The sequence below is a fragment of the Amia ocellicauda genome, chromosome 4 (genome assembly GCF_036373705.1).
Source record: "Amia ocellicauda isolate fAmiCal2 chromosome 4, fAmiCal2.hap1, whole genome shotgun sequence".
In the NCBI taxonomy this organism is placed as follows: domain Eukaryota; kingdom Metazoa; phylum Chordata; class Actinopteri; order Amiiformes; family Amiidae; genus Amia; species Amia ocellicauda.
Window position 1 is genome coordinate 25,998,433 of NC_089853.1, and position 72,089 is coordinate 26,070,521.

General features: G+C 36.8%; 3 protein-coding genes across 6 annotated transcripts in view; 1 reads left to right on the plus strand and 2 right to left on the minus strand.

Annotated features, from left to right (window-relative positions):
• Positions 1 to 1,149: 1,149 nt before the first annotated feature.
• chrna3 (cholinergic receptor, nicotinic, alpha 3) lies at positions 1,150 to 15,485 on the minus strand. The gene is made up of 6 exons (XM_066701647.1): positions 15,247 to 15,485; positions 13,923 to 14,062; positions 9,427 to 9,471; positions 4,709 to 4,818; positions 2,169 to 3,285; positions 1,150 to 1,501 (listed from the first exon to the last, which is right to left on the minus strand). The coding sequence occupies exons 1-6, from the start codon at positions 15,305 to 15,307 to the stop codon at positions 1,373 to 1,375; spliced, it is 1,602 nt and encodes a 533-aa protein (XP_066557744.1). The 5' UTR covers positions 15,308 to 15,485; the 3' UTR covers positions 1,150 to 1,372.
• Positions 15,486 to 19,647: 4,162 nt separating this feature from the next.
• On the minus strand, positions 19,648 to 27,391 carry chrnb4 (cholinergic receptor, nicotinic, beta 4 (neuronal)). Its single transcript, XM_066701648.1, has 6 exons — positions 27,083 to 27,391; positions 24,937 to 25,082; positions 24,344 to 24,388; positions 23,754 to 23,863; positions 22,029 to 23,040; positions 19,648 to 21,556 (listed from the first exon to the last, which is right to left on the minus strand). Exons 1-6 carry the CDS (start codon positions 27,153 to 27,155, stop codon positions 21,416 to 21,418), a joined length of 1,527 nt encoding a protein of 508 aa, XP_066557745.1. The 5' UTR covers positions 27,156 to 27,391; the 3' UTR covers positions 19,648 to 21,415.
• A 38,028-nt stretch (positions 27,392 to 65,419) lies between these two features.
• LOC136748151 (ubiquitin-conjugating enzyme E2 Q2) overlaps positions 65,420 to 72,089 on the plus strand; it is a 17,440-nt gene continuing 10,770 nt past the window's right edge. For 2 of the 4 annotated variants that reach the window (XM_066701649.1, XM_066701654.1), the window contains exons 1-3: positions 65,421 to 66,002; positions 68,732 to 68,836; positions 71,549 to 71,653. In XM_066701649.1, coding sequence (XP_066557746.1) covers positions 65,844 to 66,002; positions 68,732 to 68,836; positions 71,549 to 71,653 — 369 coding nt within the window. In that variant the 5' untranslated portion in view covers positions 65,421 to 65,843. Of the gene's footprint in view, positions 66,003 to 68,731; positions 68,837 to 71,548; positions 71,654 to 72,089 lie in introns of all 4 variants that reach the window. The other 2 variants (XM_066701653.1, XM_066701650.1) reach the window with 2 other exon arrangements.

Genomic DNA, 72,089 nt, shown 5'->3' on the forward strand with positions numbered 1-72,089 from the left:
CAAATCATTAAAGCTAATGACCTGCATGCATGAAAGCTATACAGGGTTGAAATTGCACAGAACAACTGTGATTGCAGTAAAACAGCACTTAGCTCTATAACCCCAAAATGTGTTTAGTAAAAATATGATCCGATGTGCAATACTGAATTTAATTTGATGCTTGCTGTAGTGATTTTAAAGACCTGTACTCCAAAATATAGAAAAATTTAAATTAGTGTCAACAGATCTTGTGCTGATATACCTCATATATTATATTATATACACTTGTGTAAATTGGAATTTGCAGAATGTATTATGCTTTGAATTGCACTGTATTATGTAAATTGGAATTTGTAGAATGTTTTATGTCTTGAACTGCACTGTATTTTTGCACTTTGTATTGTGCTTATATTTCATATGTCGCCCTGGATAAGGGCATCTGCTAATAAATAAATAATAATAACCAAAACAGAAGAAAGCAATGCTTTTTACAAATGTGACAGAAATATGTTTTAAGTCATTGTAAAATCAGACAAAACAAATACTAAATTTGCAGGTTTGATGATTCAGAAGAGTAAAAATGATAAAATACCAAATTAAACTGCATCATTGATGTTCTTAAAGAAATGTGTTATGATCTGCAAGGAAGTAGGAAGTGTGTGTTACCCTTTATGGAAGCAAAATCCCATATATGTTTCTGGGAACATATGCTCCTGCAAAATTATTACCAGTATTGACTTGGAGATAATTTGGACTTGCACAGCCTTGCTTATCAATTTAAACACGGAAAATAAAAACTGCTCTGCCCTTTCTCTCTTTTGAAGTAATTGGATTTGAAAGCACTCTGCCTTTAATGGGCACTTACATGAAAAAATGCCACTAGGAATGATACATTTCAGACAAGAAAGTAAGGTACAGCAAAATTCAGTAAAGGTATTATAGCCCTGAATAATGCAATGCTCTTAAATAAGTAGGAACTCAAATTTTAAAAATAATGTATATTTTTAATTCCCTCAGCATACATTAAGCAAATGTTTCAATTTTTAATACAAAATTCACAGTAGCTTCACATACAGTATGAATAACTAGAATTTACTTTACATACATATATTGTTTAATAATAATAATAATAAAAAAACATTTAAGAATGGATAAAGAAATTAAATGGATAACATGCATAAAATATATTTTTATATATAATATATAAAAAAAGAGTCCTTTGAAGAGTAAAATGCTGAAAGTCTTTTAAGTGTGTTTTAATCCTAGGGAAGAATCTAAGAATTCAGGAGATACTGCTGCTTTGTAGTTAAAGGCCCTGTTTCCTTGGTAAAAACTAATATATATTTACAGAAACAAACAGTAGGTAGTATGCAGTTGTTTCAGTGTTGTCAGTCTAAATGTCGTCTCCCAGTAGCAGGGGCTGGAGGAAGAGTCCTGCTGTCCCTAAGATGCACACCAGGATGAACACCCACAGGAAGATACGATCTATAACCATAGCCACATACTTCCAGTCATCTTGGATCTAAAATCAAAAAAGGTTATTCAGTTATTTTCAACCATTTGTTTTATGGCCACCTTTTTCACTTACTTTTATTATTATTATTACTATTATTATTATTATTCTGACAAGTACTTATTTAATTAAAAATGTAAAGGAAGACTCTCTAATTATTTGTCTCCCGTTTTGGCCCTAGTTTGGAATTGCCAATTACTAAACTGGGCTCACTGGTATGGCCTCCTTGCTTCTACAGGAGGGATTAGATAAAGCACATATCCTCTGACCTGCATGCTATCAAGCCCATCTGTCTCACCAGTCAGAGAACTTGATGCTGATGAAACAGCCAACATCAGTCATTCGAATGTGGTAAACCAAATTATCTCCAGCCAACGTTCACCCACCTTCCACTGGAAAACAGTGATCCGGGAATGGCACAGGCTTCATTCATGCTTTTAATAATGTAGATTAAACTGCTACTTCATCAGGGAGCGCTTAATTTCTATTATTCTGCCCCCTCTGAGAAAGAATATTTAGAATCCTAATGTAGCACCTCTAAATGTTTTAATGAACATTTATGTACACAAATTCATGGACTTAAACTATGTTCCACTGATTAGAAGCTGCCAATATACTATGATTCTTAGTGAATGTATTATAGTACAATCTTAATATGGATGATGTTTCTACTCACCTCCTTCGCCTCATTCTGTAGCCTCATGTTTTCAGCAATGTACTTGACACTTTCGATGGCTTCACGCACTTCAGGGGATAATGCAGAGATGGAGAGAAGGGCGTCCAATGACTCAGAGCTGGCGCAGGAGCTATTGGAACCCCCACCGCCTGCTCCCAGACCTCCATCTGCTGGTAGTTTGGTAGAGCGCTGGTGCCAGCAGCAGTTACAGCGGCCTTCTTGGCAGAGATAACCATCTTTAGAGCCACACTTTGGGTCTCCACTTCCAGCCATGTTGTTAAGGTTGGACAGTTCTGTGCTGATGAAAAGACGCTGTCTCTGATGGCAGGCGTTGGAATTCTGCTGCTTCTGCTGTGGGTGGATGTTTGGGTAGGGCTGTTGTGGGAGACATGGGGGGCTCTTCTCAGGTTCTCGCTCTGGCCTGGTCATGAACATCACTCTGGGGAGGAGGCTGAGGAACACGTTTCTGACCCACTGCGGCATGGTGTGGGTCTTGGGGGTTCGGTAGTGGACATTGAGAACAAAGACCGTGATGACAATAGACAGGGTGACAAAGATCATTGTGAAAAGAAGGTACTCCCCAATGAGAGGGATGACCAGAGAGGTAGAGGGGATGGTCTCAGTGATAACAAGCAGAAAGACAGTGAGAGAGAGGAGTACGGAAATGCAGAGGGTGACCTTTTCGCCACAGTCGGAAGGCAGGTAGAACACGAGCACAGTCAGGAAGGAGATTAGCAGACAAGGGATGATCATGTTAATTGTGTAGAAAAGGGGCAGCCGGCGAATGTATAGTGAGTAGGTGATGTCTGGGTAAATCTCTTCACAGCAGTTGTATTTGATGTCGTGTTTGTAACCTGGGGCGTCGATGATCACCCATTCACCACTTTCCCAGAAGTCCTTGAGATTGATGGTGGAGCCAATCAACACCAGATCGATTTTAGCTTTGTCATACGTCCATGAACCAAACTTCATGGTGCAGTTTTGGTAGTCAAAGGGGAAATAAGTGACGTCAATCTTGCAGGAGCTCTTGAAGATGGCTGGTGGGATCCAGATAACATCCCCATTATATCGTAACAGGGCTTTGGTCTTGTCATCCACCTGGAAATCCCCCACAGCACTGCAGGAGGTATGAAGGAAACAATTACTTGAGGTGAAAAGCAGTAGACCATTGAATATCATAACTAAAGGAAGGTCTGAATAATCTTTTTTATTACGTTAATTGACTTGTGTCCAAAAAATTAAGAAAATTACATTTGCATGTGGTCTCTAACCTCTGGAACAGTGATGAAACACATAGAACTTTAAATCCAATGCATTTGGATTAGGAAAGTACCCATTCAATGGTAACATAAATATGCATATGAAATATCAGAGAAACATTTAATAAAAAAACAAAATGCGTACAGATCAGAAACTGAACAGTAAAACTATTGTGTGAACAAATACCAACAAGATTAGTCATAATGATCTAAAATGTCTACAACAAACACAGGAAACACAGCACATATTATAGTTAGTATACATTTTTTCCTGACTATGTCACCTAGATGTTTCTTATGCACAGGAGAAAATCCAGAGTGAGTTCAATAGTCAAAATTCAAGCAAGCAAACTATTGTAAGATATAGTCATTGTTTTTTTGTTGCTTTTTTAGGGAAATGCAATACAAACAGCAATGAAAATAAAATATTTTGGGGACAGCAGATACAAAATGCATCCTATGACAGTTTCAATTATGTGAAGAATTGCACATTTTTCCTGCCAAATAAATGCAATATTTAATCACAGATGGGATCACCAGACTTTTTAACAATCTGTGAAAACACAATTTGTATGGTCTTATATATATTAAACATTTTCAAGAATGGAGAATGGAAATACAATTGGAAAATTAGGGTGTGCATATGGGTTTTGCTGCCCTGATTTGCATTCTTCTCAACTGGGGTTCAGTGGTTTAGAATTAAATGCATCATAAATTGCGAGTGAGTCTGAGCCACCACACTATTAGAGAACATCTATTCAAGGGGTCTTCAATTTTACTGCTCCTGTCTGAATAAAGCAGTGACAGGCAGACTCAGAGTAAAGCTGAAGTGCTGAGGGGGGACAGACAGAGAACATAACAGGAGACTTCAGTCTGAGGTGAACTGAGTGTTAAACATTACAAGATGGGTTTGAAATTTGCTATTGGCAGAGGTTTTGATTGAATTTGCTACTCAAGTCCTTTTATAGTGTAAGAAGCATTAGAATACATGTCAAACTAAAAGAGACAGAAGTTCCCTTTTCAAGTTATTTACCAGTCAGCCACCTCGAACAAGACAACCATGGCTTGTAGACCATTCTAATATTCTGTGGTATTGCATGGGGTAAAGTAGTAGATTCATCAAGGCATTATTCCTGAAAACCTTTATGTGGTATGAAGTTCTGATATTATGATAATGACACAATCCACATGGTTTTAAAATGATGGATGAAGACAAAAAAATTTTTTCCCACAATATATCAGGCTGTAGTTAGTTAAAGAGTGCTGTTGATAGTATCTTACTTGTTATACAGGACTATATCAGGTTTCCAGATTTTATTTGAAGGCACTCGGATGAACTCCACTCCTCCAAACTCACTGGGATCCCACTTCAATTTGTAGTCATTCCATATCTGCAGAGGAATACAAGAATATATATACAGTGCCTTGCGAAAGTATTCACCCCCTTGGTGTTTTTCCTATGTTGTTGCCTTACCACCTGTAATTTAAATGGATTTTTATTTGGATTTCATGTAATGGACATACACAAAATAGTCCAACACGGTGAGTTGAGTTGATGCCAAAGAGCTCGATTTTGGTCTCATCTGACCACAACACTTTCACCCAGTTCTCCTCTGAATCATTCAGATGTTCATTGGCAAACTTCAGACGGGCCTGCACATGTGCTTTCTTGAGCAGGGGGACCTTGCGGGCGCTGCAGGATTTCAGTCCTTCACGGCATAGTGTGTTACCAATTGTTTTCTTGGTGACTATGGTCCCAGCTGCCTTGAGATCATTAACAAGATCCTCCCGTGTAGTTCTGGGCTGATTCCGCACCGTTCTCATGATCATTGAAACTCCACGAGGTGAGATCTTGCATGGAGCCCCAGACCGAGGGAGACTGAAAGTTATTTTGTGTTTTTTCCATTTGTGAATAATCGCACCAACTGTTGTCACCTTCTCACCAAGTTGCTTGGCGATGGTCTTGTAGCCCATTCCAGCCTTGTGTAGGTCTACAATCTTGTCCCTGACATCCTTGGACAGTTCTTTGGTCTTGGCCATGGTGGAGAGTTTGGAATCTGATTGATTGATTGCTTCTGTGGACAGGTGTCTTTTATACAGATAACGAGCTGAGATTAGGAGCACTCCCTTTAAGAGTGTGCTCCTAATCTCAGCTCGTTACCTGTATAAAAGACACCTGGGAGCCAGAAATCTTGCTGATTGATAGGGGATCAAATACTTATTTCCCTCATTAACATGCAAATCAATTTATAACTTTTTTGAAATGCGTTTTTCTGGATTTTTGTGTTGTTATTCTGTCTCTCACTGTTAAAATACACCTACCATTAAAATTATAGACTGATCATTTCTTTGTCAGTGGGCAAACGTACAAAATCAGCAGGGGATCAAATACTTTTTTCCCTCACTGTATATATATATATATATATACGTTTATACAATAATAAAAGGAACACTTGCAGACTCAGGCAGCCGGAGCTGTTTATGTACACAGCGCTTGCTAATCTATAACAAAATAATTGTTTCTGAAGAAAATACTACAAACTACAAGAAAATAATCGTCTAACTAAGATTAATATGTATATTTAATATGTACTATACAGCTGGATGTTTCTGTGATGCCCATGTAAACAATTAATATCCTCCTCTACAAAATGGAGGATGCACTTTGACCTTATACAGGAAGTGCTTTCCAGCCAATTGGAAATTACCCACTCAGTAAAGACATTTACAAATATAAACAAATATACCATTAGGTGACACCAAATCCAAACATAGCACAAACATAAAGTAAAGACAGAACATACCCTAAATCACAGAAAGCACTCCCTGCTTCTCTGGACAGTTTGTTGAAAGACATCTAGGTTATATGAAAAACTGCAGTAATCTGTTACTTTTTCATTTTGCCACACTCAGCAAAGCAGTCAAACATTTTCATGTGTGTTTATTTTAACTCAATTTCTCTTGAACTTGCTACTGTCTGGCCATCTAGGAACTTATCTTCTCTGGGTATATGTATCATTTCCAAAAATGTACAGAAATGCAGCAAAAGATCAGTTTGGTTGGCCTCAGCAATCATGTAGCCTCTCCATGTTTTCCCTAGGGATGTGTCAGGATGGCCCCAGAGGGCAGGAGAGGGGAAGACAGATGGCTGATTGCAGGCAGGCAGACCCTCTATTTCTCTTAGGGTTTCCCTTGACAGGCTCCATCAGCTCCGATGGAACGAGGAGGCCACAGTGACCGGTTGGTGTGTAAATGAAATGACCCCCCTTGTAAATCATTTGCTTCAGTCTGAGGGATTTCAAATATTTGACATTTTTATTCACGGCTGACATTCCCATTCTGGCGAGCGGTTTATTGCTTTGACCTTATGCTGTCTTCTCATTGACAGCCCCGCAAGACTCGATTAAATGCAGAGCAGAGCAGGGAGAGCACAGAGGACACGCAGATGAGACAGGGCTGATACAGGGTGACAGGACGCTGAGCTTCATGTACACAACCAAACTCTTCCTTATTGCTCATTTTTACAAAACATTATTTTCCGAACACTTGGCGAGATACAAATACCTGCTCTGTTGTTTCCACATAATTTGGGCTGATTGATAATGTAAATTATTCTGTTTCCGTATATACATATCACTAAACCATACATTAACAAGTTTTTAAGTGCTTGTGAGCACTCAATTGCCTAAAAATACAAGAATATTAATCTTCATGTAATTTAATTTCCCATCTTAAAATATTCAGTTCTGTCGTTTGGGATATCCTCATAAGACCTCAGAATAGGCCAGCATGGATGGGATGCTAAATATCATATACAATATTGGCATCACTATTCTCTGTGGAATGCTAATATACTTTCCTAATGTAATTAATCAGATTTGTGCCAACAGTAAATATTAAGCACTTGTCAGCTTCCAAAAAAATAGCCATTCAGAAGCTGCTAATTGCTGTCAATATACAACAGTAATTTAAATATAGCTCAGACTAAGCAACTAAACTGGGATTCATAATTGTGAGGTGGGAAACATTAATAAGTAGAACAAAGCCATAATTTTCAGTGGGGCCATTGTATTATTGTGCTGTTGAAGTGCCAATTCTATTAAGCACTCTGTTTCGGAGACAAACATTTTTATAAACTAAGTAGAACAGTACATAATTTTTAAAAAATGACTTTGCCAGCTAGTAGCTGGCATGCTCTCTGTTGTACCCGAGTAACTGCCAACAGAGTAAAAGTGGTGACAATGAAAGCTTTGGAACTTATATAATGAAATACTTAACACCTCAAACAAAACACATAACACATAATACATAACACTTAAAACAACAAATAACACGTAACATGTAACACATAATAACACCTACGAATTAACTAATGTGGCGAGTTTTGCCTAATATTTTTATTGAATGATTCACTGTTAGTATTAGTAAGATTATAAAGTGTAAAACCAAAGGTTAATTATGCTATTTTACAAATGCTACAATATACCCTGTTTGGGAAACAATCACAAATGTATTGTAAAGAATACAAGAGGCATGCTCTCTATTGAAAAATGGGTTTGTAAACACATAACTAAAAATTACATTATGTAAATTACATTGCCTACAATGCATATGAAGAAGCATTTTGCATAGATTTACATAGAATAACCATTGATCAATGTATAGTCTATATGTATTCACTGTACGATACATCACAATTTCATTAAATTTTTAGCCAAATTTGTCCACAGCTATGACCCTCACAGTGCTACTGCAAGACATATTACTGACATTTTGAAAAAAAGCCTGGTATATTAACACATGCATGTGTAGCCAACCCTCCAAACCCTCAGCACGTTTTCAAAAGATTCGCTTAAAACTGTGGCAGTGTTACAATTATGAAGGTCAACAATATCTGGAAGGACTTTTGTCAATGTAAAATAAATGTTCACTGTCATTTGTCTATTGTTTTGAATTATTGATAAAAATGTTTTTTCTCATTTGAGTTGCTCATCAGTAGGTGGCAGTATATTAAAGTGATTAACCTACAAATCTGATTTTTATCACAGTTGTAGAGACTAACAAGTAAAGCCTTGCAGGCAGGAATACATTATCTGTGAGACCCAGGTTGAGTCTAAGCTGTTTCAGCAATTTTCCAAGGAAACCATCCAGTTATGACTATAACATCTACACACTGAAATGCTTGATAACTGCTTGATAACTTAATTTGTGCAGTGTTATGTTGCCACTATCTACAGACATCTTACACGGTGCAACACTGAGAATGACAATAAATATCAGACATGGAAATGAGTCTCAGTAAATATCTGTAATGGAAATTAGTTTGCGTCAGTCAGGCACATGAAGAGTAGAATCAATATGAATATGTTTCAAAGGTTTGTCATATAAATTATTAAAACTTCATAGAGTCATTTTTCATTTCACCTAGATAAAAGCTTTTTTGATGTTGTATTTATTTTTTTAAAGAATATTTATTGATTTTAAGATCACTATGATGTAAAGTGCGAAGGTGTGTTTCTGTTTCCATCTCCCTTGCAGAACGGTTTGGGATATAAATCATAAGAGAAGAACTGAGAAAAGATTAATGCACAATATATATATATATAAATGTTAAACAATTATAATTAGAAGGTTTGATGAAAATGTTAGTGATAATCCCTAAACAGAAGGTTAGAAAAATATGTGACTCTGAACATGGATACCAAATATGAAGATTAACAATAGGTTTTTGGAAATTACAACTTGATTTAGCTCCCGACACATGATGTGCTATATACAGAAGAACAATGAATTATTGATTGCTTAAGTAACATGTAAGAGTGTAAATAAAAACTTAAATCTGTGAACATATTTTTACGAAGATAGAGGAAATTAACTCTTGAGTAACATAGAGCCAATGCATGTAGAAACATTTGGGAAATATGTTTCCATGTTTATGTTAAACATAAAGATGTCAGGATTTTTATGGTATATGTATTAGTGTAAGATCATTAACTTACATGTCTCAACCACAGGTTTGTTTCCATGATCTGATTGACTTCATCCTGAAAACAATGGAAGAATCATTTTTGAAAAAAACATTTGCTGAGCATTTTGTTTAGAGAAAATAAGGTACTTTATGCATGCTTTTATGAGCTGTACTGTAACATGGATTACTGTATACTGAGATATATAAAGTATTAAACACGAACTGTGATGTGAGTCATTTTTCATTGCCTGGAGAATATTGATGGAAATTAGCCAGTGGCTAGACTGAATATTAAAAGTATTTTATGTCATGGCTGTTTGGCACCTATTTCATGTGTGTGCCACTAATAAAGTGATGTTGCAATGTAAATGTATATTCAACACCATGTGTATAATGCATTAGATGTGGTAAACCCACCTAGACCATTCATAACATAAAACAATTGTACATGAATTATAATAATAATAATAATAATAATAATAAAAATTGTAATCGTAGAATACAAAACATTAGTGCACCAAAAGAGTTTTACAGATAATCCTCAAAAGAAATAAAATGAATCAAACACATTAATCAAAACCGATAACTATCACCAACAGAATAAAAATGATAAACACATATTGGACTTTCCCCGTACTGCATTGGACCGTTTTCTAATCTTGTCATGGAGATTTAGATAAACACCTGAGGCCTCTAATCCTGTGGCATCGTTTGGATGAAAGGCATATCAGTTTCAGACAGAACATTTGAGCAGCATGAGAGATCAACGGCATTGTCTTTACTCGCGCAATCCTCTCAGGGACACCGGACTGCTTTTTTCCAGAATGTTTTTTCCCTCTTCTGACAGGCCTAACAAACATAACACTCAGTTTAGGAGTTGGTCAATTCAGCCGTGGTCTCTGTGCTTTGAGCTGTGATAACATGGCACCAGGCAGCTGCCTGAGCCAAAGGAGAACTTTAACTTTAATATTACTAACAGGCAAATCAAAGGCAATAATTTTGATAACACTGTGGCAGAGTATAACTTCCAAACACCAAGAACAAGGTTATGAAGGTAACAGTGGTACATCTAACCTACCATATTAATCTCTTCTAAAATAATTGGTTAAAAGCATGGAGCTAGCCATCACAATGTGCAACAATGGTAAGAAAATGGCACTGGAAAACATGGAAATATGTTGGCATTGGATGATTTGCTTCCTTACATCAAATCTCCTTAATAGTCTAAAAAGGCCTTTGTCCTAGAGTAGCATCAGAAAAGATTGCTGTGCCAACAAAGAAGATTAACTATTGATATTTAAGGCGAAGAAGTGGGAGTCCTTTTAATGTATATGCTAAAGTATTACTATTGTAAATGGTTTTGGAAAGCACTGACTGGAGCCTAAATCGCTATCATTAATCAAAAAGTGCTGGTGAGATGAACAGCTTAGGTCAGAAACTAATTATATATTTTTTACATCCGATTCCTGTTTAATGAAATGAGTTTGTTTGGATCTCAGCCTAGATCATAGAGACTCAAGATTCAATTTAAGACAAGGTATTGGTATCTGGAAGACACGTGGAAGACATTTAGTTAATTATAGTTTTTTGATTGAAAAACTAATTCTACCTTGTCATTCTACACAATATCAGAGTGACAAAATTAGGGTACAGACAGTTTTGGCACATTGCATGGAAAAACATGTGCAGTGATTTATAGCTTTTAGTCATTTAAAATAATGTAATACATTTTTAATGATCTGTTTACTGTCAAAACACATCTAAAATGTTAAAGATCTCATCCAGATTTAATTCCTTTTAAAGGAAGTTGAAGGGTCATATTCTACACTACTTGGACATTTTGCTCAGTAACTGATTTAAATAACATAATAACAGAGTATCAACTATCAACATAAAAATGAAAGAGGCCAAACAAATAATAACATACATTGTCCTTTGCTTTACACAGTTAATGCAGACTCTTAACATAAAGCTGTATCATGAGTAAAACATGGAACAAACTAATATCCATATAGCCTTCTTTGATAATGGTACAAAGCGATTCCCCAACGTGTATAGTATGGTTATTATCACGTATACTCAATAAGCTATTGATACAAGTAAGTATGCACAGTTGCACACTGCTGCTAAATTACTTGTTCTCACAGTAAAGCCCCTTTTTCAAATAACTAAAGAACCCCGAGCCTTTCCCAATAGACCTGTTAAATCTTCACATTTAACTAATTTGACTAGCTCCTGCACATCAGGACATATATGCAGTATCCTCATTATATAAAAACCCCCTGGTGTTCCCAGCAGCAATGTAGTGTTAATTTTTAAACATTTACATCCATTCCCCTTATTCAATTAAAGTCTTTCACTGTGGGGCTCTCTGAGTCAATTGGATGGATGGCTTTTCTTGGCTGTATTTGACACAGGAAACAGTATCCAGTCGTTGAAAGGAGCATTTGGTTTCAATGCATTCTGTCATCAGTACTGTACTGCAACCACACCCAAAGGCAGCAGGAGTCCATATCCATCACAAAAGGTCAAGACGACTCAAGACCCCATTTGAAAAGACTGTAACCTCCATCGTTGCAATATGAGGAATGAAGTTAAAAGCAAACATATTTGAAAGCTATTGGATTTAAGTTTCACTTCATAGTTCACAGTTTCAGTGGAAGGCTAATCAGTGAAGTGATAAATAAATACAAGAAATATTAGACTTATTAGTGGACAGTTTAAAGTTTTTATTGAGGAGTGTGGCCAGCTACCTATATAGCTATCAAACCAAGACTGAGACTTTATGTAATATGAGAATACTATGGTAGAAAAACATCTAAACCTGAAATAGAAAGATTGGCTTGACACCATTAGTATTGGAATTGCATGGAAAAACTATTCAGGGAGTACTAAAACAGTCAAGTTACAATACCCAAGATTAGTTTGTTATTTATTTATACGCTGTCTTTTTCAGACTGACAGTAACAGTGACAGCAAATTGAAAAATCAAATACCATGCTGTCATTGTATTTTTGAAGCTACAAATCATTTTCAATCTGCATTCATGAATTTCCTTTGGTCGTGTTTTTAATCTGTTGAAACAGGAAAAATGTGGCTGCATTATCAGCATGATGTATAAGCCTGCTTCCTGTTATAGTTAAACAAGACAGTTACTGAGCAGACAAACACAACAATAACTGAAAAACTGCAATAGTTGTTTCCCTGCTGTCACTGAATGTCATCCATTACTCACATGATAAAGGGAAAACAAACTAGAAATGCAATTGATTTGTATTGGTAAATAAAAGCCTCCTTCTTCTTAAAAGAACTCTGGTCTCTTGGGTTGCTTTCTCTCTACGCTTCTCAGTTCTCAAACTAAATCACACTTTCTTCCATTCATTCAGATCTGGCCACTGGACCACATGAATACATAATAAGTCAATACCTCTCAGTTCCTCAGCTCCTCTTACTGAAACACACAGCTTCCCACTCTCTCATATCAAAGCACTCAGCCCTACTCCCTTCTAGTCTCTCACATCTGACCATTAGGCTACATTGTTCTGTAGTGCATACACCTTTAGGGGGGGAAATGTTTTGTCTAGCTGTTACTTAGATGGACTGCTGATTAGGTCATAAATATTTTGAGATAAGAATTCACACACGCACATATATAGTCCTGTGGCATGGGTGGGAAGGTATGCTGTTAGTAAACCCTGGTGAATGTGTATAAACAGATAACCTGTACCATGGTATGTTGCTCATGGCAGTTATGCATGAGCAGTGAAACTTCTGTTTTTCAAGGATCTTTAATGCGAATCCAAGCAGAAGATGTTAGTCTCACAAAGGCAACTCTCCTAGGGGATTGAATGGACATGCGCATCAACTTCCCTCCTCAGAAACCCAAGTTGCGCATGACTGAGTTTTGCAGTCTGCCCAGTTTGGGAGAGACGTAAGATGACGTAATGTTATATTAAAACTTATTTAACTCAACTTAACTCTTTGCATTCATTGTTTCAATGTATATGCAATTTAAATTAAACTAAATGAGAATGAGGTTGTCCCAGTATTTATGTTAAAATTTTAGATTTATTACAAGACTTTGGTAAAATAATCTCCCACCAGCTCCATGCGCTCTAAAATGCATTTATGTAAATATTGAGAACAAACGCGTGGTCGCCTATAAACGAGAATGTCGCGTATTTCGAAATAGATTCTCCTGTCTGGATGTCCATGTATTAATCGTGTTAACAAAAATGACGTAACTCGAATTTGCATATCTCGATATTTGCATGCACTGTACACTTACTAGACTATACATCTCCCTTTAGATCCCCCCCCCCCCCAACCACATCATAAATCAATGAATTTTCATTTAAGAAATGCATTATTGGAGAACACTAGTGAAGCTGTTCCTTCTTGTCATGGCCAAACTATTTTTTTTATTTTTTTTTACTTTACTTATAATGTACTACGCTGTCCAAATAGAAGAGCCACTTGTATGAGCCTCATAAAGACAGTTCGCCATGTTTTAATAAGAGCACTTACCACTTTCACCAGCTGGGACATGGACACTTCAAACTGCACAATGACCGGGTCGGACACATTCTCCACCGGTCGGATGTACTGGTTGTATTTGGAAAAAATCACAGAAAATAGGCGGTGCTCCGCTTCAGAACATATGCCTCCTGCAAAAGAAAATATAAATCTCGATACTTAAAATCCCAGTTCTAAACGTGAGATTGATTTTATTTATTATTATGCTCTAAACCCCTAAAAATGTCCCGGTTTGTCCGCTTCAAACTGTAAATACCTGCACTGACGCGACCCACTTCCCTATCCGATCTGTTAAACTCAATGCGAATTGAAAGAAACAATAAACAAACAAACAAACAAATAAATAAATAAATAACATACGAGAACGGTAGCATCTGCATTTTGTGAGTCACAAATCTGTGTATCCAATGTCCACCTATGATTCCCAGTCTAACTCATATCTGAGTGCCAAAATTAAAATTAATTAGTACAGAGCTCAGTAGAACCTTAATAGAATCAAAGACATATGACGCAAACTATTTGATGAAGCACTTTTATTTATATATATATATATATATATATATATATATATATATATATATATATACTAGATACATGTACATTGTGCACTTTTACAAATAATGTTGTATCTGACTGGGCTTTAACTGTAACTGTATATAGTAGTATAACAATATACCTCCACTTTTGTAAGAGTCATACACACTCAACCGAATAATAATAATAGGACATGTGTCGTGGGCTATATAAATGTGTATATTCTAACTGTACTTCTGTCCCTAGACTTACAATCTAGGTTAAGTGAGACTACCCGTACGTTTATATTAATTGCAAACAAGCACTTCAATCATGCTGAATTTAAACTCCAATGATAAAATAGCTACTTTTACTCCAGAAATACATATTTTATAACTGCAAAGTGTGTTTTGGTATTTGTTATGCAGTAGATCACTCTACAAATGTATTGTGTTCAATGTAAATACCCTCCCCCCCCCCCCCACTCCCATCACAAGTTTCGCGACACAACAATCCCTTAGTATAATAATAATAATAATAATAATAATAATAATAATAATAATAATTATTATTATTATTATTATTATTATTAATATTATTATTACTACGACAACGCTGATGACGGTGATTATTATTATTACTATTATTAACTACACAGCCTTTTACTTTCACAGAAGCAGGACAAAGTTGAAGAGAAATTACATGATTTACTTAACAAGTCACAGAATATTAAATGGATGCCCTGTGACAAGAATAATAGAGTAAATACAAATAAAATGTCATTAGTCAGATGTTTACTTACCGGACAGAAGAAGAGCGAGGAAGGAAAGTGTACACAGGAACATCAGGCACTGGGTTTTCATCGCTGGGTCTGCAAAATATCCCAGATACTGAACACTGGACCTTCCCAGCAGAGACGAGACGGAGAGCAAGTGGGAGGACGAGAGTGGAGGGGGAGACTCAGGACGCCCATATGCCGAGAAGCCGCGGCGAGGGAGGGTGAGAGTCCATGCTAGTCACAGGGCACTCAATCAGCAGTGGGGACACAGAGAGGAGACCAATTTAGACACACCGATATAGAGGTCTGAACAAAGACACAGTTCTGGCTGTATAGCTATTTTAACTCGCATTGCGAATGAGGCAGAAGCGAAACTCCCCCAGTGTTCCAAATATTGATTATATATATTATTAATCGTACTCATCATTTCTTAATATACTAACCCGATCTAAAACAAATCTCACCACAACCCTCACAGTCACTTCAGCACTTTCCCCTCGAAGCTTTCAGCACCACGAACAGCTCCACCGTAGCGCTGTGGGGACAGAATAAGACGTTTGCTCTAATTGAAATGTGATCCTCGTTTGATCTGTTGTACTTCAAAGGAAAAGTGACTTTAAGTAATGATATATTCGTTCGTTTTTAAGGTTAGAGTACAATTTGGCTTTGCATTTCGATTTTACTGCCTCGTAAACGTCCACATAAAGGGAATAGACATATACTCAAATAATACATCAAGTTCCCTGTTGCACCAAGTTGTTATGATTGCATTTCAGGACAAATACCGACGTGCACTAGAATAAATGCAATAAAGTCCATGCAGTGTACATACTGGCAGGTTAAACGGGAAAAGTGAGGTTGTGATCAATATGTGGCTAGAATAAGAGAGACAGTGTATGACTCAAAACGATTGTTTACTCCAGAGCACATCATTATTGGCACATAATTCATATTTGGTTTGCTTATAGTTCTGCATCTACAGAATGTGTAATGTTCAATTACAGTCCACTGACAGTGTGAGCTAGGGCCCCACCTTTAATTAAATACTTCCCTATAAAGGGATACTACCATTTGCATAGACAGACAAGAGTGGCTTTTGTAGTAATTATTACCAGTGGTCACAATCACCACCATGACAGACCAATATGGTCATAATATGTTTAGCTTAGTAGAATACAAATATAGAACGGAGAAAACACGTCTGTCTCACAGAAATTTGAATTTATTTTTATTTTGCAAATGTTGCCATGTTCCCCTGAGTGACATCCCCTCAATATGCAGCCTTGACTTTGATAAAATAATAAAGTTAAAACAATGTAGTCATTATATGTAGGCATTGCTCAATTAAATATAGAGCAGATTTTTTGTTTTACTTCTTGTGTTTTGCTTAATAATTTAATACCTGCTTCAGTGAACATGAAGACATATGTCAGGAATTAGATTACAACATGCAAATTCAGAAAATGGAATGAGAGGTTCATTGTCACATAGTATTTAATTCTTAAATGCAAAACAAAATCATGACCGGGAGTTCTAATAATAAGAGTACATTTGCTGCATAATATATGACTTTGTTAATCTTTAGCCTGGCTTGAGAATAACTTTTTGGAAACTCAACCACATGAAACATAACATATTGATATGTGACTTTATACATGTACTCAGTTGCAGACTCAAACATTCAGCCAATTATGTTAAAATATACTAAATATCAGTAAAAGGGAATTAAATGTATATTTGTATATCAATATGGTAATTCATTTTCAAAATATTCTTCAGATATCATAACGTGAGGTTTGGGTTTATCTGTACTGATGTTCTGCTTATGAAATTATGGAAACAGCGTTTTTTTTATCTTGTATTTTTTCGGATTCTGAAGGACAAATTGGATGAGCAGTTCTGTCTCTTAGGTATTACGGGGCAGTGCCACAGTTGATTTCCAGTTTGAAGGTCTAATTCAATTTCTTGACAATTTAATCTTTTGCTCTGTTTGGGAACAGTGGTAGAAGACCTGACCCCACAGCGACTCATATATCGATTTGAAATGGCCAATGTTTCCCTGATGCACACCAGATCTTGTCAGCACAAACGTGGTTTAGAAACTGATTAGAAATAGTTAAAATCTCATTCTGCATATCATGTCATACTTATTGAAACATTTATGCTTATTGATAAAACTGTCCCCCCACTCTGATGATTGGTAATGATTGATAAATTAATCCTAATAATTAATTGGCTAATAAATTGGTATGGCATGCATTATTTTGTGTATTTATACTGTGTACTAAGCATTTATCCATATACAGTGTTATAGATTTTGCTAATTGAAATGAAATTTTACAGATTGTAAGAGATGCTTGTTATATTGGTATCTTGTTATGGAGATATTGTATTTGTAGTATTTTCATAACTAAAACATTATTTAACAATGTACACATATGTTGGCTTTGCACTTAACAGCAAAACATCATGTCAGCACACAATTTGTCCCATGACAAAGAAAAACAGATACAATTACATTCTTTGTATTGTTATTATAACCATCCTAATAAATTAGTGTGACTGATGTATTAAGGGATATGCATAATATATCTTTAATCAACAACCAAGTAGTAAAATCACTTACATGTGCAGCTGAATACAAAAACTTGCATGAGAATACTAGTGCCCTGCAGGGGTTTAAATGCACCAAGAAAGAGATTTACTGTTCATACCCAAAGACCTGAGGATATAAACTGCCTCTTGGAAAAGTTCACACAGAAAATAGGTTCTTAGGTGTCTCAATAGCTATTATATGGGAGTATTATGTCTTCACAATTGGTAGCACTAATAAGGTAACCATCTGACACACATGGTTTTATATGTTGGTTCATCATTAGCTATTGTTCTAGCAGATGGTGTGCAGCTACCAAATAAGAGACCCTAAACACTGGGGACACAGCAGTCTGGCTTTTGCATAGATTTGTAGCTCTGTTGGCTACGAAGCAAATTTCTTGCACTCCAAAAACATAATCTAGCTAGACAAACTTTATAATGACGAGTCTATGCTGCCAAGTGGTCAGCATCAGCCCCTGTAACACGGCTCAGCATAATAAAACACATTGCAAGTACTGATTTCCAGTTCAACAAGAAGTACACAGTTTCTTTGTTTTTGGGAAGGTCTCCCTGAATCAATTATGCTTTCATTTATTATGCAAGGCAGTGCAGAATGATTTATTTGTTTGCAGTGTATGAACCTTCGTAAATAAAACTTTTTTTATTGATATACAATGACAGTGGTTAAATTTGGCTTCCAAACAGTCCCTATCTACTAGAAAGTGGTGGTGTAATGAGATTGCCACCACCTTCTGCAATGCTTAGCTATGCCTTCTTAATGAGTACTGAACAATTCTATTAGGGGCCATTTAATTAAAAAAATACAGAAAAAATAAATCATAAACCAAAGTGGATATATCATATAGCAGAAACAATAATTAATATACCAATGTGGATATATCATATACCAAAGTGGATATATCATATAGTAGAATAAATAATTAACATACAAATGTGGATATATCATATAGTAGAAAAAATAATTCATATACCAAAGTGGATATATCATATAGCAGAAAAACAAAAAAAATCATAAACAAAAATTTATATATCATATGGCACAAAAGTATAAATCACATACCAGTTTGCTCATTGTGAGTCTCATTAAATTACTCTGCATTTCCAAGATAAGTACATAATTGTCATTTTCACAGCCCACTGAACAGTGTGTGTGTTCTGTGTGTATACATAGCAGCCAGCAGAGAGCAGCAAGGAGTAGACTCTGGGTTCACCTAAGTGTTTTTATCCAAAGGGAACTTGCCACTGAAGGTTTTAATCAAGGCTTTAAAATGCATCCTATGAAAGACAAACAATTTTAATGTGGTGCACGGCATAAAAATTATAATCGTATAAAGTATTCTGAAGAATATAAAACTTTCACAAACACAAAATGAAACATGCACGTTCCTGTCAATTGTCTATGCACAGATGTTACAAGTTAGAAGCAATACCACAGCCAGCATTTTGATCTTAAATTGAATTCAAAGGAAATCTCTGAATGGATTGTATGTGTATGTTCTTTTTGAACTGGCACAACACAGATTGCTTCAAGGCATGGTCTTGTGCTCTTTTTATTAACAACCGTAATTTGAATTTGAAAATGTTCCGTTTATTTAGCTGATGAGTTTATTTACTTATAATGCTATATTTTTTTAATCTGATATGTATGCATATGAGGAAAACTGTTTTGAAAACAACACTTCATAATATACATGGTATTTGATTGTTTTTAACCTACACTTCTCAGAAATTAGACAGAAAAGTAAACACAACATCAATTTTATGTGTTCAGCGTGCAGAAGACAAATATGTGAAGATGCATCTGTCACTAAAGGAAAAAGTACAGATCCGTCTGTTCCAAATGTTGCTGTTTCCATGCAAATTACAAGCATCTTGATTATGAATGCAGATATGTTCTGGTCCTAATTAGTCTTCTAAAGAAATACAGTAGCTGTTAGAAGAGCACCTTATTCTCTGCTGAAAACAATCTAGCACGTTAAACCAATTAAGCATTTTGAGATGACTCCTAAGAGGTAATGCGAATTTTACAACATTCCTATGCTAAAATAATAATAATACCTATATAACAAAAAACAAAAGAAATAAAGAGATAAACATATAAAATGGAATCCCTGGTTTATTGCATCAAAAAGAATAATACATTCCAGTATATGTTACCATCACAACCAGATTTATGAAACTGTTCCCAAGCTATAGTCTAGGCACAGATGACTGAGCGATTTTATTTTTAGGAAATTTGTTGCTGTATTTTTCTTTGTAATCCATGATATCTTTTGTGCAGTTTGATTCCTGGACTCAAATATATAATAAGTGTTTGTATATATTATTCCCTTAAAAAGGTTTAAGGCATATAAAAACATGTTGATTCCCAGTCTTTTTGAAAGGTGCTGTCCATCTTCTCTTCTCCAAACAAAGAACAAAGATAAACTATTTTGTTATTCGCTTTATTCTGTGCTGTGTGGCAACGTGCCAAATTAGTTTTTCCACCCAGTTGGTTCAATGCATTAAAATTCCTGTGCAAGTACAGAAAACACTATCTATTTTGAATAAAATAATTGCTGTTCTCCGCTCTGTTACACTGGAAATCTGTTGCCAAAATGTTACCTGTTTTGCAAAAAAATACGTGTTTATAGTTTTGATGACTCTTTACCTCACAGGGATGAGAAGCATTAATTTGACAGTTTTTGGTCTTTTTAATAGTCACTGGATTAAGAAAGATGACAATCTGAGAAAGGATTCACAAACATCATGAAACAAATACAATGCTATCTGCTGGCATTTAAATATGTGATCCCAATGGACATAGCAAAAGCAATTAAAAACTAGGGTATTATAGCTCCTATCAGCATCACTCTTTAGGTTGGGACACTACCCGCTCCATAATTGGATTGTTAAGTAAGCTAAACTAAGCTCCTTTCCCAGGGGGGTCATGTACTGGTACATTGGCAGCATAGTCCAGGGAAACTGAAATGACCAGCTCTTTGTTCGTAGGTTTTTAGATGTTTATTGTCCATTTGCCTAACCTCAGAATGACAATCAAATCAGCAAACCGTTTTTTTAATGTGTTAGATCTTAAAAATAGCACGATAAAAGATTTATTTATTTTCAAGTCAATATTTCATGGCTGAGTTCCCCCCCCCCATAACATTTATCCATTCCATGTTTTCCATACTGAATACAGACTAACGTTGCCCGTGGCCCCATCATTCTTACAGATACAACTGCCATATAGTGTCTAGCTGTAATGAAAATATTTCTACTACATTTCTCATTGGGTCTGCACCCCCCAAAAAAAAATGTAATTAACCTTCAGACTGAATGGATGTATCTCTTAATACACGACTTACTTATTATCATAGCATTGGTGCCTACATACATGTACACACTATATAACATTCTATTTTACACACTCGTTACATATATTTTGCCCTGATCACACCCACAATACTCAACTGTGATTCTCCTGAATAAGAAAGCAAGGGAGGAGGAGCTCTGTGTCTTGCATAGGCTTGTGCAGAAGCTGACACACAAACACCTTTCCCTAAGAAATCCACATTACTCAGCTCCGTTTGAGCGTCTAGTGGTGAGGGGCAAAGTTGTGATTCTGAAAGAGCGGCTGCAGGAAAAGTCCCAGAGTCCCCACCACGCAAACAAAGACAAAAATCCACAGAAACATTCGGTCAACAACCATGGCCACATACTTCCAGTCTTCAATCACCTGTGAAAGGAAAACAAAAGAGAACATTAACGAAGGCATAGGATATTTTAAAAAACACTTCATCAATGGTTACTGAGTGGTATACCCAAATTATTCAGTATTATTTCAAAAAGGCATACAATAAGGTAAAGTGCATAATGTATAGCTTAATTTGTACATGCTGATTAAGACATTGTCCTCTAACTGCACAGCTAAGGTGTGGTTTACTCAAAGAAAGAAACCAATGGTAGCACCTGATTGATTGAAAACGTAGGCTACTTGAGATGCAACGAAAAGGTATTCCTTCTACTCCCTATTTTAAATTCATACTTTCAAGCAGTTAACATAAGAACTGGTAAGATTGAAGAACTGGAAGCAGTAATATTTAACAACCTTGTTGTTGACTTTTACATAAAAAAATGTATCTTATTGATAACTCACAACCAGAAGATTGATTTATTTATGGCACAATTTGAAATCTACTTTTACTCACATTTTGGTCATCATCATCTCCCCTCATGTGGTCGGCTACAAAACGCACTCCAGCCACAGCCTCCTGAACCTCCGGCCCATAGCTCGCCGTGTTCCGCTGCCGGAAGTCCTGGGGCTGGGAGAACCCATCATGGAGGTCTGGTATCCGCAGCTCACTCTTCTTAGCTGGGTTCAGGAAGGATGTGGCATTCTTGTAGAAGTGCCCTGGGGAGGAGGAAGAGGAGGCAGAGGAGAGGTAGATGGAAGGCGGGGGAAAGCCCAGTGCAGCCTTACGAGCCCTCAGCTGCTGCTGCCGAAGCCTGTGCCTGGCTGAGTTATTCTGGGGCCTCTTCATGAAAAGGAGGCCAGGGAGTTTGACCAAGAACACCACCTTGACCCAGGGTGGCATGGTGTGTGTGCTGGGGGAGCGGTGGTGCACGTTCAGCACACAGACACTAGTGATGATGGAGAAAGTCACTAACACCATGGTGAACATCAAGTACTTTCCAATTAGAGGCACATCCAAGGAAGTGGGGGGGACAATCTTAGAAATCAGGAGCAAGAAGACAGTGAGGGCGAGCAAGACTGAAATGCAGAGGGTCATCTTCTCCCCACAGTCAGAAGGCAGGTAAAACACCAATATGGCCAGTGAGGTGATTAGAACACATGGGATGATGAGGTTGATGGTGTAGAACAAAGGTTTCCTCTTGATGATGAAGTCATAGGTGAGGTCTACATAAGTTGGGTCCAGTGGGTTGACGATCCTCCGGCCAGGCAGAGCCACAATGTCCCATTCTCCACTGGGGGTAAAATCATCCATGCTGGCCACTCCAGTTTTCAGCACCAGGTCAATTTCAGTGTGGTCGTATGTCCATGAGCGGAACTTGAGAGTGCAGTTCTGTTGGTCAAAGGGAAAGTGCTTGACCTCGATCTTACAGGCGCTCTTATAGATGGCTGGTGGCAGCCAAGAGACGCTGCCATTGAATTGCACTATTGCATTGGTAAAGAGGGTAACTTCATATGTGCCGTCAGCACTATTGTGGGGAAAGATAAAGAGAAAACAGATGTTTTTGCAGTCACTGTTCAGTTTCCTGCAATCTTCTGATGATTTTAAATAGGACATCTTACTTACCCTGTGGTATAAGGTCACCTCTCTCAGCCTAGTCAATGGATAGCCCAAGACAGATTTTGAAATGATCCTCTGAGGTATAAATTAATTATGTACCATCATAAATATGTCTGTTTACAGGTCTTTGTAAATGTATTAATGGTTTTAGAATAGTATGTACTATTTCTTTAATTTGTACAAATACATTATTTAGATTAAATGTTAATATAATGTGATTTAATCGTAAAAAATGCATTCAGTGAGCTAATTACAGATTCATGCTCTATCACTGGAAAGTTAGGCATAATGAACCTCATTTAATATATTGTGGAACCTGAAAAACTACTCTATACTGACATTTAAAAATAATTCTCAAATAGCATGTCGTTCATAGGATACATACAGTATTTTAGATTCCAGTCCTGTGAAAAAGTGTCCTGGGTTAAGGTGCCGGATGGCCAAACAAAACCAGCAAAAACTGGTGTTGCAGAAACTTCTGTTGGGTAAATTATGTTTCATGCCATTTATACACATGATATGTTTCACAGAAGTCGATTCCAGTTTGACCGTTAGTGAAAATAACTAAAGATTCTTATTCCAAAACTCAGCTAACCTCAACATAGTCAATTCTTTACCTACTTGTTGTATAATACAATATCTGGCAGCCATATATGTCGGGGAGGTAGCCGCAGTTTGTCAATCCCATCATATTCCGAGGGATCCCAGGACAGTCTGTAATCGATCCAGTTCTAAGGACAACAAACAGTGTAATTTTTTACTATTGTTCACAAAATCAAAAAACAAAATAAAGTGTCGAGGTGGTTGCTTTGGGAAATACCTGTTTACAAAACGCTATTGAGAACTTGATGTGTATGGTAAATCATCTCATTGGCTGTAATTTATGATTCTTATGCTTATGATCTTCCAAGTTTATTTCCCATTTGCTTCTGAGAGAATTATGCAATATAATTATTAGAGTTTCTTTATTTTCCAGGTAACATCTGGGTATAATTACATTCTTATTTTTCTTAGTATTACAAGTTATGTGCATTATTTTATTTTAAAAAGCTTCAGAATCTAATGTGTGCAGCTAAACCCATCTCAATTTTTTCAATAATCAAAAGCAATGCATGGAATGACATTCGCACCATAAGAGTGAAGCTTACCTACATGACATTAACGCTTTGATGATCTATACATGATCTATGATCTACGATTGTGATGCCTACCTGGGTTAGCCAGACATTTGTTGTCATGATTTGCTCTCTCTCGTTCTGAAAAAAGAACAGACAGCTAAATTCGGCATGAAAACTTCACTGCTGATGCTTTCAAAAAAGGACTATTCCAGTTAAAATCCTTTCTAATATATACAAGAAGAAAGACTGTTGATACTATCTGCACATTGTTTAAAATTAGTTCTAAACATGACAGATAGCTCATTATTTTCCATTAATTCAATAAAACACAAAATTACACAAAGAAACAAACAAAACATGAAAATGGTACAAATATGTAATTTAAAGAATTTTCCACTTAAACATGAAGTGGGATTGGAAAACAATGCTTGTAACATCATTCATTATTTGGTGACCATTCTGTTAAGAAAAGAAGAAAGTGCTGATGAATACTGAGTGTTTCCTGCCATGTTCCAAAGAAATCGTAGATCAGACCTAAACCTCCTATGCATTTTCTCAAACAGGTTTGCGCTTTCTACAATATAATACTGAAGTTGAAATCATATTGGGTGTAATAGAGATGAGAATGTGATGACAAGATGTTCCTGTTTGCATTACTGATATGGGCTGCTCCTGGCCCTGCTTACCACGCTGATAAGTTGAGCCAAGGAGACCTGCAGCTTGATAGTCACTCGCTCTGTGATGTTGGTGGCTGGGCGTATCATTTTGTTGTAGCGATCCTTGGCCAACAGGCAGTTCATAAGCCTTTCCTCGGCATCCGCTGAACTTCCTCCTGTAAAACAAACCTTGATCATCAACAGACAGCAAAACCAGTCCTGGATCACTGAAAAACATAACTGCAAATTCTAGCTTTTGAATACACATTCTGTAGCTCAGTTTTCCAGCTGATAAATAAAACAGCAACAACAGGACATGCATTTGTAATGATTTATAGATATGAAGATTGTATACCTCAGGAACACTGCTAGAAAGAGGTAAAGAGAGTAAATGGAAAGTCTAGTTTAATTGCTGAATGGCCTGCACTGTAATGAGTGCCAGCCTGGGAGTGCTGCTAGATCTCACTGAAGCCAGAGCAGAAACAGCCTGCACTTGCACTTTTTTGCGAGTCATAAAGGAAATAGAAGTCAAATCTTTTTTAGGGGATACAATTTCAAATATATGGATAAACAGGTTTCAGAGGAGACTCCTCAAAAGAGGAAGGGAACTAATGGCCTGTAAGAGAGTCTCAAAGACATTTTCCATTTTGCCAGTTATTTAGCTAAGAGCCTCCTCATCTAATGAACAGAAGGTCTACTGTCAGGGTACTGATATATGTTAAACACATGCCCTAAGGTCAATGAAACACATTACACCTTAACAGCATGGTTGGACAACACCTACAGGACAATATAATTACCCTACATTGTAATTAAAGACAGCTCACAGAGTAAAAATAAAAATAAATATAACTCTGGTAATTGCTTCTTCTATTTAACGGTCGCGGTGGGTTTTCATTACTCGGGAACTCAATACTGGTTTAAATGACCTGCAATACTCTTTCGTGTGTGGTCATCCCCATGGTCTTCAACTTTTACTGCTAATTCTGAAACCTCACCTGATTGATTGACTGGAGCTTCCCTTTGTCATATATTTTGTCAGGCAAGATGATTTACTGTCATCATATAAACTGTAGACAGATGCCATATAAAACTTAATTGACTACAAAAACGTCTTCTTTTTTATTATATCAGTATGTATTTGTATATCAGTCTATCTCACTCGTTTTGTGTCTGTAGAAGAAATAGATAGCATGGATAAAAAGGATCAGGTCAAATGCTTCATAATAATAACAAGAAATGGTAAATTACAGATTTCAAAAGCAATTTTTGTAATTGGCTCGCCTGTGATCAAATTAGTTCCGTTAAAATAATTTGATACCAACATGAAATCATGTGTTCAAGTAGCTTAACGTGCCCACATCATCAAAAACATAATTCACTTTTAAAACAATATGAAATCAATACATATAATCTAAACCAATTATTGGTGGTGGTTTTAGGTGCGGCGGGGGGATCATTATTATTTTAAAGTGGCGCTGGTTCCCGTTTAAAGATGCAGACATCAAATCATCGTGCGGTACCACAAGAAACAAGAAAACAGTTGCTAAAGTTAGTTTTTCTTTGAAAACGTTTGTTAGAAATCAAGTCTTTCTTGTGATAATAATGTGAAACTTTTTTCATAGAACATGAAGTGAATGTATTGAAATTGGTTACTAACACCTGCCCCCCCAATTCCAGATCTCTCCAAGCTCACCATGAATAAGAAGTAGCCAGGCAGCGCAATCTGAACTATGTTTAGGATAAGAAAGTAAATGGCACAAACCACAAACAACGCACTGTGTCTCATTTCACTTGTTTCATTGTGGCTTTCGTTTTATATTGAAAGCATTTTGTAGGATAGTGTCCAATACGAAGTTGCAGGCGCAATGGTTTGTATTCTCGGAGCTCGGAAGGGTCTCCGTTTGCGCACTGAATTACGCGCTATGCTCTACATACAGACTGTAACGTGTGCAAGTCTTGGATTTCAGCTGTGATAAAAGGTTGTGTGATAATAAAACCACCAGATTTGTTATGCAAACTTTCCGCAAAACGCAGTGGAAATGAAACATGTAAATAAATGAGTAAGTAACAAAACATATATAGTCAAACAAAAACTCATTGTTTTGAGCAAACATACTTTAAATGTATCTAGAAAAATATAAAATGGAAAAACATCTCTGTTCTCGGTACTCACTTTGAATCAAAGTGAAGAAGAAAACGCAGAGTGTGAGGGTCCGTTTCAAAGGAGGTGCCATGAAGTCCAACATCCTTGTTTAGGATTCCCATTCGGTGACCTGAGAAACAAGCATGACGCGCACATATGTGACAAAGCTCACATTGGACTGTACATGCCAATTCACATACAGCTTTGCTATGGACAGAACACTTTGCTGGTTGTCAGTTTACCGCTGCATCCCTGCTGGTGCATGGAAAGAAACAAAGAAATAAGGCAGATGCGGTGCACTGGGAACCAGCTGGAGCTCTGTGCGGGATACTGTGCTGAAGTCGCCGGTGCTCCGCAATGACACTCCCCCTCCCCCTCCAGCTCGCCGGATCAGTGACCGCACACCCCCTGCTCTGGCTGCGCTCCAGTCTGCACTCGCACTTCTGAAGTCCGTGTCTGGTTACTTACTATACCCACAGAAGTTATTACCCCTAAAGTTAAGGTTAGCACCCGTTTGGGTTAACTTAAACTTAACAGGGCCTGCAGATCACGCTCAGAGAAACATTGTTATGTACAATATTTGTGAAGATTGACTAGGGGTGATGGTTAAAGCCTTATTATCCTTATTATCAGCCATACCCAACACCAACATTTGAATCTGCACACTACCCGCAACTCGGCACATCCAAGGAAATAGAAACTCAATCCTATCCATAATCATGGATGGATGTAACTTTAACACTCAGCAATGCAAACTCTAACCCTAGTCTGAAACCTAAACATCAGTGCTGTGCACAATATATCTTACCTAATCAACATGGGTCGATTGCAACGAACTGAAAGCTGCGTACTAACTGGAGATCATTAGGGGTTAGTGCGCAGCTCTGTACTAAACTAGTCCGCAAATTTAATCCCCACTGCAACGAATTTAGCGGCTGAAATTCGTCCCCATCTGCGGACCCAACAAGGGGCCGGATTAAATCAAAACCTTGACCCACCAGCTAAAAGCAAACCACAGAACTGTACTCAGCTGCGGCTTCATTTTTAGTAAGAGGCTACTTTCTTCTAATCATAAATGCATCCCTGATTTTACCTTTTCCCACATTGAGAGGACTAAACTTCAAGTGAACTGTAAATAAACACAAATTTCATTTTGAAAGAGGATACATGCATGTTCATTTTCAGATAAGCTAATAACTAGATGAATCTAAATCACAATTTAACAGGCAACAACATTACTTCTCCAGACGATTCTCCTGCAGGATTGCTATCAGTTTCCTGGAAATTATTGTTTTATTCCTTTAGACTCAAGGGCTGGAAACACTAGTAAATACATTGTTTTTCCATGGTAGTTAAATTTACAGTGGTAAATATTACTGTTCTCTGTGTGGTAATTGCTGCATAGTCTTTCTGTCTTGAAACTGGGAGGTTTGATGAGCATGAAGACAACTAATACTGACTGGTTTAATTTAGTATTGATGTTTATATCCTTCCCAAGCTAGTTCTATTGCTTTGAATGTAAATTGGCTCCATAGTGCATTATGTATTTTAAGTGCATACCTCATATATGATGTTAAAGATATTTTTAAATTTTTAAGTTTTTTTCTCTATTACATACAGTATAATGAACAAGAATGTCTGCTACACTTTTATATTGCAAAGTTATGTGGTACAAGGTTTAGAGATTAGGATGAGAGGTTAATATCATACTGTTGGGTATGCTAGCACAGCAAATAAGAAAAGTACTGCTTAGTGAACAGAGCGAAAGTGATGAATGAATGTTCTGTGTTTAGCGTGTAAAACTGATATCACTGGGTTACTTCTTGTAAGGCTACAGCTTGAGGTGAATCCATAGTTGGACTGCTTGGCCTGAATACTCCATTGTAGAAGACCTGTAGACAGACATTTCAATGAGATTTACCAGTTTCACATTTGGCATATTAATGCTGATTTCTTCTGTTCCTTCTTGGCCAGACTTGCCATCTGTGTATTTTGTTGAAAAACTGAAAAGCTAAAAATTTGGGCAGGTTGCTGTCAGATCTGCTCTGCTGTGCATCTGAACACAAAGGGTATTGTTCTGAGGCCTCCTGGTACATAACTCTGTCTTTTTCATTATATTCTCTAATAGAATAATTTTGTAGCCCTGGGTGAATTCACATTCAATTTGTCTTAGAGCATTTTACTCCATAAATTTACATGTAGAAAATACTACAGACAGAGTGAAATTATTCCTGTTTTTAGTCATATTAATTTGCTTCTTAAATCATTCCTCTAATAAATACTCAAAGCTCTGTTTTCTTTATTTCAACATTTATCTAGTCTGTCAAGAAAGGCTTTCTGTCATTATTGGGGGGAAGGGGTGTCACAGCAGCCAGAATGGAGGAGATTGTTTTCTTAAATATTATAGCCTTATTATAATTCCAGTGGACATTAAATTACCTTGTAAATATTAGGAGTGTATATGAAACACTTCAAATTATGTAAAGTTTACACATGGTTATTTGCTAATAAAAAACAAGGAAAAAAATATGTATTAGATGTCACTGCAGCCTCATACTCTATGGTAATTTAATTCACAAATAAAAAAACAAACAATTGCACTTTGACTAATTAAACAAATAAAAACTAATTACGATTAGTATAAACGGTTATTGAATAAGTCACAGTCTTAAAAGAAACATCAAGAGACCTAAACCTTGAGTAAGAAACATTGCAATCAAAAATAATTTCATTGTGCATGCAAAAACGTGTATGAAAAAATATATACCTGATATTCTGTAAACTGATGGGTATGATTAATTTTGAAGAACTTGTAATTTATCATTAGACCGCACTTGGAAGTCAACAACAGACCAACATTCATCACCAGAAAAACACAGCAAAAGGCTGAGATCGACAATTATTAATACAATATAAGGGAAAGAAAGTTATTAACCTGGATAAGATCTTATTTTGTTTTGACAGACATTTGTTTGTCATTATATTTTCACAGGAAAGCAATTCCTCGATCTTGTCAAACTGGCATTTAAATGGTGGGAAAGGAACACTGGGTTTAGTGTGGAACTGGAGTGTGTGTGCGCATGATCTTGTATATATGAAATGATCAGAGTAAAATTGCATTACCTTTGGTTCTCAGTAACTTCATAATGAACATTAAAGTACTCCCCAGTACTGTCACCTTTTTAATGAGCATTGAAACACTCCATTCTCAATGGTCCAGCAGTTACCACTGCACTATAATAAGCCATTAATGTTTAAGAGGCTATTAATAAAAAGTATTACAGGGCAGAGGTTCAAATTAGTACATTTAACAGTGCTCCGTTCTCAAATTCAAAGCGCTTGCTCTTTAACAAAAAGTTAATTTCTCAGTTGTCAGTACTTTAACACGAAGCAACTTACCTCGAATTATGTGACTGTAGGGTAAAACAATATATTTTACTGTTTTATTTATATAATTGTTTATTTATTTGTTCATTAAGAAATTAAATTGTTTGATTTGATATTAGTTGATAACCACTACTCTCAACCCTGACACCCTTGTCACCTTACACTTTTGAATAATCAATAACCCACAACACACACTTCACTGCACAGCACTTTCGACCTTCAGCTTTACAAGACTGTGTGCGTAATATGTTTTTAATTCCACCTTTACATGGTTCTATGCATATTCCAATTAGCATTATTCGTGGTGCTATAATTAATTCAACCAGTTTCAGGAGTGGTGTCATTTACCATAATCATAATGCATTTATCAAGGGTAGTGGGAGAATAACACCTTGATTCATGGTCTATCCTCATCAGATTTTCAGTGCTATTCCTTTTAATTGCTAGAAAAAAAAAAAAAAAATATATATATATATATATATACTCTGGTTTAGATGTGTCAAAGTATAATTAGAAATGTAACACATATTCATCATCTTATTAACTCTAATTATGATAGATGGGAACTGGAGTCATTGTTGTTCTGTATGTTACTTTTAAGTCCACAAGGAACTGAAGTGATAAATAGAGTTAAATATAAAATATGAACAATTAGTTTGATAGAAGAATTCTGTTAGGATTTGGAAGCGGTGAAGAACACATCTTTGTTTTGAATCTTGTAAAAGCTACTGCTTTTGTGAAATAATTTTAGACCCATTGTCTGCTATATTGTGCACAAAAGCAGCCTCAGCCTGTAACAGACAGTGCTGTCATTAATGTTTTTCATAAAATCATAATGTTTTTTAGTGTTTTTGTGGTAACAGTTTAGATTGTGTGGCCAAATGTAATATTAAATTGATATTCAATTGAAAATACATTAACATTCAATTACTTTATAATTAAAGTTCAATAGAATGTTAATGTAATATCTATCTATTCCAAAAACTGTCAACGTGGAAAACACAATGTCAGCCATCTAAAGTGGAGATATTTATGTTTGCCCCAATTGTTTCTTGTTACTTGGCTTATGGGTTTGACATCTCCACATTAGATGGCTGACAATGATTTTGGTAAAGATAGATATTACATTGATATTCTACTGATATTTATTTTGCCATTAGTTGAATGTTAATAGCTTATCAATCGAATATCTATTTAATATTAAATTGGGCCACGTAATCTAAAGTGTTGACATTTATTTTTTACTTTTACATTATTTTATATTTCTTCTTGACACTGCAGCAAGTCCACACCGTCAAAATGACCCTCTCTGGTTCTCTGTGCAGACGCACATCACCACCTATTCAGTCCTGAGCTGACAGAAAATAAGCTATCCAATATCATCAGAGATATCAGTGACGAATGCAAAGAGAGGGTATGTTGGATTGTAAAATTGCTGTTATAAAACATTGTGTAGGGAGTTCGAAAAATATGTGGTAACTCCTCAGCTGTTACCACCATATACTCCTAACTGAGCATCATGGTTTTCTGCATAAAACACATTTTATGGCCTTTTCACTTTGCCTTCAAAGTCTTACTTTTCTTACAGTCAGCAGAGATGTGAGGAACAGGACTTCACAAGTTTCCTTGTGTATAGCACTGTCAACAGTAGGGAACATGCATGTTTTTGAGCTATTATAATTGCTAAGAATCACAATACTACAATATGTTGCTCGTATAAAAGTTTCTGGCATAGTAGCCTTGACTTCACACAGAAAATTAATCTGCTAACTAACTTCTTATGAAACTCTTTTTGTCATTGAAATGAATAGGCAAATAAGCATTAACAAAGGTATTGGGCCACAGTAAATTCACCTGAATTATCTTTTATTTTATTTAGTGTGGTAGGACATAGCCAGATTGTGTTTTAGTATGTCTGCTGGAGATAATGCTAGAATCTGGGTTTTAATTAGCAGTGGAGGTGTATTGATTGCATCCATGTGGGCTACGGGTGAAAGATGTGTTCTGCAAAGATCTCTTGGCCGTTCCATTCCTCACTGTATTAGGAGCTGAAGAGAGTTTAAAAAAGCCCAGTCAACACCCTACAGTAGCATTCTTGGCAAGTACACAAAATTGGGAGAGGACATATGAAAAATGGAAGCGAAATGCTCCTAAGTACAAGAGAAAAAGTGATGGAAATAATGCCAAGGTCCATTCTTCTTTGCTGCAGAACCTGAAAAATTCTGAAGTTGACAGAACCTGTGATCACATTCTGGCCAACATTGAGTGAGTGTCAGTGTGGAGTCTCTGGCACTGACTCAGGAAATGCAAAAAGGAGTATAAATGATGCTAAGAGTGCTTCTGGTCTTTTACAGTGCCAAGAACACTCACTTTCTCTTTGGAGTGAATTACTGAGACCATCATATTTGCACACTTTTAAATACTTCTCAAAATATCCATATTGTATTAAAGTATCAGGAAAATATATTTTTTAAAAGAAGATGCAAGTATGTATTTATTCCTTGGAGAAAATAAGATGATGTGTTTCTTAAAATTATGACAATCATGATAGGTATACACATTGTCTACCGATTAAACAACATATTACATTCAGGATGATGGTATAGAGGGATATCTCTAGACTCTTAGGTCAAAGAGGTTATACATCCTGGATAGAATATATTTAGATTATAGCTGATTTAAACACTAATGTGTTAGTGAACCATTGAGAGTGCTGCACTGATTTTAGTTTTCCCATAGGGTAGTCAAGATAACACATTTCAGCACAATTAACAGGGACTGACAGGGAGGGACTTGAACCCATCAAAACAGAGAGCTAAGGATTCACAGCTAAAGAAAAGGCCTTGTGGGCTTCTTCAGCATTTATGAACATATCAAGCCTGACAATTATTATTATTTTCAGTGCTAGTGAAGGGTAAAATCATATTCGTCTTAAGGCCCTTTAACATTGCAGGGCCAGATTAAGCATTGTACACTTTATGTGATGTTACTTTAATGACTGAGTCTGGTAATGTTTCCTCAGAATCTAATACAAAAGTATGATGGTACGTATGGTTAAAAACATTATTGCAACCAAATTTAATACAAGTGAAATAGAGAAAATTCAGATTGGTGTTACATCTTCATTAGGTTCTCTAAATGAACCTGTGGATTATTTGTGTATAATTTAAGTCAAATACATATTTTGTATCGGTTATGCTTATGAGCCATAGTGAGCATTTTGGAATCACTAGAGATCGCCTAAGCACAACGTCTATGTTTTTTTGCCTTTGACAGGGCCTTCAGGAAAGCACAGCATGTCAAACAGCAAGTCATTCTTGAATTAAGAGTGCTGTAAAAGAATGGTACAGTGGTTATTCTGCTAGTTCTGTAGATGTACTGTAAGTCATGTGATCATTAGACTGGTGTAAATTGAAATATAGTCCAAGCTTATTTTTACGTGCAGATTGAGACACCTTGATATGGATGTGGTTTTGGGTTTTTCTGCAACTGTACAGTAATGTTTACTTTGTACAGTGCAGTTGAAATATTGCAACAAGCATTGTGTTTGTTTGTTGCTAAAACCAATAATTCAATGTTTTGAATTGAAAGAAGTAGCACATACTGCCTTCAGAGTCTATCTGTCCAAAGTGTAGTCAATTCACTTCAGCAGCATAAAGTAAATGAGAAAATGCTTTAAATTAAACAAAAACAGCTTGAATGAATACTGCTTGTAAGGAAGTAAGCCCACACAGACACAAAATCTCTTCTCATTTGAAATAATAGATTGACTTAAAAAGGAACACAGACTTTAAGAAACACAGTGAACAGTGTGGAGTTTGACCCACAGGTCAGGAGTGAGACATGTGTATATAAATCCCTCCCTTTTGCCAATAAGAGAATTTATTTCAGGTGCTCAGTCAATCAATAGGCTATTGTGATCCATCATTAAGATGGACTGGAGCGCTTGATGCTAATAGAGTGCTTTAAAGCAGTTCACTCAGGGAGAGCATTAGTGTTTTGTCTGAACTTTAAAAAGCTTCCTTATGTTGCAGAGCAGGCAAAGAGGGGACAGCGAACACAGGTAAACATAGACACCATTTGCATTGAACGTAACACAAATAGGCATGAATGATGTTGCAGGAGGATAGCAACACACCATCAAATTATTAGATCTCCCTTCCTCTTTATAGCAACAGAGATGTGGCAGGCTTGCAGAGTGGGATTGGGCATCGGCTGAATCACTGCAGGTGTATCTCATTGGTGTGAGGGCTCAAATAAAATAAACTTGTACAATTAATTAAGGCAAATACGACACATTAATAAAATCATGTAATTAAATGAAATACACAGCATTAAAAAAACACTTAAAATTAGGTAAAACAACCAAAACCAAACAAAAATACATTGAATAAGGTCTGCTCTGGCACGTGACGATTATTTGAAATGATCACCTTGATCATTATAGATGAAAATCATTCTAAATCTTGAAAATTCATTACAAATCTGGTCTTACGTTTCAGATATGTTCCTGATAATTAGCCGAATAGTATGTAAGTATAGTCAATTTACTCATGCAGATAACATTTCACAGATATGTTATACATGTGAAGTTTAAATACTCTGAACAGTACAGATACTCCTGCCTTCTGTCAACAGTCTAAAGCAAAATCAAGATTGTCATTTACGGATATAGACTGACCAGAGATAATGATGCAAATGGTCCCTGAGTCAGTTGTACATCTGGGGAGGGGGTATAGAAAGGGAATATACAGTTAGGTCCATAAATATCTGGACAGTGATAGAGATGTGACAGAGCTGATAGAAACCCGCATCCGTCCAATGCGGATTTTAAAGCATTAAATCCGTCTAATGTGAATGCGGATGCGGACGTAGTGTATTTATTAATAGGTTGAGGGGCATTTTATATTTGCCAGTATTACTGTAAAATCAGTTTGCTACAGTTTTTATTAAACAAAATGAAATATTTAACACATTTCATTTAAATGCTGTAAATGTGAAATAGAGCTGAAAAAAAATCAGCTCAAATTCCTAAAATTGAATGGTTTCTTAAGTTGTTAACATACATCTAATACTACTATTACTAGTCACTTTACTACTTACATGTAGTTTATGCTAGTAGTTGTACATTACATTTCAAAAACTCAAGCAGCTCAGTTTTGTTAGGCACACTGTTGCAAGATTGGGGGATTTCCCCCCAAATTTAGGGGTTTTTTAAATGCCCTGTGGGAAATATTAGGGCAACATTTGTATGGGTGAAATGGGTGAACTTTTTTGAATTTAGGGGTTTGGCACAGCTGATTTCCTCCCCCCGGACCTCACTTCACCAAAGTATTTGGACAAACGAATTATAATCAGTTTCAATACTTGGTTGCAAATCCTTTGCAGTCAATGACTGTCTGAAGTCTGGAACCCATAGACATCACCAGATGCTGGGTTTCTTCCCTGGTGATGCTCTGCCAGGCCTGCACTGCAGCTGTCTTTAGTTCCTGCTTGTTCTTGATTATGCTATTTGTCCAAATACTTTTGAGCCCCTAAAATTGGGGGGACCACATATAAAAATGGTTATAATTCCTACACCGTTCACCCAATTTGGATGTAACCTCAAAATAAAGATGAAAGTCTACACTAAAAGCACATCTTGATTGTTTCCTTTCAAATCCATTGTGGTGGCGTACAGAGCCAAAATGATGACAATTGTGTCACTGTCCAAATATTTATGGACCTAACTTTAGCTTCCCCTGAGCAATTTATGTATTTTATATTTTGATTGAGTACCCTAGGTACTGCTCAGATCTAGAAATGTGATATTTAAAAGTGACACTAGAGACCTTAAGGGCCACTGCTCACACAACAACCAGTCTTTGTGCTGGTGGTACACAATAAGGTGCCTTGAAGTCTGCCTCCAACAGATGCTCTGTTTCTCACTGGGAGATTGGGGGCCCTGTTAGCCATGGAGACATAGGTAATTTGTCTGAAGACTGGGAAGGGCTGATGGAAGAGAAATGACTAATCAAAGAATTGCTGCTGTTGCATTGCTCTGCAGCAGCCTGTTATCCCATGGCTCGGAGGGGAATATATCAAACAGGCAGTTCATTACCTGGAGTGCTTGGCTCCAACACTTGTGCATCTTGGGCCGTGCCAAGCTATTGATTACCTCATATTCATCGCCTTTATAGCCACTAGCTATCACTGGACTCTCCAGGAAATGTAATGCCCTGGTGATGGTGAGGATTAGGCTGCAGCCATGCGAAACCGAGATATGTGTAAGGAATATGTGTTTATATCATTTGAATTCCATCCAGTGTTCCATCAGTGACACCATCTAGCTTATGTCGCCTGCTTCCTGCTTTTACCAAACTATGAATGGAATCCACTGAATAAGAAGCTGGATTTGATTTTTGGAATTCCATTGGCAACCCAACCATGGCAAGAACAGCAGATAAGGAGGTCTAGGAAAGATGCATAATTGTTCTTTTCACCTGCTCAATAATGCATTTTAGCTTCCAAGATTTTAGATCATATCCTCTTTGCTTGACAATGAAGACTGTGAAGGATCTCTCATAAAACCTCCCTGTTCAAAGTTTGTCTAAGGGGAATTCAATTAACACTAGCCCTGGATAAGGGTGTCAGCTAATAAATAAATGAATACAACAGGGAACTATGAAGAATACATTGTTCTCATTGATTAGATATCTGCCTCTTTTGGATAATTAATTTACTGTTTTTCAACCTTTTTAAAACTGGCCTGCAATTCTGCCAAGTTGAACAATTAAAAAAAATAATACAAAAAAATTAAAAAAATATATATATACACTCACCTAAAGGATTATTAGGAACACCTGTTCAATTTCTCATTAATGCAATTATCTAACCAACCAATCACATGGCAGTTGCTTCAATGCATTTAGGGGTGTGGTCCTGGTCAAGACAATCTCCTGAACTCCAAACTGAATGTCTGAATGGGAAAGAAAGGTGATTTAAGCAATTTTGAGCGTGGCATGGTTGTTGGTGCCAGACGGGCCGGTCTGAGTATTTCACAATCTGCTCAGTTACTGGGATTTTCACGCACAACCATTTCTAGGGTTTACAAAGAATGGTGTGAAAAGGGAAAAACATCCAGTATGCGGCAGTCCTGTGGGCAAAAATGCCTTGTTGATGCTAGAGGTCAGAGGAGAATGGGCCAACTGATTCAAGCTGATAGAAGAGCAACTTTGACTGAAATAACCACTCGTTACAACCGAGGTATGCAGCAAAGCATTTGTGAAGCCACAACACGTACAACCTTGAGGCGGATGGGCTACAACAGCAGAAGACCCCACCAGGTACCACTCATCTCCACTACAAATAGGAAAAAGAGGCTACAATTTGCACAAGCTCACCAAAATTGGACAGTTGAAGACTGGAAAAATGTTGCCTGGTCTGATGAGTCTCGATTTCTGTTGAGACATTCAGATGGTAGAGTCAGAATTTGGCGTAAACAGAATGAGAACATGGATCCATCATGCCTTGTTACCACTGTGCAGGCTGGTGGTGGTGGTGTAATGGTGTGGGGGATGTTTTCTTGGCACACTTTAGGCCCCTTAGTGCCAATTGGGCATCGTTTAAATGTCACGGCCTACCTGAGCATTGTTTCTGACCATGTCCATCCCTTTATGACCAGCATGTACCCATCCTCTGATGGCTACTTCCAGCAGGATAATGCACCATGTCACAAAGGTCGAATCATTTCAAATTGGTTTCTTGAACATGACAATGAGTTCACTGTACTAAACTGGCCCCCACAGTCACCAGATCTCAACCCAATAGAGCATCTTTGGGATGTGGTGGAACGGGAGCTTCGTGCCCTGGATGTGCATCCCACAAATCTCCATCAACTGCAAGATGCTATCCTATCAATATGGGCCAACATTTCTAAAGAATGCTTTCAGCACCTTGTTGAATCAATGCCACGTAGAATTAAGGCAGTTCTGAAGGCGAAAGGGGGTCAAACACAGTATTAGTATGGTGTTCCTAATAATCCTTTAGGTAAGTGTATGTATGTATATATATATATTCATACAAAAGCCATGAAATTAGTGTACTTGAGGAAAGTTTGCCAGAAAATTGAATGTTTACTTTGCAAATGTAAATAACTTAGAAAGCTGTCAGCTCTCATTGGTTCTTTCTCAGTAACCATAACACCAGTGTATCGGTAAGTATGGGATCTAAAACCAATAGTAGATTGTTATACACTACCGTAGAGGTGTTTAGCTAGTGTCAGATTTTCAGGATGTATTGCAATTGGTAAGGAGGTCTACAGGTAAACTTAATTAGATGTAATTTCTGTTCCATGATGCTGTTTTTTATGACCCCGTTGGAAATACAGTGTCACAGGCCTGTGAACCACAAATCATGACTCTACTGATTAGTGCTTCTGCAGATTTCTTCAAATTGCTGATTTATCATCCGTCCCTCTAGCCGCAGTCTTTCCACCAGAGCACATTTTCTAATAATAAGTCACATTCTTCACATCCCAGTGTTTGTTGCTAGCAGAGAAGAATTTAATGTGCTGTGCCACTCTACAGTGATTGGCTATATAAAAACCCTGAAAAGGAGAAGGACATTTGCCAACAGGTAACAAACACTGTTGCAGGAAGTCTACTAGTTGTGTACTTTTTGGTTTCACTGGATTCATTAAGGCACTCAGGAAATTATATTTGAGTGATTGCTTGGTAAGGTGATGCATCTAATTAAATAATAACCATTGAAGACACAACAATACAGAATGATGATGGTACATCTATACCCCTGGTTTATTAATGGCATAAATGTATTTTAATTCTAATATTCTCTCCCTTGGATTTATGAATCTTCTCACTTTGCAGAAGAGCTCTTTGGCTTAATGGATGCAGAAATAATCCACTTTGACTCCCTGAAAGTAATTTGGGAAAGTGATGACACCTTGCAAATCCAGTCCATATCAAGGACAAGTAAGCCATGAATGTGAATAAACTCTTAGGAATTAAATAAACTCAAAAAACAACTATCTGGGCAAGTGAATAAACACATTCTACATCATGACAAATTGTGCAATATGTTGTACATTGTGTACACGTACACACACAAAAAGTCAGGGAATCCTCCAAATATGAATCCAGCTTTTGTTGTATTGTATTTCTCTGTGTCTATGTATCTGTGCAGGGATGTGTGTGGGTGTGTATGTGTGTGCATGGGAGTTTGTATACATCTGCTCCCTTGCTCTCATCACAAGCCACTGGTCTGCAGTGTCAAAACATCTCTCCAGATTAACATGCTCAGTAAAATTGATTTAATTAGACATGTGCCTGGCCTTTTTCATAATCACCATTTAACTGACAGTCTTTTTGCAATCACAGCTGACTGGAATCAATCCCTGTTTCACTAAGATGAGATGTTAATGTCTTCGGAAGTGTCTGCACCAGAATATATAGGGGATGGGTGGGGCTGTTGGAATTGTATGAATCATAAAAAATGTTTGTTTCATTTAAATCATTCATTTAAAGTGTAAAATTCAATGAAAAACCATATATACGTTTTATCATGTGCACAATGTATGTGCATTTACTATACAGTGCTGATTAGTGAAGTAACACACAGTGCAGGATAGGCACAAACTAAGCTAGGAAACCTCACTGAAATCATTGGGTTCTTTCAAATGCTTTAACAACAGTAATAATTAAACTTCATCTCCTCCCAGTCTCTCAGTTTCAACGTATTTGGTCTACCTTCATCCTGATTTAAAAAGTGCTTACTTTTAGCCTTCCGTTTAGTTTCCCTTTAATAAAATATTTGTGAGTCTGTCAACCCAGCCTGCAGCCTTTAATACTAGGCCACCATGCCTCATTCTGTTTTTCAGTATGGTCACTGCCTTGCAGTCAAAGCACCACTAACACGGAGAATTGTCAGCTCAGTGCCCTCACTATGACATCTCCGTCAGCTCAACTCAGCCTCCAGGAATCATCAGATATGAAACATGACATTTGTGATGACGAATTGTGTTTGTCACTGCTTAAATCTCAAATTTTATGCACACGTGTGTGTGTTTGAGAGAGTATGTGTGTGCGTATGGTGGGTTGGGAGTGCAACCACCCCCTCATCTCCCCAGGCTAGTAGGGTCAGGGGTGTGAGGACAGTGAGGGGCTATACAAAGGTTCAATTAACCATTCTTGTCACATAGCTGGGCAGAATTGGAGACTGTAGGGAGAGAATTGTCAGTTCACAAACAAATTCATATGAGGAAAAGATTATTTTTGATTTAAGCATTGACAACAGCTTGAACTCCAACCCGAGCCAACACAACATGTCAAGCTACGCCCATACAAATGTACCCACATTTGTTAGTAGACTAGAACAGGTTTATTTTATTTGAGTGCCGCAATTGCTGTATGAATTTGCACACTAAATAAACAATGATGTATCTTTAAAAAATGTCCAAATGCTATGAAAATGCATACATATGTGTATATGGTGATAGAATGTGTTAAAATAAGTAAATTGTTCTCTAGGAAGACATTTTCAAGAGCCAGACAGTCCTTTTGGGAACCTGGCACTAATTGTGTTATAATTCAGCTCTGTGAATAAAATATAACTCTATAAAGTGCAACAAGCTGGCATCATTTTCAGTGGGTTATGTTAGAGAAAGCCTGGGTCTGGCTCTCCAGACACTTTCCAGACACTGTTTGTGTACTTTGCAACTGAAAACTGAAAGGGTGGTACAGCAGGCAGAGCTAATGGTAAACCAATAACCAAAAACATATGATCCATTAAAATATTGTGAAATCTTCAAACAAGTCATTAGTTTTTTGTAGAAAAACGATCATATGCTACCTTGCAACTTTTCTTCACTATTAACCAGACAACACTGACTCACCAAAACACATGCAAGGTCTATTTTCCTCCTCTGATATTCTGAATGAAATAAAAAGCTTTGATCCATTCTTCTCCTCTAAAATGTAACACCGACGTCTGTGAAATTACAAGTTCCCTTGCAAACTATAAATCTTATGTTCATGGGGTTCTATACACTAACATTCATATCAATACTTGGGGAAACAAAATCATTAAAGTTTTGCCAAGAAATTGACCATTTTGGTATTCAAGTCATCCCCCAAAAATGCTCTGAACCAGAGTATTGTCCCAAATGAAAAAACATTAAACACATTTTAGGCACCTTCGGAGTGGAGGCTCCATTTTAACTAATGTAAAAAGCAGCACTTAATATAATTAGCTCCAGGTTCATTTGCTTGGGAGTCCTCTGCATTATATCTCATGTCTGTAATTCAATTTGCCATCAGTCTGCCCCATTATCTGGCCTGAGTGCATAATTGAACAGATGAAGATCCCGTTAGCTAATCGAAGGACAAGCCTCTATGTTTTTGTGGAGCATAGACCTTATCATGCAGTCCACTTTTGACTGTTTCATGGCAGGAGCACCAGGTGTGGATAAGGGAACAGAAAGGGACATATCAATCCCCTGCTCCATATTAACCACTGAGTGAGACCCTATTGTCTGTAAGCGATGTTATTCAATATTTTATCAATATTTTATAGCATTTTAGAAACCCTTTGCTCCAGTGTAGTTTGCTCTTACGTTCATTTGCATATCTAACAAGTGTGTAGGTTTGTAAAGAGAATCAAAATTGGTGCTTATTCTAGGAAAAGTAGTGCATAGACTGATCTTGTTGCAAGACTGGCAAATATTTATGACAAATATTTATGAATAAATATAAATATTTAGTTATAAGGCTACGAGCTTGAGACAGACTGCACTTGTGGATATTATTAGAATCCCAGCTTCTAATTCAGTTATTTAAGTAAATTCAGTATGCCACACTGTGCTGTGCTCCAGATGGCATATATCAACCCTGGAGACTCACAGATCAACCCTGACTCCACAGTTACTTCAAGGATCTGAATTAAAGGTGGAAAACGCTATCAACCAAATGTTGGTTTCAAACAGAGATACCATCTGCCCTGCTTTTTAGTTCTGAAATTACTGCCTTAACTAAAAAAATAATCAAAAGCACAAAAAAAGACACTTCATTTATCCTACTTCTTCTCAGCTTTAATTTGGATATATATTTGGAAGGGGTGTCATTTAGTTTTATTTGTGCCGGTTTTATGATTACGCCTACTTGTCCTGAGCAAAGAGAATTTGCACCCAATGAATGGGAAGTAATGAAAAAATGAATAAAACAAGACATGAATCTAATCTAAGAGTATCCAAGCCATTTGAATAATGTCAGTTGATGGCATTAGTCTGAGCAATTGCCTTTTAATTACTCAGAGCAATTGTAAAAAAGCAAATGCAAAAAAAAAAGACAAATAAAAATAATGTTGTAATTAAAAACAGGGGATTCTGCTCGAAAATAAACCATGGCCTGCTCAGGGAGAGGAAAGTTTTATTTGAGAAGATTTTAATTATATTTTTTCTCTAATTTAAATCTCATTGCTCAAGTTGCTGAAGTAAACACTAAGTTTATGTTTTTAATTCCTTAAATAACCTCTGCGGAATATTGGCTGTATATATGATCAATTATATTTTGTTACTATCCAATAATAATAAGAATAAAACTATGACTGTGACAGGAACCTTAAAACTACAATAAAGCTCAATGATGCGTAATACGGTTGTCCTATACACGTAGAACTGAACAGAGGGGTACAGCACAAAGACAGGCAGCCATGGACACATGCAAGTCCTCATCGGCGTCCAGCTGTCAGCTCATTGCAATGCTGTCAGGGGACGGCATTTCACATTGCCCAAGACCCACGTAGACTGGCTGAGACCAGGTGTGTGGGGAATCAGAGGAGACAGACTGGAGTCACTGGAGTGCGAGAGATCACAGCTCTAGCTCATAAGAGGAACAGGAGTAAAGTGTGAACCATTAGAGATAGATTGCAAATATAGAACTATCATTGGAGAGCAAAGTGAACTCTTAATTCCAGAAACAAGAAATAAAAGAATAAGAATTACAACTGGTAATGCGACTAAGCGCGGAAAGTACTTTGTGTGCACAGTGCACACCCACACAGGATGTACAGTTGTGAGTGACTTGCATAAAAATGCCAAGGAAATTAACTGTCTGTGTGCAGTGAAAACAGTAAGGAGGCATATAGTTTAAAACAAATGGGTTATTATACTTTATATTTCCCAGATGCTATAGAGCTGGACAGAAATAGGGATCACAAATCATTTTTCTTTTCTTATTTTAAGGATAAGTAGGACTTTCTTCATCACTTAGCACCTCAGTCATAATTCACAGTCAGAATTCAGAGTGCAGTTTTCTTATTTATGAAGCTGGTGCAGGCGCACAATATCTGATTTAGATTATATTTGTCCTCTTAGCTAATTGATTTAAGCCGGGCTCGCTCCCCATTGTCAGACTGTCAGTGTATCTCTCAGCCCCCATAAACTTCATTAGTGGTATAACTGATGGATCAGCTTGGTGTGCTGTTTGATGCCACGTGGCTCCCTGGCATTGTGCTTCAGCAGTGCTGCAAGAAAATGGGCTGTAATTGATAATCTGATTAGCCGTGGTTTACTCAGATAGGCAGAGTAGAAGCTGATCTGCACAGATCTGATCCATATGTAACTATTATCCAATTATGGCTGTCTATGGAAGACTATTATCCTATTACGCTTCTTTAAACCAAACCACTGCAGCACATTAGTTAACCATTTACATTTTGCGGTCCTGATTTACTAACATTTCAACTTCAACCCAGGACATGCAGGAACAAGATGATTTGAAAAACAAACAAACAGGGAAAACTAAAGTGTGCACTAATTCATAAACTCTCCACTCATGTTTTATTTACTTCAGCTGTGTCATATCACGATCGATCAATAAATAATGTGGTGAACTTGAGCTTTCTGAAATGGTGAATTATCTCTTGATAGTTATGTCTCTAATATACTGCAGCTGGTGTTATGGAACTATATTCACATAAATACACCTCCATGCTATGCCAGTTAATGCTCGTTCAGGCACACATTATGTAATTAAGGTAATTTATTGTTGATTAAAATAAAAAAATAAAATGGATGTACGGAAATTTGGCAGAAAATCCAATCCGTGAAAATGACAGGGGGAATAAGATCCTAAAAATAATAAAATATTTAATCAAAGGCAAGGGGTAGCAGCTGTGGCAGTCACTGACCTCTGTCCCTGGTTCATCCACAGGTGCTGTGTCAAATAAATGATAACAGCCTTAAAGGCCTCAGGGAAGAATGGAAAATGTAGCTTTAGTTCAAGGTGACATTCTGGTGGTGGCGTTAGGGTAATGGCGTTAGGGTAATGGCCCTCAGGGGGGGATATTTATAAAAATGCTTGAGAGAGTAAATTGACTCTTGGTTCCTGAGTACTTGTCAGCACAGTTTTCAGTTGTGAATATTTTAATTATGTTAGTCACATAAACCAATATGTCAAGTTTTGTTTTCAGAGGTAAGCTGTTTCTTCTGTATTGATTTTACCTTCAGACTGGAACATCCACAACCTAGGTTTTTGTACTTTCTTCCATAAATCCATAGTTTTTGGAAAGTCCCAAAGTGAATCTATTGTCATTGCTGATTCTAAGCGCAGTGTATTTCAATTTTGGTCTTCTGTGCCTATTTCCCATACTAAATAGTGGTCAGGTGATTAAATCTTGTTTCCTTTGTTCATAGATAATTAAGGAGTTGGGGGGTTCCTTTTACTGTAATGTCAATTACCTATGTATATTTTCTGTGAATATCAAATTCTATGTGGTCAGAACAATTTGTATTGCACATGGAAATAAAATTAATATAGGGTCACTATTACTAATATCTAGTTTACAGTTGCCTAGTTGGATGATTCCCTGACTCTTAAATTGAGGGCTTGGTTCTTTGTATGTCCTACGGATCTCCTTTGACGCAGGCGTTTCGAACTAGGACCTTTACAAAAGCAGTAGTTGTTGTTGGTTGATTAACACAGTTTAAATGGAAATTCTGGCCTGTAGGCAAATCATTAATCAAGTAGCTTGACTCTACCAAAGACTGTATCAAGGGTATGTGCGAATGTGTTTAGAAGGGCACAGGGAGTGGAGTCAGACAGTGTGGGTGGGAGTAGGGGACAGGGGTGTTTGTTCCTTCAGAACGCAATTCATTTACAGAGGGAACGCTCCTGGAAATAATTTGAATCTCCTATACTAAGCAGACAAGGTTGAGAGGATACACATTATTTTCCAGAGGATTTAAAGGAAATTAAAGTCATCATCCTGCAACAAATTGCTCTTACAATGTTTAACTGCCCTTCGCCTACCTGAATCAATTACAGTTAACTGTCCTTTTGCATTATATTGCCATGTCCTTCACAGGTCTCCATTTGTAAAGTTTTCAGGAGGGAGCTTAAACTCTGAAGCTTATTTTACCCAAAAGGTAAAAGCATACAATGGATACACATCTTTGGATAATCTCTGTATAGCTCATATTCAGGGCAGATTGAATATGAATGAACAGTATTATGAATTAACTGTCAGCTTTAAGTTTAATGCTTATATTGAACAATGACTTTATTTATGTATTTTCCTCTGCAGAAATCTAGCACCCCAACTGGGTCTATCTGTATATACCTCCAATACAAGGTTTGTGAGGTGTGTATATAGGACCTACACTTAAACCTTTGAAAGTGCGTATTGCATTCATAACACAGGTATGACACTTGCAGTTGTACAAAAACATGAAAATAATATTTTTTTTGTATTTTGTGTTTTGGCAAGAACCTTGAATTGGATAAAATTGTTATTATTCATAAATTAGTCCATTATTTTCTCCAACCCACTTGGCTACTCAAGCCAAGCTTTTTGGATGTGCGCCCCACTCCTAAGCACTAAAAGCTTGATGCAGATTAATTAGCTGTTAAGCTCTTTATAGCCTTTCATGCTGTTTCACAAGTTCTCCTGAAATTATAGAGCGTTTATGAGAAACACAGAACCCTGCTGCTGCCCACTGACAGCTGCCCAAGGAAGGCTGTACATTGCTGTATACGTTGATCTTAAGGTTTAGTTAGGTGAGAAAGTGGTTGGGCCTTAACAATACAAAACAATTTAAGATGGACAGTAAGGTACCCCAGAGTAACAGACCTGACCACAGTAAATGTTAGCTTTTTAAATAAACATAAACAAATAAACCTATTTGAACCTTTTTAAAGAAATGCATGACTTGAAAGGTAACACTGCACCACTGCATTGAAATTAGTTTATTTTACATATTATTGTATTGTACATATATTTAATACCATGACTTTCTTGAAGAAATAATACAGTAGCTATAGGGTACATGGTATAGGGTATAAAGAATACAACCACAGAAACACCATAGAAAAGGAAAAGCTGTTAAAATATAAAGTAAACTTTTTTCATGAACGTCTTGAGCATGGAGATGATCGTGATTTAGGGCTGAGAACATAGTGTTTTAGTAGTTACTATCCATCAGCACTGGAGGGCTTTTTCAGGGGGTATTTTAATGTTCAATAGTAAGGTGACAATGCTCAAGAGCTCAGAATATGAATATTCATAAAGCTAACATCTCCCTTAGAGAAGTGTCTGATTACCAGCAGGGAGGTTCGATCCCTTCAGCTGCCAGACTGCTGACAAACCATGCCCTGGTCTTTGGTGTGAATTGTACAACATACTGTTTAACACCCGATTAATCTCCAGGCTGCAAGAGGCCATCGTTTTAACTAGGGCAATTTACCTCAAATCGGAGAATTCAATCGTACTCTCTGTAGGACCTAAATCAGCCAGTGCTATAAGACTGCTGCAAACTCATTCCTTAGATGAGGCTTTCTTTCCTGGCTGGTAAAGCAACTGAACATTTAAAATACCCAGAAACATATTGTATTGAAGACAGATGTTTTGCGTTTTACTTTGTTTTGGGGTTTTTTGTTTGGTGATGGTGGGTATTTAGATTACATGGCTGAAGGACTATGTTTTAGTGTTTATCATTGAAGTGACAGCATAGGGTCACCACGGGAATCAAACCCAGAGCTTCAGGCATCCTTGCTTGCTTGTTTGCTAGTTTTTTCTGTTTATATAATGAACTTCATTCACCTCTACAGAACTGGCACCTTCACACATGGACTGAGATTTCAGGTTGCTGTGCGCTATATCCCTTATGCATGCAGTAGGCCTGTCTATTTTCATCTGCACAGATGTTTGTGTAACCCCTAAGGCTACCCCTAGGTCTCTCAGGAAAAGACAACTGGCCTTGAGGGGAGTGTTGCAGTGATTCCAAACAAAACCCTGGGTGAGCTGAAGCTACCTAGAGTCTGCACAATATGGATTTTGATATTTCAGCTCTCTTTGTTTGGAATACACATAACCTTCATCCTGTCTGTGATGGAAAGTAATGTGGCTTTTAAGGGATATAGGGTTATCCAGATCTTGAGAGCTGTGAAGCGAGCGGAGAGGGCTGAATCAATGTCAACAACAGGCCCACACTGCACTGCAGCACACCCCATTGATAATTGAGTGCTGCCGTCTGTTTTTGATGCAGGGATGCTGTGCTCAATTAATAGGCATCAGGTGTTATCTTCACCTGCAATCAGGCCTGATGACTCAGTGTGCCTGTTACAGCAGGGCTGCCTCAGTGGGCCCTGGCTCCATTCCCGCCTTTATCTTTGCTTTCTGCTTTCCTACTGAGTCTTCCGATTTGGTATTTACTTTGTAAAAAAAAAAATATATATGTATTAAAGGCATAGGAGGGAAGCATGCAATTATTTGCATGTCAAACTTTGAAAGCTGTAAAAAAAAAAGAGAATAGCTGATCATTTTTATTATGTTAACTGCACAGTGGTGTTCACAGTCACTGAAACAACTTTTATCAAAATGAAAATAATTCATTTCTATGCCACATAAAAAGCAAATCATCTGTAAAAAAGTCCAGGGGATATTGTACAATTATATAAGCTTAAATTAAAGGGCAAATTCCTGTGGCGAATAATACATAGAGAAACATAATCATATTATCAGCAGTTGAAATAAAGTTATTCTTTGAGTGCTTCTTTTGGTGAATTCTCATTGGACTCTTTAAATTATATTTTAACATATAACTATAGGAAGGTAGAATGAAATAAATAAAATCAATAGTTTTCTTACACATTGATGTATACAACAAAGCAGATGTATTGTTTGTGAGCAAAGACTGCAGAGCCGTCTTCAGCAATAGCTATTCTGCAGGGATAAAACATTGCGAAAGAGACAGCACAGAAAAGAGATACCAGACCGATTGAGACAGGGCAGAAGAAAGTTAATTGGAAATGTTTCCAGAGGATGAAAAAAAGAACTACGTTAATACAATTTAAGTGAAAATCATCAGTTCAGAAATTACCTATAGCTTACCCTCCACACATGTAGAGGACACAAAAGGAATTTCTCTCTTTTAAAAAAAAAAAAAATTACTGGCTAATTATGCCTCTTTTTACTACTGCTAGGCCTGACAAGCCATACTTCACAAATTGCTACAGTTTCCAATTACAGATGTTTCTTTTAACTTTATTTCATCCAAAATTGCAATGCCTGAAACCTACAAAAAGTCAAGTGGATATATGTGTTAATTAATTTTGCTCTGTGCTTAACTGATAACGATCCTTCATGAAAGCACCTTTTTTATCATAATTTTAACGGCAGTCTTATCATTACCTGTTTATTTGTTTACATGTATTGTACCGTATCTTACCTACATGAATTACAAAGCCGGCTGATTTAATTAATGTTGAGTCTAGAGCAACCCAGAGATCTATAGCTGTATTGGGAGTGGAGCCTATTTTTCTGTGATGGAGAGAGCTTATACAAATTAACTGCCAGTTTTATCACCTGAGTGATATAGTGGCTACATACTATTTGAGTATTCGGAAGAAGACAGAGAAATCATGTATGATGTATGCAATGCCCACTGTGCCATTTCATCTGGGTTTGAGAGAAGTATGTACATGGGTGCAATGTGAAAATTGGATTTTCCTCTTCGTTACTATAAATTGTGGTGTCATCTTTGAGAAGCTAGCACAGGTTAAGCTGAAATCCAGTGAAAGCTTAGGAAACTAAAACAAATTGCATAGGAATATATTTGCCTTTACATTTCTGTTTTTTAAGGAAGTGAAAACTCGATTACTTTAGTATGAATGTTAAAACTCACCGTAGTAAGAGAGCTGTCTTCCTTTACATTTCAGATTTATATGACAAAGAAAACCTTTTCTGATCCTCTGAAGTGTAACAGTGCTGTAAATAGGTTGTCTTCACATTATTTTGACAATCTATTTTCTTCTTACTCACAGTGAAAATGTATTTAATATTTGTTGGAGACCAAGGGCAAACCATTCATTTGAGTACTACCCTAAGGCTTGTTAATATGTTGGGGAAATTCTTCTTTCTTGTATTGCTGTGAAGTTGTTGTTTTTTCCAAGATTTTTCAGCTTTGTGTGATGCTAATTTGTTACAATGGGACCATTGGATATTTCTTTTTCAAATGGTTCTCCTGGACAGAACAGTGGCCATGGAAATTGATCCTGGGAGGCTCACAACCCTACCATTGAATGAGGACACCTTCAAAGCCTGACAAAGCTGGATTCTTGAGGATGGGATCTTCAGACCACTTTTCCAATGATCAAACAGCTGAAGTTATAACACTGTGTGGTCTTTTACTAAATGATATCAGGCCTGATTGAATTCCAATTTGCTGTCGTTTGACTGCTCAATCTGTCACTGTCCTTTCACACTCTTGTCCATGATACTCCACACAGCACACCCCGCCCACACTATTATATACAACTCTGCTAGCTGACAAAATGAGGGAATCGTGTGGGTTATTTCGGCCAGTACAATGCGAGTCTCTATTTGAAGCAGGTTTTTGATTTTAAGGTGACTCTTTCTGTCTCTCCTGACATTTTTCTTTACATTTGGTTCACTTTAAGTATTCTAAGAAAGAACATATTACTCTCAGATATTCAACACCTAATTGAGATTCCCTTCTATCAAAGTTTAGGACTGGCATTCTTTATTGGACTGGATAAGACAAACATATATAATTTAGTCTTGCTAGAGCATTCTGAGTAGAGTAAAAAGGTAAAATATGCAACGTTTAAAATGTATTTATTGCATTAAATTAATGTAGGATCACTATGCTAAAGGAGCCTGAGTCTATCGAGATATTGAATGGTTGAATGGTTAAATGCAGAGAGGGTGAAATAAGAGATTTCTCTAGAAGGTGATGTAGCTGTTTAGGGAATTAAATGATCATGCCTTCATTTTTGTATTTTTTGTATTGTTAGATTGGAACCATAAAGGCGATCATAAACATGATAAATACCCAAGGGCTAAGAATGATTCTCTTTGTTATCGATTATAAATAATTACGCAGTTACATAAAATAAATGTATTCATTAAATACAGTGAACTAAACCCATCCACTGCGCATCAGTAAAAAAGAATAAAGATAATGCCTACATTTAATTATTGACCAGGTTTCACCAGATTAATAGTGACTGTTTTTAAATATACTGTATTCTAGGAGCTAGACCAAAGTAGGTGTCTGTAACTGCCAGATCAGCAGAAAATGTTCTTAGATCTTTAGTATGTGCTCCATTTGTGTTTAAATCTCATTTACAAATTTAGTCTGATGACACACTTAACATGACAGTTGGGTTCCAGTAAAAGTAGTAATTAGGTCCATTAGCAAGGTTTTAATATTTTTTAATATGAGTCTTTTTCTCATACTAATATGTTTTATTTCTGCTTGGTTATATGTAAATGTCCATTAAGCACTTCCCGTCTGTGTAACTTATTGAATCATGTTGCTAGGATGGAGAAATTAGCAAGATCGGTTTCAAGATGTTCAACCTCTTGTGAGCCAGCATGCTAGTTTGTATAGGGGATTGTCATGTAAAACTATACTGATGTTCTTTTGATTCGTTTTTTTAACTATTGACTAGTTAATCAGCCATGTGGACTGATGTAAAACATGTATAACATTTGCACCATGACACATCATATCATATCCAGTGCAATCTGTATTCGGCTGACTGTGCCTCACCCAGTTTGCTTACCTGCTCCTGTCTAAGAGCCTCTCAGGTCTCAGTCTTCGAGAGGAACAATCACCATCATTCACCATGTAGTTTCACTAAATTAGCTCCTATTGCACCTCCAGTAATGTATTTCCATAGGTGAATTGAGTCACTGGTATGCTACATGTCTTTCCTTTCTATCTTAAGATCTCAAAAGCATCTCCACCTTAACAGTATAATACTTGAAAATCATCTAACAGAATCCTCCCTTTTTACAGCTCCCATAGAGCTTTCAATTGAAACTGTCTGGTATTCATCAACTTTCCCAGGCAATTCCTACTAACTCAGCCCCATTTCATTTCCGATTTATTATACTTCCCCTGACTTGCTGTATGTGGAGGGCAATTGTCCAGAGAAGGATCCAAATGTCTCAGAAGGGAAATCAATACAGATCAAGTCCAGCTGAGGGGGATTAAAATTGGCAACTTATGAAATGTCTATATTATGACATGATATGGAGTAGGAAAGTGGAGATTCCACATTAATAAAGAGAAAATACAATAAATACTGTACATGTAATAAGAAATTGACTGGGGTAAGAATAAAAAATATGTAAACTGCTACTTGGGGAAATAAATTTGGGGAACAAAAGTGGAATCTAAAGGTTAATGAAAAAAATGTGTAGTTTATTTTTTATTTTGCATGGACGTGTAGCTTGAAGTGGAAAAAAAGCATCAAGACATTTTAATTTTTTTTTCTAAAGTAAAATAATGACAGTTAGATACACTTTCTTTGGTCTCTCGTGTACTTTTTATATGCTTTATAAAATACATATTTTCTGATGATGGACATCAGGCATTCTCCAGTCCTTCATGAAATCAACACCCTGCAAGTTATTATAACTGACTGCCTGCAATTCCACTGCTGAAGCATGAACAATATTTCATTTAGAAAGCTTGGTCTCTGGGCAGCACTATTTCAATTTATTCTGTCTGGTATTCTTTGATAAGTTCCAGGCAGCCTAAATGTCACTGGTAACATTCTTACCCTTTCCATTTTTCTCAGAAAGGTTACTGATGAGCTCGACCTCTGTCCCCCTCCAAGCATCATATAGCAATGAATGTTGTTTGTGTATGTATTTGTTGTTTAGTTATTGATTGTTTGTAAGTGTATTTATTTATTTAAGAACATAAGAAGGTTTACAAACAAGAGGAGGCCATTCAACCCATTGTGCTCGTTTATTAATAACTGAGTGATCCAAGGATCCTATCCAGTCTGATTTTAAATGTTCCCAAAATTTCAGCTTCAATCACATCGCTGGGGAGTTTGTTCAGATTGTGACGACTCTCTGCGTGAAGAAGTTTCTCCTGTTTTGAAGCCCAATTTCCATTTGTGTCCCCGGGTGCATGTGTCCCTGCTGATCTGGAAAAGCTCCTCTGGTTTGATGTGGTCGATGCCTTTCATGATTTTAAAGACTTGAATCAAGTCCCCACGTAGTCTCCTCTGTTCCAGGGTGAAAAGGTTCAGTTCCTCAGTCCCTCAGTAGGACTTTCCCTTCAGACCTGGAATAAGTCTGGTTGCTCTCCTCTGAACTGCCTCTAGAGCAGCGATATCTTTCTTGAAGTGTGGAGCCCAGAACTGCACACAGTATCCAGATGAGCTGTAACTAGTGCATTGTACAGTCTGAACATTACTGCCCTTGTTTTAAATTCTACACTTTTGACAATATACCCTAACATTGTGTTTGCCATTTTTATTGCTTTCCCACATTGTTTGGATGGAGAAAGTGAGGAGTCAACATAGACTCCTAGGTCTTTCTCATGCGTTACTTCATCTAGTTCTATTCCTCCCATAATGTAATTATAGTGGACATTTATGTCACCTGCATGTAATGCATGTTTTTCTTTTTTGTTTGTTTGTTTTGTTTTGTATTCAGTCTCTTGGTTCCTGTTCCCTAGTCAACTGCTCAACTTTTTGTCACCGAGAAACAGTACAGCTCTTTCTCAACCGCTGCTTTAAGTAGCGGTTGTCTACCTGCCACCATTCACACCTAACTGGCTCCTCCTGGAACAGAATTCCTGCTAGTCCTTGACTAAATCTCCTTTCTACAACCTATTTACTTTCACCAACTCTGCAGCTGAACTGAATTGACTTAAATTAAGGCAAACTACAGACAATGCTAACTTCAATTAAGGCAAACTTAAAACAAAATGAGCAATGCTAAGACTGCGGTCTGAAACTAGGAAAACAACAAGATGGCTGACTCTCACCTGTACTCTCCTGTGTCTGTCTGTGGCAACTTGTAAATACTTCTGTTTCATTTGACTGTATTTATCAGCAAAAGAGAACATACACAATGCTCAAACTGAGCAGGCGAACTCAGAGGCAACCTTCCAATGAACAGGTATAAAGCATTTAATTTTCTTATTTGTACATTTCATGTACATTACAGATTTCAAACTAAATGCTTAGTTAATGGTCCATAGTAAAGGCCAACTCTTGGCCTAGAACAAATCGAAACTGGAATCTACGCACACAACACAAATTACAAACTTTCAGCACAGTCTCAGTTTAATTTATTGTATTGAAACCACTTTCCACATGATAGGGTACAAGTTTGAAATTTGTGATTCAGGGGTAGATTAGATTAGATTAATCTATGTCATAGATTAGAGTGTAGTATATATTTTGAAGTGGGTAGTAACTGACACATTTTCTGAAGTTTAATTTCATTACTCATTTTGATTAGTCATGTTCTTGTCTGCAAAATATGTAATAGATAAATATAGGATTTTCTTGGTATTCAAAGAAATTTGAAAAAAAAAAATATTAGATGTGCCTGCATAAACATTAGAGGAGCCTAATAAAGAAGTATTCTTTATATAGAATTGCAAAGTCTAGGGGAAATCACCTTTTTACAGCAGATTTAAAGGGCAAATCAAGAATACAAAAAATGTAAACAAATATACACAAATGCTGTTATGGTATGTATTTATTACTGACACATGCCCTAAAGCAGAGTCGTGTACCCATTATACTGTCCCTGTGGGAACCTTTCAAATTCAGCCAAGTCAAATGCATATAGTTGCTGTTTTATGGACTATTAAAGCATAGTCCCAATAGCCTAGTTAGCTCATTCGGTAGAACATGCAATTCTTGGGTTGGGTTCAAGCCCTCCTCTTTGGCAAGCAAATATTTGATTTGAATAAATGCATTCACAAATAAATATCTTGGTATGTCATGATAATTTTTTTTTTTTCATCACAACTATAACTGTATCTCTTAGTACAGCACAGTACATTGCAGCAGGGGTCTCCAGCCCTGGTCCTAGAGATCTACAGTACAGTATACACATACACATACCCACACAGATGGATAGCAATAGTGACACACATATACGCTGTTGACACGCACGCACTCCCAATTGAAAAAACTTAATGGACATTCAGATGCTTCCGTACAGCACCATGGCTGTCCCTTTCAATACACCCTTTCCCCTACAACATGCCTTTTCTCCTAAGACACCCTTTGTCCCCTATGACATGCCTGTAACCCACTATTGTAGCATATGTATTATAGTGTACTCTACTATCACTTTAGCCCTGGTAGTAATACCATTATTTGACTCTGCTTTACTGATTATTGTAATTTTCAGATGCAGTGTTACAGTGTGTCACTAGTATTTCAATGTAAAATTGGAAAAACTGGGCTGGTTAATCAGACTCTTAATCTTGGAGTTGTGGGTTCTAGCCCAGATAAGCCAATTCATATTTAAAGAAAAAAATCTCATGAATTAATTAGTTCAAATAAATACATATATTAATAAATATGTCTAGACTACAGTGCAGTCCAGCAATAACTAAGTGGTTCTTTATCCAGAGAATTCACAGAGAACAAATTTGGGCCTGGAGTGAGACAGGCCAAAATCCTATCAGTTTTCCAGCTGAGCCAGAGAACTCTACTTCTTCTGGCATTCTGGCATCGTAATAAATATTTTGAGATTTCCATCTCACTGAACCATAAAAACTAATTATACTCAGGCAGCAATGCAGAACTCTGGCCTTTGAAATAGGGCCTCACCTTAAAACCAGAACGGAGTGGGAAATGGAAAGATTTCGACTTCTGAGACCTCTTTGCGGCATCCACAAAATTCATAACATGGTCTATGGACAAAGGTTAAACTTGTGATTAAAGAAATGAAATAAAAAAACAGGCAAAAAGACTGTGAAGGCTATTAATATGAGTGGGGGTATTTCAAATGTATATTATTAATTGAAGGATAAATACACACTCAATTCAAACTAAAACATACATCTTTCCAACTTTTTCTTCAGAATGCATTCTGTTACTGTATAATAATCGTATGCTTGAAATATTTGAAATATCAAATATCATATCTGTGGAATATCTGTTCAAAATCAGACTTCTTAGTCTATTGACTTTCTACCAAGAAAGTCAATAAGCATATCAAATAGTTTTTTACATTTTTTTATTGAGATCATCCAATTATTTTTCACCCCAATTTGGAATTGCTAATTACTGAACTCCATTACTACTCCCTTTCTTCCTCAGGAAGGATGAGACAAAGCACAAGTCCTTCAACCTGCATGCTGTCAAAACCAGCCACTATTTATTGCCCTGTGAGCCCAGCATGCCAACTGCCAACTATCTGTCATGTCAATCAGAGGATTAGATATAGACAGAACAGGTGCACGAGGAGCCCCAGGAGTCGCTCGACTACAGAGTCGAGTTATTTCACACTCCCTCCCTAGGTGAATTATGCTCGGCCCTCCGGGAACCTTCAGACAAAGCTGAGAATGCCTTCTCATTTTCACCTGTAATGATGTAACCTGTGCTCTAGGCTGAGGCCAGAACCTCTGTGCCACCCGGGAGACCTCAAATGTTGTACAGAAGTAGAGAAGTACATCAGTGAATCACTCTCCACACATAAACAGGACACAATTAACATACAAACAATGAAAAAGGAAATATCAATAAAACAATGGCAAGAGTAAGGTAAGATACTTTGCTCAAGGTGAATACTGCAGCCATGGGAATGTACACACCTGCAGGTGGTGGTCAGGGGACTTTTCAAAGAGCCTCAGCACAGCAGAGGGAATACGCAGGACTTCACCTTAGATAACTCACTGTCTTTCATATTGGCCTGTTCTGTGCCTGCCTCAATTCTCCGGATCTGAATAATTCATGGCTCACACCCCCTGCAGGCCTTCCAATCCAAGCTGATCTTTAATTTATTGAGTTTGATTTGGACTGCCAAACCGCTGTGAAATATTCATGCAGGAATGACACAACATAAGCAAGCAACAGATGTCCATGTAGTAACTTCAAAGCCAGGCGAGGAGCAGGCCATAAAGGAACCGCTTGACAATTCCTTGGGCGCTTGGCTCACCGATGAACCTCTCCCCCTGTCACATGTACGGTGTTGATTTCCAATGGCTTCTCATACTGAGAAAGATGCATGACACAAACTAGACTGCCGGTGGCTAGCAGGCAGCAGTACATAAGGCTGCCCAACTGAAAAAGAACTTAAAGCCATAGACAGACAGCTTGAAACCATAGTTGGGCAAGAAAGAAAGAAAGGCCTCCCTAAGATGTTTCTACAGCTTCTCTTTTCCATGTCATACCTTCAAAGTTTATTATTTCAATTTCCCATCTTTTAAGTGGTCGTGTTCTAGATCTTTTTTCATCTCTTGAATTATGTCACATACTTTTGTTTGCTTTCAGATCCATTCTTTCCTTTTTGTATCTCTTCTTGTAATTCCAAGCATACCATGTCCATGCTTCTTTGTGTCATCCCCAGTTTCTGTAACATTTTTGTTTTTAATTACCATGTCTCAGAGCCTTCAGTGAGCACTGGTAGTATGCATTGATCAAATAAATTAAGGCAATACATTCAGGCAAAAGGTTAGATTTCCTTTCAATGGCATGCTGTTTCTTCCAAGTGTACTCCATCCAATTTTCACTCTTCTTATGTTTTTTTCCATAATATCTCCATCTGTGCTGATTTGTTGTCCAAGGTAGGCAGAACTTTTGACTTCTTCAAGTATCCTTTGATCTGCTTACATTTTCTTAAATTTGATTAAATTTTAACTAAGATGTTAAACATGACTTTGGTTTTACTGAAGCATGTTCAGTCCAGTTTACGAGAAGATTACTATTGTTTATGTTTAAAGAGTGAAAAAATGTATGCAATTATTTTAATGTCAATTTATGGGTGGAATGAGAAACAGATAACAAAATTTTTATTCTGAACAGCAAGTGTATTTGTAACCCAGGCTGCTCTCTCATTCTCCCTAAATTTCACCCCATTTCTTGAGGTTATCCTGGCACTTCAGTAACACATTAGGTAACAATACTGAACATTACTCATCGGTCACAAACAAGAAGCTGACAGACTACAATTTGTCAGCAGGAAACAGAACTCTCCAGAATGCAGATCCACTGGGGGAAGAAACTAGAAAGGAAAATGATGGGAGTATTCATATATTTAAAATAATAACTTCCTAGTCCTGAGTCCTTGCTATTTTTTATTTTGTTTCTAAACAAATGATTAATTCTATATTCAATTTAATTTAAATTGCCAGCTTACCTTTCATTTACAATTACATTTTTTGCAGGTAGATATTTATGTATTAATTTTGTAAGGATTAATTCACAATCCTTAATTCTTTAATAAAACCAGATAATGAATATGTCAGGGAAGTGTAGAGTAAGAAATGTCCATGCCGTTCTGAACAATATGACAAGAGAAAATGTTTGCCCTTGGTTGGTGTAGGAAGACAAAAAAAGAAAAATATATTATGCAGAAGCTAGACTGGATAACTTTGACACTGTTGCTACTGCACAGTGTGAGATGAATCCCTAACAACCATCCAAATCAACAGAACACAGTTTATAGGATATATTAGAAACCAATGTAGTGAGATTACCAGCAACACAGACCCCACAGTCACACCCACACCAAATACACACAGTCAACTATCTGCGTTACAGTCTGCTTGACTAATGCTCTGTCTCACTGGACTTGAGTGGGTGGTGTTAAAGTGACAGATGTTTCAATAAGGTTTGCAGTGCTCAGAAACTCTGTCTCTGAATGATGCCGCTGCGGTACTGCAGTCACTCACCCAAACTATCCCTCATGAAGCCTAGAAACAGGTTGTAGGCATTTAAAGAGGTAGAAACCCTAATTGTTTATCTGTATCCCCACTGAAGACATCAAACACTAGCTGATAGCTTCTGTCTTCCACTTCCAGCATCAATTTTAGTCTTTGATTCAATATCCATAATTTCTCCAACAATGCTGATATTTTGTTGGATGATAGATTTTATATCCACCTTCAATTGACCTGCAGACTGTGAAATATGCACATTGTGACCAAACTGTGTGCTGTTTCTGTGGGTTTGCTTGTGGTGGCTTTGAACACTACTGTAGATTTTGTGATCTGAACATGATCACAGCCTTTTGGAGATTTTTCTTTTTTCTTGTTCACAAGTGCCAGTTTAACTCTGTTACAGCCTAACGTAATGTATCATGGGATTGTACAGATATAGTCCATCCAAGTTCTTGACACATGGCAATATAATTCTGAATTCATATATTTTAAACCACACATTTAAAAACTCTTTATTTGCCAAAGGATATGCACATTCAATGATAGTGGTCCTCCACTGCCTTAGGGAAAGCACAGAATTATATTTTAACATATGGAGCTTGAGCCACGACTTCAGTGATTTATAAGAGAGGAAATGAAAATGAATTAATGAGGCACACATACCATTGAAGAGAGGTTATTAGAAATGAACAGCTGTAAAAAGGAAAGATTTGTCTCTGATGCCATCAGGTGGAGACATGTATACAGTGCAGTCTTTCATGGGTGTGTCAACCAAGGTTTGTAATAAATTGAGGTTACTGGTACTGTACAATATATATTGATACGTATATATAGAGAAACAGAGAGATTGAAATATATAAAGCATCTATTGTTCATTGTTAGTTTGCCTAGTATTATAGAAAAGTTTGCATATAATTATAAACTCGGTTTCCCCAGAGCCGTGATTATAGTTGCTGTTTGTTTGTTTGTCTGAGAGGAGGTAGGTCAAATAATAAATAATTCAATTTATGTTGTGCACATCACAGTGATGCACTTCAGAGCTCTACATAACTCATGTGAAGTAATTAAGTTTGCAGCTCCAGCCACTGGATATTCTCAGCAGTATTTTTGCCTTGACAAAAGATACTTGTAACTGAAGTGCTGTGTATTGGACTAAGCTGCATTTATTTTCTTGCCCCAAATCAAGACTTGTGTGTTACTAAAGCTGTTCTCCCCAGCTATACTTACATAAAAATGTATTCTTAATTTGACATGATTTCAAGATAGGACATAGGACATCATTTCAAAATAGCTTCAAACAGGAAGCTTACAAAGATTAAATCTATTAGTGGACTTTACTATACATATTGAAAAAAATATATATTTATACAGTTTTAATGTCTGATAATATAGGTGTTGGGCTGGTGACTGAAGCTAAAACTATGTAATGGGCAGTGTCCTATTCTTTGTTGTTTGCCAGGATTTCCAAAGAGCCCATCTGATCTGAGTTGATAGGCTTATATTATTTGAATGCAGATGGCTGCACACAGGCCACAGGCTTGCTGGACAGTGATGTATCTGATTGTTTATTTTTTAGTTTTATTATGCTTAACAGGCCTGGCGTAATTTGATGGTTTCTCATCTTCATCTTCCATTGATTTCCTTATATTTCACATCTCTCATGTCTGCAGAGCTGGTCTGACGTGACAGAAAAGCCCACCACTCTGCTCCACTGTTAAATATTACACAGCCCTTTGTTTTCAGACAACTGTGAAGCTGTTGTCATTATATATATATTGTATTTTGTTTGGCAGCTGTTTACAAATGGTCAAAACAAATTTTCCAGAAGGTGCATTAAATATGACCTCCATCACCCCTGCAAAAAATGCATGATTTCAAAATGCTGAATCATTAATAAACCTTTTTTATTTATTTTTTTATTATTTTTTTTACAGAGCATGGGACAAAAATAAATTAAAAAAAAAGATCAAATATTCACAAATCTTGCAAATCATGGATTTTTATGTGTGTTTTCTATATCTTTCTTAACTAAAATGTTTTTTAGGTTTTGCCTAATCTTGTAAACGTATTGCTTTAAATCTTTGCTTTGTGTGTTTTGGGGCTATCAAATATTTACAATCAGAAGTTGAAAAGCAATTGACAAAATGGATGACGCTGACATTTTATTTGAGATGGAATATTTCTTGGCATTTTCACAATTATCCTTCTATCCATTGTACAATTCAACTTAAAAAAAATAAAAATCTAAGCACATGTATACCTCTGTACCTTCACTGGAGCCAAAAAATCTGTTATAATGTGATCTGTGTGTTTAGTATTTATTTACCTTGAAGAAAGACAAAACATGTACACTAGTTAGGAGTGACATCTACTGGACAAAAGGTATTATTTCATTGTACTGAGAAACACAACCTCCTTTAAGTGGCTATTCAAAGCAATCAGGAAATACAGTGTCTTGCAAAATAATTCACCCCCTAACCACAATTTCACATTTTGATTAATTGAAAATCATGTAAACCTCATGTTTTACTAAAAAATCTAATGATCAAACTTGACACTGTTGTATGATGAGGAGGCTTAATGTCATCTTAACAAAGACAATATTTGAATTGAAATGTACTGATTGCATAAATACACAGTTTTCCACAGTGGGATGGTGTAATATTTGCCCATTCTTCCTCACAAAAGTGCACCAGTTCTAAGACTGACCATACATTTTCTTTGGATTCAAGTTTGGACTTTGACTGGGACACTGAAGGACACTCATTTTCATCCATTCCATATCTTTTCCGACCCACAAGATTCTTGTCTGACTCAAGCAGGATTTCCTCTAGGATTCACCTGTACTTTGCAATATCCATTTTCCCCTGAAACTTGAAAAGCTTTCTAGTCCCTGCTGTTTAGAAAACTCCCCATAAAATGATGCTCACACCACCGTGTTTGACAGTCGGGATGGTGTTGACTGGGTGATATGCTTTGCTTGTGCCAGATGTAATGCTTTGAATTTAGACCAGAAACGTCATGTCTGCAGTATCAGTAACATGCTCTGTCTCAAATCCCATACAAGATTTAAGATGGTCCTTTTTCCTGCCTCTCACCCACACAGGCCAGCTTTGTGTAGGAACTGGGATATTGCTGATGTGTGACAGTGACTCCCATCTCAAGCATAGAACTTTGTAAGTCTTTCAAAGTCACTGTTGGCTTCACAGTGGCGTCCTTAAACAGTGCCCTTCTTGCCGCTAAGTTTGGAAGGGTGACCAGATCTGGGTAGTGACAGGGTGATATGAAACACATTCCACTTCTTAAGGAAGGTCTTACCGTACTCAGTGACTTTGACAATTTCTTGTAACCTTCTCCTGATCTGTGCTTCTCTACTTCTTTTTCTCTGACTTGTTTAGATCAAACTCCTTGGTCCTCATGATTGGTTTGTTGTATCACTATGTGAATTGGGACTTGAAAATCAATATTTAACTGAGGAAACTTAAAGAAACAGATTAATTTACTCTGAACTCAAGTTAAATGTCTTTGATTACACAGCGACAGAGACCATCACACAAATGATGTAACCTTTCAAACAAGTATTTTGCACTGGAACTGATTGAGGGTTGCCATAGCAAAGGGGTTGAATATTTAAACATTTAAAATGTAACTTATTTGCATAATATCAGCATTTGTTTTTAGCTTCATCAGTTTGGAATTTATTCAAAATATAAAGTCTTATTTGATAGTTTAATGATTGCAAACTCAGATGGCAACAAAATGTGGAAACTTCGCAGGGGAGTCAATTATTTTTCAAGGCACTGTATATCACACTAAAATAAAATACATACAATACAATTAAATACATATCTGGAAGAAGGATGAGTTTGGGTTTGCATATTTGCAAAAAGTATTGACTTGTTTGTATTGCAGAACTCTCATTGTACTTTGTATTTAGGAAATGCCATCAATCTTTGTAATTTAACTGTCAGTAAACATTTAGAAGTTTACAATTACTGCAGATTAACCATAGTTTATTTGTTTTATATAGTAACACTACTGTAAAGTTAACAACAGCAAATAAAGAAATAGGTAAAAAGGTTAGCTGAAAATGAAAAGGAATAAAAAGAGATATGAGCACTACAGTTAACAATGATCCTTATATTAATCTTGGCTGTGTACACCATTAACTTGGAGCATAGCATGGGAAAGACAAAGCAACTGTAGAACACAGCTTAGACTTTGGATCTTTCAATAGTCCACCATTTATGGATGCAAAGAGAGCATTTCAATAATGTATTAAATATGAGATAAATTGTTGAATTTGTTTCTCAACTGCGGGCAAGAACAGAGAAGTTCAAGCAGGGGAAATGCTGATGAAAAAAGGAACCTTGGCTTTATTCACAATGTTGAACACACATATCAGATTGAATTGCAGATTTCTCATCAGAGCATCTGCAGCTAATAGGCTGGGCACTCAGCTGTCGGTTATTTTAAATGGAGAGCCTTAAAGAGAATACAGGACGAAAGTATGGTAAGTGAGTTACCATGGCTCCAAGCAAGGAGATAATGTATGAATCGTGTATCAAACACCCTCTTCTTAAGTAAGAGTATTCTGAAGGAGAAATTGCAAGATAATCAATTTAATCTATCATTGTGTGCAGTCTACGATATCTACCGGTATATATAAATATGCAAACAGCAGTGGCTGAGGCACAAGGAGGAATATGGCTACATGGAGAAGATAGATATATTGTTTGAAAGCAATGGGATAATCCTTTCTTCAAGTCCACATACAATCTTTCTGTATCAATAGAAACAGCAAAGACATCTATAAGAAGCTGGATTCTTCAGAAAAATAAACTATAAAGAACAGGTAGTAAATTAAAAGAAGTCTATTTATAAAAGCTCAAAAAGTTTTGTAGTAACCACAAGAAAATATGGAGATGGAAATATGAAGATTGGTGAGAAAATACTGTAAAAAAAGAACATACTTTAGAATCAGAACAATATAGTTTGATTTTTCAATTTCATTCATAAACATCAGTAAGGCAACTTAAGGGTTGAGGAAGAGATTGTTTTTCAGCATGACAATTAACCTAAATTTACAACAAGAACTAACCTTAAGGAATTATGTAATTAAGAAGAAAAACATGTTTTGAAGTTGATGCACTAACCCCTGATCTTAACCCCCGTGAAATGTGATAAAATTAACCTGAGTAGAAAAAAGAATGAAATCCACAGACCAAAGAAACCAACTGATTTCAGATATTTCAAATAATTTAGTTGAAAAACATTTCTATATAATATTTCAACAGAAATCACAACATATGAATATTTATAAATGCGTTTGACATCAAATCAAACTTTTTTTTTTGAGCATTTAATAATTAAGGCACATTTCAAATGCACTATTTGAATATTTGAAGTCACTTATTTCCCTAGTGTCTGGCAACATGTATAGAGATAGTTCATATTGAATGGACCAAAATAAGTGCAGATACACTACTTTAATCATATGACACAATGTCTAAAGTTTGTGTAACTCTGTAGGGTTATTTTAATGAGAAATGCAGAACATTATATGTACTTTCTTCTGAAGCATTTAATACATGTGCATACAAATAAACACATGAATATTGTTAGCTGAATTTCAGTACAATTATCAGGTTATGTCATAATTTGGATCACCAGTGTGTGCGTACTGTTTCATTTCACAATCAGAAACTATCTTGTGCAAACAAAACTGCTGGTGATGATCTCTGGAATTTGTGTTTTTGTTAAACATTGGAACAATACTAAAACAGAATCAGATGGAACCACCCAATTTACATTGTGGGGTGGTGACTTATTCTTCATACATTCTTTTGGCTCAAAGGCATAATGATTAAATACCTTTGAGTGAGAACCTGTCTAACAAGATATTTTCCACATGTATATGCATCTGAAAAAAAACCCATTTTTTCCCGACTTACAGTGTAAAATGTGAGGAAATGTTTCCTATCTCTAAGCTGATTATCTCTTAATGCAATATGACAAACAACTTTGTGTTTTGTGACGGCTGATAGAAAATATTTCACCACCATTTCTGGAATCCCCATGCGTTACCAAATTCTGTGTTTCTGTTCTTGATGTGTTTAAAGCAAAGGTATCCTGTATATTAACAGGCGGCAGACGTGTGTTGGTGTATTGTCAGGCAGTAGGAGCTAAAGCTATCCTCACAAAGTGACCACCTTCTGTGCTTCAATGACCAGACATGGAGGTTATATAAACTTCCATTGCATAAGACATCTGAAATGAAACATGGGGCTACTGCTATGGTGAAGTTATTATCATCATATAAAAGCATATTGAGTACTATTATTTATGTATTTTGTGTCTTGATTTTAAATTGAATATGCTGCATAGATTTACAGGGGCTTATAAATGAATTCATACTGTTTAAGACTAAGTTGCTATTAAGTTATTCAAAGATGATTCCCTGGGAAGAGGTTGGGGTGGCAGGCCGTGTTGACATGACAAGACATGACTAGAAGTGCTACGTTTTGCGTTTTATATAAACGACTACGGTTTGCATTGGCGATACAGCACAAAACAAGTAAAACTTGTGACATTTTTTGGGGCTAAGAAAGAATGCGTGATCATTTGTCAGCAAAGAAAATACAAGCTACATAAGCTACCGAAAACAACATCAACAAACATAATGCTGTAAATACCAGAGCCAGTGATAAAGAAAGGCTTTTCGTCCCAGTAGTGAAAGAAGGGTGTGAAGATTGTTCTGTAATTCTTTTATTTTTTCAGACTCTCCGCCCCTCTTCCCCTGGCCGCGCAGGGGCTGCTGGGACTCTGCGGGCTCAGACTGTGACGCCATCTTTAAACCCCAGAAGGAGCCACCGTTGAGCGCCGGGTTCTGCGAGTCGCTGCGCCCCCGCGTTGGGTTGAATTTCTGCGGGCTTGTAGAACTGTGTCTCAAGCCTCTCCAGGTATAAAAAAAGGGGGGGAAACAACAACAAAGCAGCTGTAAAAAATAAATAAAATAGCGACAAGACCACGGACGGGAAAACAAGGCGGTGAACTTTACGGCATTATTCGGCACTCGGTGTTTTTTTGATTTTTGTTTTTTCAAAAAGGCGTCTTTCCCCTCTTTGTTGTTGTCGCTGCTGCTGGGCTTGAGACTCGCCTCGCCGCCTGGGCCGCCATAGGTCCCGAGTTCTCCCCCTCCCCCGCGGCCCGGCCGGAGATGAGCGGAAGATGTCGGTGTCGGGGCTGAAGGCCGAGCTCAAGTTCCTGGAGTCCATCTTCGACCCGAACCACGAACGCTTCCGAATCATCGACTGGAAACCCGACGAGCTGAGCTGCCAGTTCAACGTCACCGGCGAGAAGCTGCTCATCATCCACTGCAACATCACGGTGAGGGGGGAGAGCGGAGCCGCGGTTCGGTGTACGACGAGTCCGGGGCCGAGTCGACTCTCAACCGCAGGCGGGCAGGCGGGCAGGCGGGCGGGCGGACGGACAGGCGGACGGGACAGATCCACTGTTGGGGGGGGATGAGGTTATCCGTAAACACAAGCACAAGATGGTGCCTGTGTACCCACGCCATCATCACACAGAATAATCTTTCTCTTTTATTAACATCGCATTTGGGGACCGGAAGGGCAGATACGTCAGATGTTTGTGGGGGTTTGCTCGATGTAGCGCCGATCGAGTCAAAACATCTCCTATTTTAAACCATTTACACTCTCACTTTTAACAATTATCACATTTTAACTTTCTGCTAATGCAGTACGTCACGTGTGATATGAAATGTACTGAAGTGTACCGCAGCTACATGACCATATATCTATTGTTGTTGTTTTTCCACCCCCCCCCCACCACTTAACGATGCCAATGATGAATGCAGACGTCGTTTATCAGAGGTGCTCTACCATCAATCGCTACTTATGTCACTTTACAGTTTTATCTGCACGTTTGATGACTGGTTTTTATATACGAATCAGAAAAGAGGGAGCATGGTCTAGTTGCCCCAATCCTGTGAATGGCGTGTTTGTTTTGTAGGAACACTTTGCAGCCTTTTCCTATTTGGGCCAGTCGACTTTATATAATAACGTGATCTTCACAGGTTAAATGGTGTAATCGGTTTGAGGGGGTCGAATAAAACCACTCCGGCGCCCCAGATGAGTTATACCTACAGGAAGAAAATGTATAGGTAGCGCACACAACGTTTGCGTAGAAACCCCCTCTTCCTGAACAGTACAATACGCCACTTGTGGTGGGGGTTGCTTTTCATGAAATCTCTGCTTTTCACTCATTATAAATGATCATTAGCTGTTTTTGTGTTACCTTAGAAGGACAGCACCTCTCCATCAATGCATGGGAGGCTCTACAGCATTCAGCTAATCACTCTCTCCTTATTTTTGCATGCATCACTCACTGTCTGTTTTTCAAGAATGTTGCTGCTCATCATTAAGGTTTAGGGACAATGAATATCAAAGTTTAACACTACCTTCCTGATTCCCCTTTTTGTCGTTTTTTTTGTCAGAAAGTTTGTTTTTACATAGATCAGCCTGTGTGCATGAATGTCTCCCCAAGATGTTTCCACAATATTTATAGATATACAGATAATCCACATACAAATGTTTAGTAAAGAACTAAAATATTGCAAGCTACAAAAAATGCATTGCATTTTGAAGGTTTTATGGATTAGTCTGAACTTACACACACGTAACCCCAGCTTACTTGGTAAACTACAGTAATACAAACTGTAGAACTGTTGTCTTTGTTGTTAAACACTCATGAACAGATGGATGTTGTAAAAGAAAGTCACAGTAATCTCCTAGAAGCAGGATGGCATCCTAAACATATAATCAGAAAATTGGAGCTGCAGAGGATTTCATTGGACTGTGTGCTGATCATGCATTGTTATAAAATTTAGGTCAGGGTTTACGTAACAATTCAGTGAACAATTTTTCTTAAGGAGCTTTGGGTGGAAAAAAAACTCAATTAAAATACATTCTAACTTTAAAACAAATGTATGAACCCTCTAATATTATCTTTAAAAATCAAGTGCCATTAAATAGGATTTAAATGTGGACAGTTGTAGATTCAAGAACATAAAATGCTTAGGTTTGGCATACCTTCTGTTCTTTTGTGATCTGAAATGGTTGTAAACAATGTATATGAAATTGTGTGGTCGGCCTACTTTTTTCACTGGTTAGTCATTAGTTGTACTCTTCCTTTTTTGCTGAAATTCAAAGTCAGGGGTTAAGAATTAAAAAATCAAATTGATTTCTCACAAAGTCTTCTCATGGCAGAAACTTGAAAAAACAAAAATTCACCAATGATTTTTAACCTATAAATGTTTTTATTTCTAGGAAATGACAGGCCATTTTCCCTCAATCTACAGGGAACATTTTCTATTACTAATGGCATTGTGCTGATGTAGTCATATTGAAAATAAGCCCATTTTACTTTATTTTTCATGTACCTGTATTTACAGGGTCATACAATGTGCATGATGTACTTACTACACCTTAAAAAATGTATCCACAACTGTACAGCTTTGCATAATGTGTACATAATGTAACAGGAAAATGTAATCTCAATCTTGCAATTGCACCTATACACCCACTGGTATATAGTGAAATATAACCTTCATGTTAGTGGTTGTTGAATGACTATTTTTGTTCATTTTCCCCCTCTTGGATCTGAAGTTGGGCTCTTTTGGTCTGGTTTTGGTAAACGTGCACATTTTGAACCACTCTTCTCTTTAGGAGACCCACACAAACTACTTTTTTTTAGGACCTTCTAAGAATATGTCACTCAAAGCTTTCATGATTAAAAAAAAAAAAAAAAAAAAAAAAGCTCCAGTTCCTGTCTATGTGGAGTAGAGAGCATTATAGAAAACAAATATTCAGTTAATCATAATTAGAATGGTCACTGAAAATATTTCATGCAGGATTAACAAGATTTGGTTTTATGTTGAAGAACCAAATTATATTTTATTTGTAACCAATCAACATAGAATATGAATGTGATTAATAGGTAGTATAATATGATACTAAAAAGATAAACTGCCGGGCTGTTAATTTGGAGGTTGGGACAACGGCAACACCTGAACTATTGTTTTTGTCTTCTGACAGGAATCGTACCCCTCTACACCACCAATATGGTTTGTGGACTCCGATGACCCCAGCTTGGCAGCGGTGCTGGAGCGTCTTGAGGATGTCAGGAAGGGAAGCACTCTGGTCAGTGTGGGTCCAGTCCGCATTCGTTTATCCCATTTCAAGTGGATTTATTTGCCTTATAGGTGGTTTTGATTGTTTCAGTCTTGTGAACCAACCTGTGAACAAAGCCATGTTTAAGTACAATTGGTGAAGTGGACACTTATAATTGTGAGTGGGTATTACTGGTATGTCATCATAAAAATAATCTTGATTGACAGGTACAGGTGTAATTGTCTGCAGATCTGAACTAAAAATAATAAAAATGTCCTAGTTTCAAATTGTACCCAAGGCCACTTGTATACTGCATATTTTACATAAGTTTTATTTATATCCTGTAGATTTTACAGTGGTAATCAGTTAATTCTTCATCTGAAATGATCGCTTCATGTTATTTCTATTTTATTCTCCCATTACACTGAATTCATTTTGCCATTATTAAAATATATATTTAGGCTCATATTTAATTTGTAAATTGTCATTGTCATTTTGCACTTTACAAATGAAGACAATCATGTGTTGTAATGAAATATCTTCAGCATCCTGAAATTATTGCACATTACTTCTAATGTAAGCTATTTTTTAACAATGCAATATCAGGCCACACTGACATTCTGGGGAAAAAAACAAAAACTGGTATTTGAAAACTACAATTTTAATAAGAAAAACTGATTTCCAATGAAGCGTTCCTTTAAATACACGTATGGTGTTGTCAGCTTTCCCATGTGTGACTAAGCTCAGTCAAACTGGTTAGTGCAAGCTGCTATGCAATGGGTGTCTTATTAGACTGCTACTTTTTTGTCATATAGGCTTATGCAATTTCTGTATATAGTAGTGACTTTGGATTTGTATGCAGTTTGAACCATTAAAATAAAAATCCAAGGAGGTGTTAATTAAGTGATTAACGAAGTTTCACTCATGAATTTCTGATTCTTATTAATGTTTGGAGCAATTTTCAAAGCTGATGTCCTGTATGAAATAATTGAGTGAAACATGTTTGAAAGAAAGTTAAATTACAAATCAATCACTAGTATCGTCCATTCCAACATGGTCATTGTATACAAAACTTATCAGGCTTGCTACCTTATTGCAGTTAGTCCTGGTGTTTTTGTACTTCAAAAAGGTTCACCAGTTAACCTGAATTTGCAAGCAATGTGTTCTGATTTTTTGATACCATTCAAGTGTGCCTACTATGTATCAAGTAATCATTGATTTATGAATTGTGTGTGTATGTATGTATGTATGTATATATGTATGTGTGTGTATATATACATATATATATATTTTTTACAAACCTGTCTCTGTAGCAGGCATATAAGAGAAGGGTACACATATTTCACTGTAATCAAATGGTAAGTGGGGGCACAAACATAGTCCAGGAAAAGGAGTTGGGGGGGAAATGAATTTGGATTACAGGAAATAACCACAATGACAAGTGGAAAGAACACATTACAACAGCAGTGGTGTAGTAATGAGTCTCTGTATACAGCATAACCGCAGATGAATGCTGTGCTGTATATATGGGAATTTCCATGACAAGTGTCTATTCCCCTATTTTCTCATCTTATGCAACAACAATACTTAATCATATTCGAACATTATCCTACGACAATGGAATTAAAATACTATAAAATGATAAAACATTTTAATTGGGGTTTAAGGGTTTATATTTGGTCTGTTTTCTATCACCTGCAGAGGTGATAGTAATAGTGGGGTGCAGAACATGCATGGTTGTCTGTCTAATGTCAGTTTTTTTTTGTTTGTTTTGTAAACAATATAATCTGACCGTAGCCTGAAAGGCTTTCTGGGAATCACCCGTATACTATTTTAACCAGCATCTTACAAAAAGTATTTTACTGAACTGTCACTTATTAGTGGGAGTTTGGAATGCAGGGAATCCTTCATCAAACCAGATTGTCATGTAAGCAACATGAAACTGTTGTGTAGAAATCTGTGAAGTAGCAGTCCAAAATTTAGCCCCTCCCTCTCCTAATTATGTTTAGTCAGCTGGAATCTTTACTTGAAAAGGTATATAATTATAGTTTCATTAATAATAACACTTAAATAGTTGAATAACACTTTAAGCTGTGTTGCAACAGGATTTCCTTGACATTCAGAACAAACATCCACCTTTGTTTAATTTGCATAATGTATAGGTCTCCAGTTATGTTTTATAATGCGGATTTTGATAGACGTCAATGTCTTCTAAAAAGGTACTGTTGCACAGTTGGACTTCGTGAAACTTATTGATGTGTTTTTTCATTGATTTCATGTACATTTTTGGTTTTCATAGTATCGTAAAAGCAGTGATGTATGAAATTCAAATATGTATCTTTTTAGCATGAAATAGTTTGACTGACTATGTAGTAACAGTAAACTAATTTCTAAGCTGTTTTTGAAATGTTATAATTCACATTGTCATAATGTAAGAAATGGGGTAATAGGTAGCAGCTGCACCATTGTAGGTCATAGTGGTACAGAGATGCAAAGCTTTGGGAACATTCCTGGTTGCTGGGTATTAGTTGTGTAAATCATTTAAATAGTTTGGGTTTTTAGAGAACTAAGCTGAAAAGTAGCCTAATTAGTCTTGATGAACTTACAGTGAGCTGCATAGACATCTAAAAGCCATATTGCAGGTAGTCTGATTTAATTCGTAATTTAAACTTGTATGGCTTAGTCACTTATGTTTTTTGTTTTGTCCCCCCCTTATATGTTTGGTTGTAACTGATTCCCCAGCTCCTACAACAGCTGAAGCGTCTCATCTGTGATCTTTGCCGGCTGTATAATCTGCCACAGCATCCTGATGTAGAAATGCTGGATCAGCCACTTCCTGCTGGACAGGTAAGAGCAAAGCCGTTATTATGCACAAAGTGTACAAATATATAGCCTACGTATAGACTGCTGACTGAAAGCAATTTATTTCTGTAATATCTGCTGGATGTTACTTTGTCTTTTAAGGAATATGTATTTTTTGCTACTGAACAGCATTTTATATTGAATTAATTTTCTGGTCAGTAATTGGCAAATGAATGCTTATTGAATTATACCTGATTTTGTTAATAAGAACAAATTGGCTTTGCTTTGCCCAAATTAGCATAGATAATTTAAGTCCAGCTGTACCTGGATCTTGGTCAGTTTTATCCTGATTGGATAACTTATATAGATAATATTTTTGGTATTTACGTTATATGTATTATAAAATATTTTCTGGTGTAATTTCTAGGCAAAAATGTAACTTTCCTAAAGCATACATTTTGTAAGGGGTGGGGGGGGTTCT

Bases quoted from the DNA above. Each gene is read 5' to 3' on its own strand.
- chrna3 (XM_066701647.1), bottom strand. From the start codon at position 15,307: ATGAAAACCCAGTGCCTGATGTTCCTGTGTACACTTTCCTTCCTCGCT. The intron at 14,063-15,246 runs GTAAGTAAACAT...TTTCTTTTGCAG, and splicing joins CCTCGCTCTTCTTCTGTCCG to GAGGCATATGTTCTGAAGCG. The intron at 3,286-4,708 runs GTAAGATACTAT...TACCTCCTGCAG, and splicing joins GATATAGTCCTGTATAACAA to TGCTGTGGGGGATTTCCAGG.
- chrnb4 (XM_066701648.1), bottom strand. From the start codon at position 27,155: ATGTTGGACTTCATGGCACCTCCTTTGAAACGGACCCTCACACTCTGC. The intron at 24,389-24,936 runs GTAAGCAGGGCC...TTCTTTTTTCAG, and splicing joins TGGCTCAACTTATCAGCGTG to AACGAGAGAGAGCAAATCAT. The intron at 21,557-22,028 runs GTGAGTAAAAGT...TTCCTTTCACAG, and splicing joins GAGATGATGATGACCAAAAT to GTGATTGAAGACTGGAAGTA.